The sequence below is a fragment of the Amphiura filiformis genome, chromosome 20 (genome assembly GCF_039555335.1).
Source record: "Amphiura filiformis chromosome 20, Afil_fr2py, whole genome shotgun sequence".
Classification (NCBI taxonomy): domain Eukaryota; kingdom Metazoa; phylum Echinodermata; class Ophiuroidea; order Amphilepidida; family Amphiuridae; genus Amphiura; species Amphiura filiformis.
The window spans coordinates 24,335,711-24,407,799 of record NC_092647.1 but is presented as its reverse complement, the minus strand read 5'-3'; the positions used below and the strand labels follow the sequence as shown (position 1 = coordinate 24,407,799).

The 72,089-nt window shown below is 37.1% G+C and overlaps 1 protein-coding gene across 1 annotated transcript; it reads left to right on the top strand.

Moving 5' to 3' along the window:
• Positions 1 to 43,070: 43,070 nt before the first annotated feature.
• LOC140142221 (uncharacterized) lies at positions 43,071 to 43,622 on the top strand. Its single transcript, XM_072164188.1, has one exon. It carries the CDS (start codon positions 43,071 to 43,073, stop codon positions 43,620 to 43,622), a length of 552 nt encoding a protein of 183 aa, XP_072020289.1.
• The last annotated feature ends 28,467 nt before the right edge of the window (positions 43,623 to 72,089 follow it).

The window sequence follows — 72,089 nt, the reverse complement described above, 5'->3', positions numbered from 1 at the left end:
TATAAACACACAAAGAAAATGTTAAGCTACATCCAATGCACCAACATTTTACTCGCTGCGATATCTGATTACTGAGAAAACTCTGTTTTAGAGAACAACTTTATACAATTTTATAATACGTCTTTTATACGTTTTTATACGTTTCTTAGTGTAACCTTAAACTAGTTCTTAATATATTGGTTTGCTTGCTTATATTGAGGGGTGTCCTCGAACTTTTTGTATGTTTTAAAATTGTAAATTCAAATATTGTTCTAATATTTTACAAATGTATGTGCTTTTCCAAATACCATGTTTTGTAAAGGGCCTTGAGTTCTTTTGATGTAATTGCGCTATAATAAATAAACATTATTATTATTTATTATTAAGCTATAATTTTCAAAACCAGGCTAAAAGGCTGAGCAATTATCGATTCATGTACAACTATAGTGATTTGCACATCAAATTTATTCACCTCGAGGCATGAAATTACAACGTCAGTACTAAAAACTACATTTCCGTTCAGTATAAACAGTTTAGATTGCTCTATTGCTCTATTAAATATCCGCCCAAAACCCATTCTATTTTCGACGATCTTAACTCTCTCCACGCGAGTGTCGACTGCAGACGACAAGTTTAAAAAAGAATTTCAAAATTCAAAAATGTCAGAACTGTAATTTTTCATGACATATTTGGAATCAGCATGAAAAATGCATTAAAATGAGTACAAACATGCCTAGTATTGGTTCAGTGGTTCTTAAGATAGCTCTTGATATTTTCAGAAAATATCTTAAACTTGCATTGTTTTATGTTGTAGCCTATGGCTGGCACGCAGAGCATTAATACCAATTGTGATTCCAGCGGTTTTAAAGTAACATAGAGGAGCATACCTATGTGGGTTATTGTTTTATGCTGTTTAATCTTAAGTTGGACGTTAATTAGTCTTTAGTCCTTGAGGGTGTTTATTATAATTTTGACTATATTTAAAAGAAAACAATATGTAGGTAGGAGGCATCATGATTTATCAGGTATTTTGCTCTAGTTCTGTGCTAGCTACTAATCAAATGTACTTGATATCAAGACGTTAGCGTCACCAATAGGTTTAGAACAATCCATTAGGCCTCCCCATCAAAAAATTTGTACAGATTTAATAATAGCTTTTAATAAATAATAAATAATAAAGGTTGCAATTATTTATATTTCATAGAACTGCTGACAAGGAATATATGAACGATTATTGTAAATAGCAGCAGCCATTAGTTTAAATCTTTTATATGAATAATGGAAGAGAGAAGCTATAACGCGTTTAATGTTATCCATTAGTGGTGAAGTTATCACTTATAGTACGCATAGCAACTAATTATCTCATGCATCAACATGCCATTAGAGCATATTCCGCCCGCACAAGTAAAAAAACGCATTACCTGCACTACAAGATTCCTATTGCACAGGTACACCGTCGCCAAGGTACCTGACTAGTACGAACAGAGTACCTACAAGGTACCAATTCAGCTACTGCACAGGACCCACCAGCAGTGGTACTGCATCGGTACTACATTTCTACTGGTACGTACTGCACAGTACCACCCAAGTAACTTTATTAACTACCATCAGATATTACCCATTACTTTGAAAAATCATTTGAGGTTTAAGGATGCCGAAAATCATTGGTTCCACTAATGTAGGAAGACAAAATTCTAAATCAAATATCACCACTAGTGACCTGTACATGGAACTCACAGTGTAGAGTTTGCTCACTGCACTGATCATAAAAGTCCCTGAGCCAGGTGACCATATATGCATACATTCACACATACACAACATTTATAAAGTGGCAGAAAAGTTATAACGTCAACTTATTCCCTTAGGAAATACACAGTACGTTTCTGGGTCTTCGAAGGTTCGGAAGATTCTATAAACCGATAGAATTATAGATTACAAACTACGTATATAGTTAACGCTGCTGAATTCTTAGCTACTTATTTCTATTTGTCGTTCTATTACCTGAATTGGCGAGACGGTAATTACCGTAATAAATTTCGTAGAATAACCACATATACCCAATGGTCTGTCAGACGGTAATGGAATTATGTGACTAGACGAACCTATTAAAATGTACATCATCGGCCAGCGCTAAGTAGCGATGAATAAACAGGTTTTGGCTGAATGAAGTGGAGCGAACATGACGATTCAGTGACATTGATATAAACGATTGAATGTGTAGCTCTAATGAAATCCAGCATTTATCACGACTACGCTTTTTCATACTTTTTCCAAGTATAATACCGTATGGCGATTAAGTTTTAAAACAATGATCTTTTCTTCAAAACAATTCTGTATTGAAGAGTTTGTTTCCAAAAGGCATTAATGCTCCGCGTGCTAGCCATGCGCTTCAATGGGAAAAGTTCGAGCTATCTTAAGATCTACTGGATCAATACTAGTAGGCATATCACCTCAAAAATAATCGCAGCAGAAACACGTTATTTAATGATCCTACATTATTGAGCTTTATTAAAGCATCAAAAATCAAAAAACAGAATTGAAATCGGTCAATGCATTGTGATGTAGTGTCAATTTAAAGATGCTCGTAGATGGAATGAAATCCTGCCACAAATGGCTGTAATGACAAAATTGGCACATTTCGAGATTTTGAAGGTATATTTGGACGCTTGCTTGAAAAAGCAGCGTTAATTTAAATATCACATGTTAAATGCCTATCTTTCCTGACTTCGTTACAGAAAACAAAATTAAAAAATCTATCATTGAATACTCATAATAAATTAACCAAATATACTATTTTTAGCAATTTCGGCCAATCTGCAGACAAATTAAATCTCAAAAATGACTAAGTTCAGCTAATTAATATGCAAAATTGATGCCAATAGAAAACCGTACATGATATAAAGGTGCGGTTTTTTGCACACATATGTATACAACGTTCTTTCAATTGATAACAAAAAATACACAAAAAGTAATTAATTATGCAAATTAGGTAATTACAGCTAATTATGTATTTATGCTATTATTATGCAAATTAGGCATGAGTAATTTTAGGTTTTTTCAATATTTAATGAACGTCTGTTCATTCATCATAAATTTTTAAGTATGATCCTGTTATGAGGTTGAATAAATGAACTGCAGTTAATTATTTAAAACAATACAAAAAAAAAAAAAAAAGTTTGACATTTTGACGGTGTCTAGAATATATTTTTCATTTTTACTGTAAACATGGTATGTGTCACCATTACTCAAAGCCAAGTCCGAAAAGTAAAAAGTAAAATTCAGTTGCAATGCGACTTTAAATTAACATTTTGTCATCTGGATTAACATGGGAGGACAATCGGTAAAGTGAACAGCAATTTTACTGTACCGCGTATACAAAAATATTATGGCCTTGGACACACACAATGGCTTAGAGCTATTGTGGTTTGGAAAATTACTCCCTAAAAAAAACATTGATTAATGTTTTGCTTCAACTGGTTTTAGGGAAGTGTTTCATTTGTTGTCGACGGAATTAATTTACATGCTAAGAAAGATTAGTATTTCAGCTAAATGGTGGTAGTTCCTTTACTTCAATAGGCCTAAATTTACTGATTTATGAGAGCGATCTTCAAAAATCCATAAAACAGGCAGTAGCTCTTAAACAAAACAATTTTTAATTTTTGAGGACCCGATGTTAGCCTCGGAAAGGCTTCACACATCATATATTAAAAATTTAAACAATTTGGATAAATGAAGCATATGAAGAAATTCATTTATCGACATGGATGTTTTCTAAAATTGGCCAAATTTGAAGCGCGCCCTTTTCAATTCACTGTTATGCTTGCATGCACAGTGTAGCAGAATTATTGTGCAGCCACTGTGACATACCTAATACTAGGCTTGTTTGTACTCATTTTAATGCATTTTTCATGCGGATTCCAAATATGGTTATGACAATTTACATTTCTGAAATTTTTGAATTTTGAATTTTTTTTAAAACTTGTCGTCTGCAGTCGTCACCCGCGTGGAGAGTGTTAAGTCCAATAGCTGCCGTCTGTCACATTTTTCTGGTATATTTTTACATTTTTACATTTTAAAAGTGACATCTAACGATTGGAATGGATATGTTTGTAACGCTAGCTTATTCTCTATTTTCAATATCAGTTTGTCCCTAAAATTCTCGAATGCCAGGTTAATGGCTACTATTGGACTTTTAAATGCATTTTGGAACCAAAAAAAATTATATTTTATTCTTTTCTTCTTCGCACGTGGGAGCTTAAAGAGATAGAGAAAGATTTGCAATTACATTTTTTAATGATAACCAAATATCTTCAAATAAAAAAGTCCACAAGGCAGCCTTTGGACTTAATACCTCTTCATTTATTAAACGTCAAAGTCGACTTAAGTGATGAAAATCAAATTCAAATTCAAATACGGTATAAACACAATATTCTGTCAAGAGCTCTCAAGCTCTGGACCAACACTATACAAGTGTTATGTAAACTAAAGCTGTATAAATAATCTGCAATCAACCGATCTTGAGCATCTTTAATATGTTATTTTGCTATTTACAAAGCATACAGTGTACTTGCCCATTGCAAAGGATACAGTTTCTTCAACAATTAATACATAATACAACGACTGCTAAATATCAATTAGTTGTGCATTGTTACGGATGAGTGGTTTCTAAGACAATGATTTGTCTTAAAGCCTTAATGTACGATCTTTTTAAATTTTTAGATTGTTCTTTTTTTAACTTCCAAAATGTTAATATGCAATCATTATGAAAGTTCCCAATACATTTGAACGCGAAAACATTGGGAATTTGCAAAGAAACAACATCATAAACTTCACCTCTATCACTCAAAATATCTCGCACTATTTGGATTAGGACGGCGAGTGCGGCCTCATCTCAGAGTTAGTCTCCTACGCAGCCAGTTTGGTTACGCTCCCTCCACATGTGGAGGGACCGTAATCAAACTGGCTGCGTAGAAGACTACGATTTGCGAGTCGTTCCGACATATTATCATAATCTAAAAATTACGATAATATGTCGGACCAACAGAAAATTATCCCGTTTTACTACAAATAGGGCGAATTTGACAGATTGCTCATAGATTTAAGTTGGGACATTTGTGAGTATTACAAATATGCCAAAAATCGGGTTTGAAAAAAAAAAGGTAGGCCTATATTCTGAAAAAGATCGTACATTAAGGGTCATCGTTGATGCAAATTAACATTGATGTGATGTCGCCGTTGTAACAGCAAGTGCAGCATGTCTTGATTTTTTCAGAATAAGCAACACAAATGCTTCAAATACCGTAAAACCTCGTCTACAACCATATATAGAGTGTTTTTGATGACGGCATAATTAATCCAGGCGCTCTTCCAGGCGCTGCTTCGTATTAATTTAGCTTTCATCAAAAACACTCTATATGCTTGTAGACGAGGTTTTACGGTATTAGCGTCAAATACGACATTACGATTATGGCATAACACAATAACATGATGCTCCTTTATGTTACTATAAAGCCTTTTTACTCAATTGCAATCGGTATTAAGATTGTCATTCATTTTGTGCACAAGAATCGTAAATCGGATATGTTCTGGTCTGGTAATTAGAGTAATGCCCGGAGCAATATGTAAACTGTTTTCAGTGTTTATTAAAAACTTCGGTCGAAGTTTTGCCACAAGTTTAAAAAAATAACGGTTAGTTCATGAAAAAGAAGAAGTGAAATTTAGCAAAACGCGACGAGGTTTATTTGCCCGTAAGAGAGCTCTATTGTTCCGCTATTGTATCCGCTATTGTATCCACTATTGTATTCTATTCATAAAAGCTACTGCAAGAATCGCGGCAATCCCTGATATTGCTGATGTCTACCGCCGGCGTTTCGCATTTATTAACAATCAAAATTATCCCATACTCTTACATTTATAGTCTTATTCTCACCTTTTATATAATATTAAGAAATTGCAATTATGAAAACTACAAACTTTGAAAGTGAAAATATATTTACCATCGAAAATATATCATACTTAAATTCTATAGAGTCTATAATATATCCAACCCAGAAGTGCCCATTTATTTAAATTGTTGTAATAGCGCACAAATATCCCCACAAATATCTTATACACGATTTTATTGATTCATTTTGGGCTAAATCAAAAGTCAGAAGTAGTTAAAAAGGGCAACATCCTCACCATTACTTGCTGCTTTACAAATTATCCTCGCTTGACCAAACACGCATAGTACGTTGATCGAAAAACCTAGCGTGGTTGTCTTAACAATGCAAAAAGAGATGTACAGCTTACCCACTAACACTAGCTCATTTACAAAAACCTATTGAACAGTTACGTAGTCCATCGATAGTGCGGACACTCTTCACTCGCAAACCACCAAAATTCGTGCTATTTTGGCGTTGGAAAAGAAATCTCGTGAATAGAGTGCCCTCTCTACTATCTGCCTACATGTTTACGTTCTAGAAATGCCAACTAAAATCATCCAACAACTTCATTTTAAGAATTATTTCAGTCTAGAAATCAATAGGAACAGAAAGAGTATGGTCTACACATTCCAGGAAAATGTTTTATTTGTTTCTTCCGCCATTCTATATTTCCCTAAAATTATCACATTTTTTCTCCAAAATCCTATGTAAATGATTCTCCACGCTACGCAGAAATTATGTGCGATAAATCATACAAATTTGCCACAATTTTACATCACTTTAGACAGTATTGCAATATCTTGATGATTTTAGGCATTTTCAACGGCAACTTGAGTATATTCAGAAATCAAATATCGCGCCAAGGGGATGACACTCTTATTCACGCATTCATTTACAACGCAAACTTGTATCGAATCCCGGTGGTTTGCGACCAATGAAATGTCCGCACACCTGGATTTATTCATCCCTGGTATGAATTATTTATTAGGTTTGTCAAGGCAATAACCACGATCCGTTTTGTAATAATATAAAAGCACTTGCAATAGAATCCCGCTGAGTTCAATGAACTGCGCCCTGAAACCGATGGAGAGGTGCCCCATAAAGAAGCTATTCCATTGACCTCTATTAACAGGTCAGTGAGCTCTCCATACACAAATGAACAAGTACAATAGGACAAGGCCAGCACCTGTTACCTGCTTTGTAACATTTTATTTTGAAGTCGTGAAGATTAGTAATCGTCTGTGCATATGAACTGCGCATTTATGATGCAAAATATTAGTTCTATATAATATAAAATTACAAATACTGGTATTATGATACACGGTATAGGTGATATATAAAACGACTAATAAAATCATGTCATCATGGCGTCATGTCAAAGGTTCATTATATCCCGTATGTTTGTCTAAATTCATATATATATTTGAAAAATTCTACACCCATTTAATATGTACTCAGGTGGAACCTTGCCTTTTTAATTTTCATTTCTTTTTATGTAACAAATTCAGGTTTTTCCATTACACGGGGCCGCCGGGCAATACAAATTTAATGCTAACATTGAATGAACGCAGAATCAAGAATGGGCGTTTCTAGTACATACAGCGTCTGACTCTACCTGAGGACCTAGCCTAAGTCCCATGGGCTCCAAGAGTGGCTCTCCATACACACATGAACAAATACAATGACGGGTCGCCATTGCACTCCATACACAAATGATCAAATACAATGGAGAGTCCGACTGCCATGCAAATGAGCCAAGTGCCCTCTCAAGGGTCTGCTCTGTGATATCACACTGATCAGACTGATCTTTATGTTATTACAGCGAGGCTCACATACAATGTTCAACACAAAGTGAACGATGTTATAACTTGGAGGGCTAACAAACCAACACCGCCAAATTCGACTGACGTGTGAACAACGTGGGATGCTATGAGGAAATTGAATACTCGTTGTCTGATCATGCATGTGTGTTTATGGTTCGGATAGCGGTTACTTAGCAACTCTCGTTCCGCCTTGGGTTTATTGAATACACTCTATATAAAGTCATCAATGTGTCGTTTCCAGTCCTTGGCTGAACTATTGGGTTCAGCTATTAATTTTTTTAATAATTCTGTTAACCCCATAGCAATAAAAAACTAGTATTTTGATAAATAAAATAGCTGGATGCGGTATGCAGCTGATTGGGGTGGTTACGGGTCGTTAAAACCACTAACCGCGAAATATGGATATCCAACTAGTTTGCCCCGCAGGGCTACAGAGATCCGCTAACCGCGAAATATGGATATCTAACTAGTTTGCCCCTCGGAGCTTCAAAAAACCACTCACCCCGAAATATGGATATCCAACTAGTTTGCCCCGCAGGGCTACAAAGCACCATTAACCGCGAAATATGGATATCCAACTAGTTCACCTCGCATGGCTACAAAGAACCACTTAGCGCGCAATATTTTTTTACCTCAAAAAAGAATTAATATCTACCAAAAACGTTTCAAAACGTAAAAGCGGCCAAAGTTTAAAAAATCTTTCCTGTGTGGCTTTTCACCCTTTTTTAAACTTGGTCCCATTTATGAAAGTTTCTAAAGACCCATACGAAGTCATCTATAGGCTACTTGTTGGTTTTCTTAGTTGTCAGTGTTTATTTTGTAGAGCAAATGAATTAATGTTCGTGCGTAATTGAAGTTTTTTTCCGTATAGACGTTATAATGTATTTTGTAGCAAATACTCACTTTGTTTAATTCTTCATCGTCATGTGCGATTCTGCGCCTTATGTACAGATGTAGGGCCTATATGTAGCAGGTTGACACACAGTCAATTTGCTAAGTATATATAATATTCTACTACTCTTTATGATCACGCAATATAATAAAACATAAACCTTGAAATGTTTTTGATAATGGTTGCATGTAAAAATTAGGACTCATTCTTCATGTTATTACTACTTTACTAAATGGGACCAAGTTTAAAAAGGGTGAAAAGCCACACAGGAAAGATTTTTAAACTTTGGCCGCTTTTTACGTTTTGAAACGTTTTTTGGTAGATATTATACGCAGATACGGGTTCCGGCAAGACCTCTTTACCTGTGACGTTGCAGTCTCAAGCCTTAGGCTGCGTTCACATAGAAGTATACTATTCGGGTATACGGTGCACGTTTTTCAGGTTCACGCGTATATCTTAAATCGAGCAAGGCAATTTCATAGTACCGGGTCACATAAGGCTACGATCGCATAGAAGTATACTATTCGGGTATACGATGCACGTTTTGTAGGTGCACGCGTATAGCTTAATTCGAGCAAGGTATTTTCATAGTACCGGGTCACATAAGAGCTATTCGAAAAGGCCATATACCTGCGTTTAGTATAGTATAGTGGGAATCGCGCGTGTGCGATTTTAGTGCAGCGTATACCGTCCAAATTTTAAAAACCTAAACCATATGTGGGTAAATTCATTTTTTAATAGATGCACTATCTAATTCTGCACATTATGACACCTCATTGAATGCAATGTGACCTCAAGAAGTAAAGTTACAAGCATTTGATAAGACGAAGAAAATGGGTAAACTGACATACTCCTATATGAACTCAGCCTGATCGAATGAGCGTATTTCGTATAGCGAATACCGTATACCGTATACTTCTATGTGAACTCAGCCTAAAGGCGTAATAGATTCGACATGAAAGTCACAATGTTCACGTTGTATGAATCGATAATTGTTCAACATTCTAGACCGTTTTCGAAAGTTCTAGGTTATTTGATTTGTTATGTGTTATTTGTATAGTCATGTAAGATTTATTTACTTGTCGCGTTACCTGCAGTGTAGAGGGATAGAGTTGACATTAAACACATAGAGTAAAATGTCTTCGCAAATCGATACAGCAAAAAGGTGAAGGTTTTAACAGTCCGAGTAAAACTTAAGAGGACTTGTCCAGGAAATTCAACTTTTGGGTGGCAACGGCCAAAAATAGATTTTCCTTATAAGTTGAGTGGTAAGAGGTCTTTGTCTCATATAAACACTGGTGGTTTTATTTTGACAATTTATATCTTGTTGCCATAGTAACGGACATTTTTCCATTATTAGCCAATTTAACCAATTGCCACACTTTCGAGCAGTAAAATACCCTTTTATTAGAGTAACTGTACCTCACACATAAAATTTCTCAATATTTTCTTATAATTTTTCCGATATAGATGGAAGGCTTAGTAGCAAACACATTGCACAACAAATTAGAATGGGCTAAGAATTGGGCTATACCATTTATTTTAAATAGGGGTGTTTTTGATAATTTTGAATATTCCCATTTAGGCCTAACTTCTGGGCTTCATAACCCGTATGGTAACGCTTCATTTGATTTGTCATTTTAGGGTTGACTTGATGGAACATTGTTACATTGAAAATGGAACAAATTAGTTTGGGGAAAATCAAGTGGTAAAAGATGTGTTGCCAGAAAATGTTGCATACTTTCAATTTTGTAAATGGATTTAGGTGCATAATAAAGCTGGTTCTCGCATAGAATACTTGTATAAAATTATTGTACTATTATCGTGTACAATAGGTTAGTGTAGTTTGTATAATGTATTAATATAAAAAATAGCAGATTTGCCATTCCGCATGTAAGTGTTGCCATTTTTTTTGCAAAAAATGTACTACATCGGTAAAAGTTAAACGCATGCTTGCAACACTGATGGTGTTCATGATGAACTAAATAATAATAAACCATACTTTGATATTGACTTGTCATGAATAGCTGCATACAACTAAAATTGACATTATTACAACAATATTTGGATTGTATTTACAATATCTACAGTTGAAAGTTCTATATTCAGTTTCTCATAGGTTTAATCCCCCCTTGAAATATGTGTAAAAATTCCGGTATTCTTTGCTCGTTTTGAAGCCTTTTGGGCACCTTTTGAGATATTTTATAACAACCAGTCGATTGCAAATCGATGAAAGTTTAACATATGTTTCAATGTCTGGGTAGCCTGAAATTCCACCTCGTTTTTCCAGGTACGAGGCACTAAACAGCGCCCTCACTGTTTTTGATATGCTCTCAAGACTACAAACCTGTCTCTGCCTACTTTTTATTTATTTCGCAGACCTATTTTCTCGATAATTATAAAAATGCGACTTTTTTGGCGACTTAAATTCATGCATAGGCTTTACACTTTATTTGAGATATAATTCGCTACTCTCTCTGATTAATAGTCTAAAGGGCAGCCCAAATACCTCAAAAAGTTTTTGTATTTTACCGGAACTCATTAGGGTTACACAAATGGCGCATTGATTTAGTGGTGTGCTCCCTTCAAGGATAGGCTACCGAATGTTCATAAAATCAAATGTTGTTATAATTTTTCTGAAATATAAAATGTTTTGAGTAAAACACTCAAGGTTTGAGTGCTCGGTAACATTTACATCAAGAGAAATGCCCTATTAAATTTAAATGGTGAACTCTGAAAATGTGCACATTTTCAACATTTTGACCATTTATTTAGATTTGCATTAAATACCAATTTTCTACCTTTAGCTTTTGACCGTTTATCATGTTAATCTACTAAAAACGGCTTTAACCCTAGAACTACGAAAAACAACCCTCTCTAACATTTTTTATTCGTCATAAAAACGCACGTGCATGCGCCCAAACGACCTAAGCTAGTCGTAGATCCATCATTTGCGCACATTCTAGTGATAACCCAACATCTTACCCGGGTAGAACCGACCGTCAAAGATGACTATAGAGGAAGGTTGATGAGGCACCCATTGGTTTGTACAGTAAAATCAATGATTTTTATTTCTACTGACTTTTTACTTGTTAGTTACAGGTTAAAATAGTGTGTCTTTTCCTTTTATATTGAGGAGAAAATTCACTGAAAATTGCATTTTTGTAGAATTGTTAGCCCAAAATCAATTTTGCCTATACTTTTGTATCTGACAATCAGCCCCCTATAAAAATTAAGATTTGGGAGGTTTGAGGACTCGTGCCGATTTGTCACCTTCAGACCAAATTGCTTCAAATCTTATTTTTCACACAATTTTTGACAATTTCTTTTCTGCGGGAATAAACTTAGCAAAACTTGCATCTAAAACGCATTTTATTACATTCGCTAAGTTATCTATTTAAATCGAAATAGGTGCAATTTAATCAAAAGCTGATTTCAATGTTGGCTGAATCTCTCATGAGCACGATTTTACGCCTAGGCCCTTCGAAGGAAAAACACTACTAAATATAGGCCTATCTCAGCGGATGGCAGAAGAAAAGCTAGGCCCTCATTTATAACCTCATGTTTGTTTCTTCTACAGCAGTAACTGCAATATCACTGTTGCCTTTAGTCTAAAGGCAACAGTGAAATCAAAAATCAGTGGCTTCAAAAAGGTCTAAAGTTTAGACCTTCTTGAAGCCACTGATTTGCGCATCACTCATGTACTAGTATTCTTCTGCACAGAAAGGTCTTTATCCATACGCATATGTCCTTGCATACATCCATTGGATCAACTTTTCACCGTCATCAATCGGTTTCGAACCGCTTTTTCCCCTATTTCAAATTTTGTTTTGAGAAAATTTACTTGCAGCTTGCTTGCTTGTGAACTTCTTTCAGTTTGTGCATTCTTCAACGCCCAACCCATATCCCCATATTTTTGTTGGGGTAACTCCGTTTTTAAATGAGCTTCCACGCGTTTTAATGACGCACACATTTTCACGCAATTTGCTTCAGGACGGAAGAATATATTTTCTCTGCTCTCTAACTCCCGCCAACATTCTATCAACGTTAAATAAAGCCCATAGCCCAATTTGCAGAGTATAGAAAGCCAAATTCGTCATTTGGCAAAACGTGTATACTGGTAAAATTTGGTAAAATTAAATGATTCAATTAAAACAATAATAATAATAATAATAACAACAACAACAACAACAACAACAACAACAACAATAATAACAATAATAATAATTATAATAATAATAATAATAATAATAATATAAAACACTTAAAACGCAATTTTCCAGTTTTTAAAATAGAAACACTGCTTTTGGGGAGAAATTTCTATTCATTAATATTTTATAAATTGTCAAATGCTACCAAAATACTTTGTTTTGCAAAATTGTTCTCTACTAGTAAGATTATACCTGAACTAATTTTTCTTGAACTAAAAATGAATGATTAAAACCAAAATACTATAGAAACACTGTATTTTCAGCATTTTGATATTTCTGTAATCTCATATTTATATTTGCAATACATTAGGCTTACAATCTCCAATAATTTTAATTTTCCCAATGCTAATATTACAAATATAGGCGAAATAGACAAATAAGAGATTGTAAAAATGGTGAAATTTCTAGAAACACTGTGAGCATACAGATGGTTTCCCCAAACCATTTTTTCTATAAATTCTTAAAGCATTCTTTAATCTTCCAGGAAACAAAAGTTTGTTGAATTGGAAGCGTTGGCATGATACTTGCAACCGTTTCAACCATACAGGTTTTATGTACTTTTCAAAATAATAAAAAACACCCCTCTTAGAAAAAGTGGTATCTCCCAAATCAAAAGGCCCTCAGTTCCCATTTAGGTCCTGAAACACAGATAAGACCTAAATTCTACCCTCACCAACTTTAATGAACCTGCTCTAACTTTCTTCCAGAATGATATCGAATTGACAGAAAATTTTACACATAATTTTGCCAAAATCACTCAATTTAAGGGGAAAACAACAATTAGCCGTTTCCATGGCAACAAGAAGCTGGTGTCACTATAAATATTATTTTTGATACATCACCCTAAAGTATCATTGATTGACACAATATGAAGAAAATTGGTGATTTTGCGTTTTGCCACAAATTTGAAAAATAAGTCTATTTTCCTGGACAAGGCCTCTTAAGTAGTTTGCTTTCAATGGTTATTCATTAAATTTATGATTTAGTTTGTGCAGTGAGTTTAGATTGGGGTGGAGTGTGTTTTAGACTTCTCCGTAGTCCACTTGCCCCTTGTGCATACCCTGGATATTACAATCATTGACAATTATGCACAATTAATAGATTTGACTGTTCAGTCTAAGCAAAATGTACAAATATTTGCAAAGCGTTAACTCTATTTCTAAACGGATTACCACTGATACTTTGCATGGCATCCCTAAGCTTACTTTCCCTATCATCTAAGATCCCAAAAGTGCGGTTTACACAACCTAGACATCGTCAGTGAACATGGATGCATCCGGCAGGGTCGACATATCAGTTCGATAGCAGAGCTTACAATTCAGTGGAATTAGATTCAGATCACCGAATCGTCAGCATCTTGTTTGTGCGTAGCCTTAACTAATAACTACCAAGGACCGCCGGCAAAAGACCAACGTTTAACTGGAAATAGCTACAAGACGCGACACTTCTATACAATCTACACAACGATACATATGCATCAATAACTTAGAGGTACCAATAGTGTAAACATGCTGTCTCAGAGGTAGCCGAGAATGAAGTTGGTTAATAACGCAGACCATGTTGGCATGCCGAACTGGGTGATGGCAAAACTATCCAGCAAAGACAGAGAGGGATGATGCTAAAAGAGGATACCCGGTACTCCAAATCAAAACGCGAAAGATGTCGGAAAAAGTTTATTTTAATTAAGCAAATGGAGGAACTCGGACTAGCCAACTCCATGGGTGACTATACCATTTCGAAAATTGCACAGACAAGAAATCCAAAGTCAAGGTCAAGAAACGAGATGGTAATCCAATAACAAGTCACAAGCACCTACTTGTAGAATGGAAGGAATACTTCAGCTCCCTTCTCAACATGCAGCAATGGTCAACCACCTTCTGGACTACCTCCCCCGGGTTACCTCCATCGGTTGATCTCTCGTACCTTTAATAATGTGTTCATATGACTGACTACATGCAGTTGATGTAATGGTCATATACGGTACTCTAGTTGAGTAGTTTTTATGTTAAAATATTGTGAAAACAATTATCAGTTCTGAATCTATAGGCGTATTTATAACAGCTGAGTTACTTTTTGTGCAGACTTTAGATTGTTAACTGCTGTTGCAGTTACGTGGCCTTGAATTGATTCATTATGTTCTCTGTTTATTGGCGCCGCCACAACAGCAGTATATGAGGGCGAATCCCCACCCAAACTTGGATTCTCCCTGCTCCTTGTGCACATTCAGAACCAACACTATGATTGTTTCTCTTATATCGAAATGTTCGCGTTTTGCATTTTGATATTTTAAAGGCGTTTGCGAAGGGGTTTTATGTGTCAACAATTTCTGAAGTCAAAGTTATAGACCTTCGATAAAGCAGTCCAACCCCCAAATAAGGCGCTTTAACCCTAAATAAGGAACATAAACCTAAGATAAGGCATCTAAACCCCACATAAGGTGCCAAAACTCTAGATATGGTTAACCCCAGATAAGGGTCGTAAACCTCAGATAAGACATCTAAACCCAAGATAAGGCGCCTTAACCCCAGATAAGAGACGTTAACTCAGATATGACAGTTTAAACCCCCGATAAGGCGCCGTAACCCCAGATAAGGGACGTACACCTCAGATAAACCAGTCCCAACCCCAAATAAGGCGCCTTAACCATAAATAAGGAACATAAACCTAATATAAGAGAAATAACCCCCAGGGGTTTAGACTGCCATATCTGAGTTTACGTCTCTTATCTGGGGTTAAGGCGCCTTATCTTGGGTTTAGATGCCTTATCTGAGGTTTACGACCCTTATCTGGGGTTAACAACCCTTATCTAGAGTTAAGGCACATTATGTGGGGTTTAGATGCCTTTTCTGTGGTTTATGTTCCTTATTTAGGGTTAAGGCCCGTTATTTGGGGTTTAGACTGCTTTATCTGGGGTCTACGTCGCTTATCTGGGGTTACGGCGCATTATCTGGGGTTTATATGCCTTATCTGGGTTTAGACTGCGATATGCTAAGGTTAAGGCATCTTAGCAACAGGTAAGAACGTAAACCCAGGATAAGGCCGTCTAAACCACAGATAAGGCGCCTTATCCCTAGATAAGGGATGTAAACCCAAGATAAGGCAGTTGAAACCCCATATAAGAGACATGAACCCCAGATAAGGCGGAAATGACACACTTATGCTTCTGCTTTCATTCAAAAATCACATTTACGCTCTACCAAATGGAGGCCATCTTGGATTTCTGGGCAAAAATTATTTTGTAACGTCAAATTAATGTCAGATTCGGATTTCTTGGGGTCGACTTACCGGAAAAAGTGTCTTTGTACACGATTTTAGGTAATCTAGTTCAAAACTTATTTTTTCAAGATGGCGCCGGCGGCCACCATCTTGGATTTCTGGGTAAATATGAGTTCGTTATGTCAAAGTAATGTCAAATTTGAAATCCTTGTGGCCGACTTATCCATAAAAGTGTATTTGTACACGATTTAAGGTCCTCTTGTTCAAAACTAAATTTTTCAAGATGGTGCCGGCCACCATCTTGGATTTCTGGGTGAAAATGATGCCGTAATGTCAAACTAATGTCAGAATCGGAATCCTTGTACTCGACATATCCGAAAAAGTGTCTTTGTGCATGATTATAGGTGCTCTGGTTCAAAACTTAAATTTTCAAAATGGTGGAGGCGGCCATTTTGGATTTTGGCCTCTAGCGAAAAATGCCGGGATTTTCGCGAGGGACATGGTGGCTATTTTTTTTTCTAAATGGTCCATAGAAGTCGAATCAATCGTCAAACCTTACTAGCCAGAGAGTGGTCACCAAAGTGAACTTTTTCCCCTAACTATATGTATTATGGTGTACTCAAGTGTACACTATAACCAGCACCTAAATATTATTATTTTTATTTATATGCTACTACCCACATTAGGTTGGCCATCGTATAGCTTTTTGTAAATTGTGTTTCATTACTTAAAATACACTTGAGAAAAGCCAGAGCTCTTAATATGGCAATAATTAACTACTTCGCAGCTATATGTTGTTATCATGGTTATAGGCCTGTTCAATAAAATCAAAAGGGCTAATTGAAGTAGCGGAGGAGGGGTCGAGAGGTGAAAAGAGGAGAAGCGGATGGGTGATCGAGATTGTAGGGGTGGGGAGGAAGACAAAAAAAAAAAAGAAAGGAAGAGGGGGGGAAGGAGATAGAGGAAGAAGGAGAGCGATGGAGTCACAGAGAGCTACAGAGCTCTAAATTACATAGGCGTAGATCGGGGGATGGGTGGGAGGGAGTATAAATCCCCCTATATTTTGCCAGGGGGATGGTCGATATAATCACTTCACTTACTTTTTACACTTACAATATTGGCGCCAGTGTATTGGTTTCTGTCGAAATTAACCTCATATTTGGCCATTTTAGCCACAAAATGCCATTTTTAGCGCTTCGCGCGAATTTATTCCACTTTTGTCCCATATTTCACCAGTTTAGTTTCAATAGGCCTATGCTAAAATTTTCGCGCGCATTTATACCATAAGGTTCACTGTACCGGGTACTTTAAAAAAATCCATCCCTCTCCCCCCTCCATGTCAAAAAGAAATCTACGCTACTGCTTAAGGGATCTGGAATGAGCGTTTTGAGCGTTTCGACAGTATTTTTTGTGGGACATGAGAGCACATCAAACATATCGAATTGCATTCTGAATACGAAGAATGTCTTTCTGATATCAAATAATTTTCATTTTTGAAATTCACGATATAATACAAATTTTATGACAAATTATTAAAATTTGATATTTTTCACATTTTGATATATAACAGTCCTCGAAGTAAATTTATAAATCTAATGATATATTCTTAAAGTGTATGTAGCTGGGAGGAAAAGCCGACGATCAATTGAAAATTTTGACCTTTCATATTGAAGATATGGATTTTGTTTTGGGAAAAAATCCATATCTTCAATACGAAAGGTCAAAATTTTCAATTGATCGTCGGCTTTTCATCCCACCTACATACACTTTAAGTATAAATCATCAGATTTATAAAGTTTACTTTGAGTACTGTTAAATATCAAAAATATCAAATTTTAATCATTTGCCATAAAATGTGTATTACATTGCGAATTTCAAAAAATCAAAATTATTTGATATCAGAAGGACATTTTTCGTATTTAGAATGCAATTCGATATGTCTGATGTGCTCTAATGTCCCACAATAAATACTGTCCAAACGTTCATACCCCACCCCTTAAGTGTATGCATAAAAAAGAATAAGTGCAGAGAAAGGAAAAGAAAGGAATGAATAAAGAAAATAATAATTATTATTATAGAATCTAAGCATATAACAGCACTAGGCAGCCATTCAATGATGCCAAAACATTAATGCATTACGTAATTAAAACACCCAGTCAGATATATTTCACACCTGCCAAACAGAGGTCACCCAATTTCGATAACTGGATATTGAATTGGCAACATTTTCCAATATGTCAGCGCTCAAATCGGACACAATAGAACAATATACCCTTAGTGCGTTGATTGCTATCAATTTGGATAAAAGGCTGACAAACTCTAAAGACATGTTTGTGTTCCTTTTCTGTGATCCATTGAATTTTCTATAAACTAGAGCAATCTGCTGTACGATCAAACCGTACTGCAGTATGTAGTTACTTGATATATCAAATAAGTGGGGTTGCTAATGATTGAAAAAAGAACGCACATTGTGACTTTAGACTTTACCTTGATTGATAACATTGATTTTTAATTTTTGTATTTTGCCCTTGGTATTTTGTATCACGATTTGTTTGTTAGCGCAGCGTATCATATCAACCAGTTAACATCTTACAATTACTGTATAATTACTTCGCACTTATATTCGGACTGGTAATTATAAGGAAACAAATTGGCTAATTTGGATTGACCTTGACCTACTTACATTGGCTATTTACAATATGATTATAGTTGATTGAAAGTGTAGGCATTGGCTCAGTTCAAATCTTTGATTTGGTTTTCATGTGACGTGTCATATCAAGAGGAGACACTTTTGGGCAGGATCGTAAATGGAGAAATAGCCAAAAATATGCCCGGGTGATTTTTTCACAATTTGGGTTTGTTGCAAATTTGTGATGTTATTAATGTTTAAAATATTGTCTGATAGTTTCAGTATAGTTTTCAATGTAACTGGCATCTTGTATTTTTTGAGACATTTTAAACGTAAATTCCTACTCTCAACATTGTCAATAATATTTTAAAGGCCGGTATCTCAATTTCCAATTTGATAATACCATAACTTACGAACTCAATATCTTTGCTTAGGAATGTCCGATTTCATTGGGGGAAAACAGCGTTGTGGAGCAAAATATCTCTAAATTTAAGATATGTAAAAACCTCAAAATTGATAACCTGTCTAAAAGTGTCTCCTTTTGACATGACACGTCACAATTACAGGAAATACAGTAAGCCAAAGAATTAAGGTACCAGTTATGTTCACCCCAGTATATCCTAAACAAAGAAAAATGTGTCAAAATTAAAACAAGCCGCCATTACCTGTACTCTGTAGCTATACCGTATATGTTTAAAGACCTTATTTGTTGAAATTGGTTGAGAATTAAAGAAACGGTGATCTAAAATCTGAGGAAACAACGAAATCAAAAGTTGCACTTTTGTGTTCTAAATCAATGAAAACGCGACGTTAGTTTTAACGTGCTAATCAATGAGAGCACGGCATTAGTTCTCTTGTTTGAGAACGTTTTGTGTATCAATCAATAGGGCTTGCAATGGAGCAAACTGCAACTTTTAAATTGGCATCTTCCTTGGGTTTTTGGACGTCGTGTCTTTATTTCTTTAACGATTTCAACAAATGAGGTCTTAAATTCGAGCTAAAAGACGCAGCTATTGACTGCTTGTTCCAATTATGACATATCTGTCTTTGTTAAGGATATACAGGGGGTGAACATAACTGGTACCTTAACCTTTTGGCTTACTGTAGATACACCAGTAACAGTAGAAGAAAAGGCAACAGCAATTAGAGACCTAAAGTGGGCAAGAGGAACTGAGGATGACAAGAAGATGGAGAGACGAGATAGACCAATAGAGGCCGTCAGCCTTTTGCCATCTTGTGGGTACAAATGATACGCGTGTTCATGCGTCGGACACTACGCGCAGGGTGCAGCTTGTCACGCAGCTGTTATCACACATCGACACGGTGATTTTCCTGTTCACGCATGGAGATCGAACGACCATCGCAGCATGTACCCACAAGATGGCGGCATATGACGTCACGCTGACGGCCTCTATACTATGGGACAGTAAATTGGTTCAGCAAGGATAGAGACAGAGTTATCTGGTGGAGACATGTTGAGGCTTTCGTCCAGCAGTGGATTGATTTAATGATGATGATTTTGACGATATTTGAATTTTTCTTCTTCCCAAGTAAATGGGAGTATCTGTTGGTAATTAAACATATCAATTTGTAAGCGCTCTTTAGCAAAGTCATAGTTCATTGAATTTACAACCGTATTACAAAACTTTTTTGCACAAGATTTGCAATTTAAAGAGAATTGGCCATGGCTCATTCTAGTGACGCTAGTATATGGACGATATAAGTGTGCTTTTTCATTTAATGACATAAAATTTGAAAAATATTGTAAGGAACACTTGAGGTTTTGACTTTTAAGACTTACATTTTGGTCAAAATATGTGCTTGGATAGGTTGTTTTCACACAGATTTTCCACATTCGCCTTGCTATAACATTGAATTGTGTTATCTGTTGACATAGTGACGAAAAGTGTTTTTACGGGGAAATGTTAGCTTCCGTTTGATATATATAAAACGAATTCTGATTGGATGAAGGGAACACTTGAGGTTTCGACAAAAACCAATCAAAGAGGCCCATTTTCAGCTAGAAGCTCCACAGCTCTTACATTGCTTTGCAATCAACCGTGTAGTGTAATCAAAGACTGTGCGGATAAAATCACTGCTTGCTTGAGAGTTCTTGGACTAAAATGTGTGCTCAGGTGTATCGAGGTGGAAACTGTGCGCATGATGGTTTATAAGAGAATTGTTTTTGTATAGAAACCTTTCCATATGAAGGACATATAATGTATTTTTGCTAAGAGGACGTACTTTGCTCTGATGGGATGTTGATGCATGAGATAATTAGTTGCCATGCGTACTATAAGTGATAACTTCACCACTAATGGATATATCTTCTCTCTTCCATGATTTATTTTTAAATACTTATATTTGAAAAACGTAATGGCGGCTGGTAGCTACAATGATCATTCATTGAACTTTTTACTTGTCAGTATGAAAAATAAACAATCGTAAGCTTTATTTAGAGCCTATACAAATGTGAAGACGTTATGGGCTACACCGATTTTTCAATTTTTCAAGGCGGAGCAGATTTGGCATGAACATTACTATGTAGGCTGCACATTGTACACGAATAGATAATTTTTAAATATTGTAGTCTGGTTTCGAAAGTTATAAGGTTATTTGATTTGCTATGTATTATTGTATTTTGCCCTTTGCATTTGCAACATCTTGCTACAGAGTCATGTTAAACATCAAACGTGTGGATCGGATTCCAAATGAAACCATCTACAACCTGACCAACACCACTCCACTGGATGCCAGAGTCAACTCAAATTTCTGCGTCTTGAAGATGGCGAGCCTGTGAAAGAATATGCGCTTTATATTCCACCACATGGGAAGAGGAAACCGGGACGGCTGCGCACACTGTACTTACAGTATGTCCCGTACCTCCTGGGAGATACTGAAGGAATGCTGCAGCCAAACAAAATTGTTTCGCTTGCCCAAGATCGCATTAGTTGGAGAAAGCTTGTAGTCGCCTGCTCCGCAGCCGACTGATGATGATGTATTATTGTATAGCCATGTAAGACATTATTTACTTGTGGTGTTACCTGCAGTGTTGAGGGAACCACAGATGTAACTAGACTTAGCTGTGGTCTAAGACCACGAACACAGCCGTGTTCTGACCCCTTAATCACCTTTGACCCCAAAATATATGAAAACCCCATAGACATTGGCTAATGTCAATGCACGTGTCCACGTGCCATCACTTTGCTATGCTTTTTGTGGCAGAAGGGGCATTTTGAAGGTATATCGTTTTATACCGGAAGTGACCCCTTACTGACCTTTGACCTCAAATGTGTGTACACCATATAGACACTGTGTTATAACAATGCATGTGTGCAAGTGGCGTCACTGTCCTACGTAATTTGTGGAAGAAGAAGCATTTTAAAGGTATTTCGTTTTATACCGGAAGTGACCCCTTAATGACCTTTGACCCCAAATAAAATAATACCACATATAAACTGGGTAACCACAATTCATGTGTGAACATAAGGTTACTGTCCTATTTTTTCTTAGCAAATAAAACATTTTGAAGGTTTTTCGTTTTATACCGGAAGTGACCCCTTAATGACCTTTGACCCCGAATCTGTGTACACCCCATATACACTGGGTAATAACAATGCATGTGTGCAAGTGGCGTCACTGTCCTACAGAATCTGTGGAAGAAGATGCATTTTAATGGTATTTCGTTTTATACCGGAAGTGACCCCTTAATGAGATTTGACCCCAAATAAAAAAATACCACATATACATTGGGTGACTACAGATCATGTGTGAACATACCGTTACTGTCCCATGTTTTACTTAGCTAATAAATATTTTGAAGGTATTTCGTTTTATACCGGAAGTGAACCCTTAATGATCTTTGACCCCAAATATGTGTACACCCCATAGACACTGGGTAATAACAATGCATGTGTGTACGTCACGGCTGTGTAAAGAAAGAAAGAACTAGACTTAGCTGTGGTCTAAGACCACGAACACAGCCGTGTGGTGACCCCTTAATCACCTTTGACCCCAAAATATATGAAAACCCCATAGACATTGGCTAATGTCAATGCACGTGTCCACGTGGCATCACTTTGCTATGCTTTCTGTTCTAGAAGGGGCATTTTGAAGGTATATCGTTTTATACTGGAAGTGACCCCTTACTGACCATTGACTCCAAATGTGTGTACACCATATAGACACTGTGTTATAACAATGCATGTGTGCAAGTGGCGTCACTGTCCTACGTAATTTGTGGAAGAAGAAGCATTTTAAAGGTATTTCGTTTTATACCGGAAGTGACCCCTTAATGACCTTTGACCCCAAATAAAATAATACCACATATAAACTGGGTAATCACAATTCATGTGTGAACATACCGTTACTGTCCTATGTTTTTCTTAGCAAATAAAAATTTTGAAGGTTTTTCGTTTTATACCGGAAGTGACCCTTAATGACCTTTGACCCCAAATCTGTGTACACCCCATAGACACTGGGTAATAACAATGCATGTGTGCAAGTGGCGTCTCTGTCCTACAGAATCTGTGGAAGAAGATGCATTTTAAAGGTATTTCGTTTTATACCGGAAGTGACCCCTTAATGAGATTTGACCCCAAATAAAAAATACCACATATACATTGGGTGACTGCAGATTATGTGTGAACATACCGTTACTGTCCCATGTTTAACTTAGCTAATAAAAATTTTTGAAGGTATTTCGTATTATACCGGAAGTGACCCTTAATAACCTTTGACCCCAAATCTGTGTACACCCCATAGACACTGGGTAATAACAATGCATGTGTGCAAGTGGCGTCTCTGTCCCACATAATTTGTGGAAGAAGATGCATTTTAAAGGTATTTCTTTTTATACCGGAAGTGACCCCTTAATGAGCTTTGACCCCAAATAAAAAAAACCACATATACATTGGGTGACTGCAGATCATATGTGAACATACTGTTACTGTGCTATGTTTTATTTAGCTAAAAAAATTGTTTGAAGGTTTTTAGTTTTATACCGGAAGTGACCCCTTAATGACCTTTGACCCCAAATCATGGGTAATAGCAATACATGTGTGCAAGTGGGGTTGCTGTCCTACGTAAGTTGTGGGAGAAGATGCATTTTAGTTGAAATCACGTTTTTGACCCCTGTGACCCCTGCGTGACCTTTGACCCCGTGAGTTTCATGTGACATGTAGGGGCTTGGTCAATGATCATTGTGACCAAGTTAGGCCAAAATCGATGTAAGCATGTGAGTGCTAGAGCAAATGTAATGGTTGACAGAAAGAAGAAAGAAAGAAGAAAGAAGAACCTGTAAGAAAAAAGACACAGCCGTGACTAACGTCATAAATATATAAAAACGCCCATAGACATTTGCTAATGTCAATATATGGGTGCACGTAGCACCACTTTGCTATGTTATTTGTGACAGAAGGGGCATTTTTCGTCTCAGACCGGAAGTGACCCCTTAATGACCTTTGACCCCAAAAAAATACCACATATGAATTGGGTAACCACAATTCATGTGTGAACATACCGTTACTCTCCTATGTTTTTCTTAGCAAATAAAAATTTTTGAAGGTTTTTCGTTTTATACCGGAAGTGACCCCTTAATAACCTTTGATCCCAAATCTGTGAGGACCCCATAGATACTGGGTAATAACAATGCATGTGTGCAAGTGTTGTCACTCTCCTACGTAATTTGTGGGAGAAGAAGCATTTTAAAGGTATTTCGTTTTATACCGGAAGTGGCCCCTTAATGACCTTTGACCCTAAATAAAAAATACCACATATACACAGGGTAACTACAATGTATGTGTGAACATACCGTTACTGTCCTGTTTTTCTTAGCAAATACAAATTTTTGAAGGTTTTTCGTTTTATACCGGAAGTGACCCCTTAATGACCTTTGACCCCAAATCTGTGAGGACCCCATAGACACTGGATAATAGCAATGCATGTGTGCAAGTGGGGTCATCGTCATACGTAATCTGTAGGAGAAGAAGCATTTTGTGTTGAAATCACGTTTTTGACCCCTATGACCCCAACGTGACCTTTGACCCCACGAGTTTAATGTGACATGTAGGGGCATGGTCAGTGATGGTTTTGACCAAGTTAGGCCCAAATCGGTGTAAGCATGTGAGTGCTAGAGCAAATGTAATGGTCGGCAGAAGAAAGAAAGAAGATCCTGTAAGAAAAAAGACACAGCCGTGACTAACGTCACGGCTGTGTAAAGAAAGAACCTGTAAGAAAAAAGACACAGCCGTGACACGGCTGTGTAGCAAGGAGAACATTTGTGACTCCTCGCCACAACTGAGCCCGGATGTCGCCAATCATCATTTTTGAGATATTCAACCAAAATATTCTGCTTGAAATTAGCTTTAAAATGATGTATATCATGTCTATAGTACTTGACATTTAAGTAGTGAAAATCAATAAAACAGTCAATAAATCCTTTCTTTCCTATTGTTTATTGTTAAGTTCGATGGAGCATATCTCAATAGTGGCACTGGCGACATCCGGGCTCAGTTGTGGCGAGGAGTCACATTTGTGTTGAGGTTTGTACACTAAAGGAGGACTTCGAATATGATGCGTATTGGGAACCAGTGGAGCGCAATGGGTGATTAAGTCAAATTGTATACGTTTGACAATGATCCTGGCTGAAGTGCTTTGAACATTTTGAAATTTGGTGATGACAGACTAGTCTCGCCGAATATGGACAGTACAAACTTTTATATTGGCTGTGCAGTAGCATGGCATTTACATTTCTATAAGAATTGCAATGGCAAAAAACATTGGATCCGTATAACTTAATAATCATCTTAGATTTGGATAAATAGCTTTAGAATATTGAGCGTATCCATTTTGAAATTAAGCCAACTAGAAAGGTAGCTCCCACAGTAAAGGAAAGGGCGTGTGTACTGGGTCATGTACATACATCGTGGATTTTCTGGTACAGCTAAACTAAGTGGAGACAATGAAATTAAACTAAGTGCTAATTAAACGCCTGGACCAATATATGGTGTGATCAAGCGAAATCAGTCTGAAGTCTGTCATATTCAAACTTTCAGGAATTGGATTGTAACAAACATTTGCCGAAAATCCCATGGAAACAGGAAAATCAGTTTAAAAGTTAATTATGAGCAGCTAAAGGGTTTCCAAAACAATAGGAAACAAAAGGGGATGTTTCCTTTGTTTGGCTATTATTTTAAAATCACTATTTCCGTCTTCCGACTGATTTTGCTTGATCACATCACATAATACCCTTTTTCACCCTGATGTGGCAGTGACGTCAGTGCGCATTTTGTTGGGCGCTAGCTTCAAGTAGCCGCTGGCGTACGCACGTACGCGCTTAAAGACGCCGCATAGATGCGCGCGCGAAACAGCTGCTTCAACTCATTGACGTCACTGCCACGTTAGGATGGAAAATATTAAAGTGATAAATACTTCAAATCAAATGTTTTCATTCCTGGAGAATAGGATGCGTATCTTCCCCAAGGAACCGATTGTTCTTTTTGAATCAAGAAGTAACGTCACCTTTGTGAGAAAACACTTTTCGCAATAATTGCAGATTATTTATGATCTAGACAACCCTTTTTGCTGTTCACTCTTTAATTTAACCTTATAAGTTAATGTAATTGGCCATATGCTTCAGTGTTGACTAAATCTAAATCAAATTTGCAATTCAAACTCCTTGCACAGCAAAGTGTAATTGAAGGACAACAAGTATTTGAAAATAAATCTTGTTTATGTATTTATTGTGTACGCGCATCTGCTGAATATGACCCATAATCTAATACAAGAATTGTAATACACTACTATAAGTTGTGCTCAATATCTTTTGTTTTTTATTTTTAGTGAGCTCGCACGCTGTGTCACTCCTAATCCTTACCACATTAGTTTGAAAAAAGATTCATCCATGTCTCTCTTCAACTGAATAAATCAGCTATGGGACATTGGGCCCTTTGAGGCTACTGTCTGGGCCCCCGTACAGGAAAAAGTTGCTGTCATTGGTATTTTTGTGCACCCTAATGTGTAATAGTTCCAATGCAAAAAGATTCGTCCTTGTCTCTCTTCAGCTGAATAACACCATATGGGCGGGCCCCTTTGGGGCTACTGTCTGGGCCCCCGTACAGGCCAAAATTGCTGTCATTGCTATAGGCATGATATGTATCCTCCTGGGAGTGATATCCAACAAGTTTTGTCCATGTCTCTCTTGAGCTGAATAAATGCATTTTTGGCCCCCTATTTTGTGACCCCCAGGCTGCCCGTACAGGCTGTGACCCGGCAGCAATATGGAATATTGAATCTTGGGCATATACTAACATAACCAGGCCATCAAACCTTTTGTCTCTTCTCAGCTGAATAAATCGTCTGGGCTCCTAGTCTACTACCCCAAATTACTCACAAGCATAGCCCACTGAAGACTTCGTAGAGATATAGTGCTTCAACAGATGGCGCCAGAGGATGTTTAAAGACATTCCCACAACCCAATGGGGTTTCTGACCTTGTATGTCTGGCTTTTGTACACATGTATTACAGTTGATCATACCTTGCATTGGAATTGTGTGCAAATATCTGGTGTTTTCATCCTATTATTTAACATTCAAAACATCGAGACTTAGGAATAAAATTAATGCAGTGGGACAATATGAATGTTTCCTGTAAGAAAATCAAATATTATTCCTAAGTCTCAACTATTAGCTCGTTGGCTGCAGTTTTAAAATTACCATTTTGTGTGTGTGGCAATGGGGACTTAGCCTTTAAAATTAGTTTATATTGATCAAATTTCCCAATCATAGTGCATTGTAGGAATGCCTTTAAGCCTCCTCTGAGATGGCGCTATGTGGTTTACAGTGGAAGCCGGTTGGTTTACCGTGTAAGATGATAACCCATATGCCGAGATGTTCAATATAAATACTACAAGTATACATCTATGGATCATTGTGTAAAAGAAATACAACCATTAACATTATCAGACTCATAAAAACGCTCGTATGTAATACAAAATACTGTATGCCTTGTATAAGAATACCTCAAAAGGCATTCAACGGGGAATAGTTTAGAAAAAACAGTATTAAAATAGAACAGAATATGAGCAGAAATTACATAATGTTTCCAATATAAATATTCTGTAAATGTCGATTTTACTTCACGTTTCAGTTTCTCGAAAAGCATTTTTTAAATCAAATTTAACGTTGCTATTGAAGCATAAAAGGAAGTACTACAAATTGCTATCACTACCACTTTGTATTCCATGATGTAATATTGAAACCTAAGGCATTTGCAATAAAAATAGAGTTTAATTTCAACAATTTGAATTTTATGACAGAGTAATTGATGCTAGAATACTAAAATATTACATTTTACTTTAAAGGTGACATTTTACAGTTCAAGTTGTATGCAACGTTGGTTAAATCCTCCAAGTCTATTGCTTAATTGTTTAGGCGAAAGTACTCTAATTTAAATGCAAAAATCAAGAAAAGCCAAGTAGATTTCACTGCAATACAATTGTTTCTATATAAATGTTACTCTACTTTACTTTTAATACTGTAATGACGGTAATTTTTCTTGGTATTATAGCTATCTTGGTATTATACAATCTTTGATTGTATCGTCATGTACTATAAGCAGGTTACACTCATGACCTGCGTATGTCTGCAATCATAGACTGAATACAATACCACTCTTTTCAAAGATACTAATCTTACAAGCTCTTACAGGTGCGAGTGATCAGTATGATATGAACATTCTATAGAATTACGATCCAGGTCTATATCCCCGTTCCTTGATAATCTATGTGCAATGCAATGGAACGGCGTAACGGATAGTGCAGGGCGACACATTAGTATTTACCCATTGCTATTGTAATTAATCCGGTTACGTAAGTACCTCTATGGCGAATACCTTGAAGACTTGTTTTGACATTTTTTCAAGACATTCTTAAGACAGTTTCAAGGCTCTTCGTTAGGTTGTGTTTCCTCTCTGGTGACATAAGCACTTTAAGTAGCTAATTGACCATGACATTTCTGTTTTTATACTCGTTTTAAACTCGTATTTTGTCCCGCATTATCAGCACAATCAGTCAGCGTCCGGATATAACATTTTCCTCCACCCATGGATCAGCGTTGACAATACTTGAGATAAGCATTGTAAGCTGATAAACAAAATCGTGTTATTTGTTTTTGCTATTTCCAATTGCATGATTTGATGTAGATCGTATAACCACTTGAGAACCTTTTTAGGTATCAAAATCATTCAGAAACGTCTTATTTCGTCTGCTACAATATTTGAAGGCCATTAATGGTTTCGTGATCATCCAGCTGTTTGCTTCAAGACGAGACCGATTCGATTAAATACAAAACTTATAATAAAACGTTATTTACGGAGATACAACATTTGGAGCCGGAAGATATATCACAGTCAATATAATTTCATAGTTATTCTATATTTTCAAAAGGTTTTTTTTTTCAAGTGTAAAGACATACTAGATTCCTCACACAAAGGGTAAAATTGCGAAGATTAATGCCCGGATTAAGCATATTCTATTTCAGTCCACGAAATTCTCCTTTCGCCATCTTGTTGTTTCCATAATTCCCAGCCTCCCATGCCTGGTCGATTTAAGTTTCCGTTGTCTGCAAACATAATTATATCATGCAAACTACTGTACACTGGCTGTCAGAAACGAACGGCACTATGTTGCTTTGATCGACGCGATCGGCCTGTTAATAAAACCCCACTTCTGTGTTTACGCTGTGCATGCTCTTAAAATGTTTTTTGTGGTCAAAATTGATCAAAATCACCAAAAACAAGTATATCTCCGAACAAAATATTGCATCAAGATTATAAAGGTACAATTTGTTATATAATATACACGTTATTGTAAAATCATAACACAACTTACAGATAGAGTCCAGAAAGTATGGGCAAGCCTAGACAAGAATAAGGCAATTCCAAAAAGTTGACAGCCCTGATAGCCTCGTAAAGTCTGACCGCAGACTATATCTAAACACAATTGCAATAAGCTCATGGTGGCGCTATGCTGAGACAAATATATCTAAAGATATAGGAAGCCCCCATTTTTTGCTACCAACCGCAACGTAATCGCCTTACGGTAATTCCACGATTGACCAATTCACAATAGATTTTACCCTCTAGAGGGCATACTAACTGATTTTCGACTAATGTAGCTTGCCGTTGGCGTTCCCGTATCACGTTTCACGTAAATTTCGCAATCTCTCTAATATCTTTGCTACGACGTAATATGCAACGTGATAAAGAGGGATCTCTTCCAATATTAATATTTAACCCTACCACAGCTCCAGTAATATTAAAACCGTTCAGTTACTAAGAATTAAGAGCCTTGTTTTGAAAATTTTAGCTTGTTGAGGTAATAAAAGCTCATTTGTATTTTAAAATATATAGATTCCGGAATATTAATTTTTGTTCACACCCAAATTGAACAAAGGGACATGGTGGGAGTGCTTTTCCTCAGCTATACAAAATACAACAATAAAGCAGCACCTTGAAAACCATTAACAATTTTGATCAATTTTATAATAAAAACGATAAGAGATTCACAACTACCCATTTAAATGGATCGTTATATCAATGGTCAATATGTACGATCAATTTAATTGGTTAAGAAGCAGTCGCCTACCTCAGCGATTAAACTTTAAATTTCGACTACGCCTTTATCAGTCCCAGAACAACGCCAAATATGGATTAAAAGACCTTTGACCTTGGATGTACAACAGCATGTTATGATCTAATGGGAAACTGTGCACATCAACAAACACCATTTCTATCAAAAAGGCAACGTCTGATATAATTTGAAACCACATAAATTACTAGAGTTGGTTCTTCTCTTGGATTTGGACCAAGCTTTAGAATATCGAATGTTGCGTTTTGAAATAAAACAAACCAGAAATTTATCACCCATTGTAAAAGATATGGCACATGTACCGAATACATGTACATACATTGGCTTACCTTGAATTACCTTGGATTTCCTGACCCAGCCATGCTAACCACATAAGGAGATTATACGATTAACCTAGTGCAGCTATTGTCATAGCAGGGTATTATTATGTAATACTCCTGATCCATATTTGGCGTTCTCTTGGACTGTTTATGGATAGATGTGACGATGTGACAATTCCCTTTAATTATCATAAAAAAATCAGCATCTTTTGTTGCAGCTTCTATGCATCAGTTTTCTGGCCTATTTCGTCTTTCCGGTATGAATTATATTATATACATTTTTGATTAAAATAGTGGCTATACTGCGATTCATTTAGTTAACAGCAGTAAAAATGTAAAGTTTATTTATATCGTGTTTATCTGATGTATTATTTAGAATCTAATTCTTCCTTTTTCATTAATAAGTCAGTTCTATATTATATTATGTAATCGTTCTTACGTTATGAAGGACAATGAATGAAGACAGTGGCAGACTGGCATTCTCTCTGCATTTCCTTTCCAATTCTACCGGACGATTTCTATGTAGTGTTCACTTTTAACATTTTGATCAACAGATTAGAATAGGTGATGCGGTTCCCAACTTGCACGCCACTATTTTAACTCGCCCAGATATATTGTATGACTAATGCTTTAAGGTGGCACGCAGGATCACTCGAAGTGGGAAATTTTACACATTGTTTTGCATTGTATCTTTAAAAGTAATGATGATAAGTATATAAAAGATGAGCAAAAATGAGTAGTTTTTGAGAAAAGCGGCAAATTTGATTTTCCATGAATTTTTTGTTTTGGTCCACCCTAACAACTTACCCAAAATATCGAAATTGACAAAAATTGCATATTTGTGTTTAAAGACACAAAACTAGATTATGTTTCTCAAATTTTTGCATATTTTCTTCGTTCTAAAAATATGGGTCAAAAGGATCAAAATTTGTCCAACAATTTTGTCCAACATTTTTGATATTTTAAACGAAGAAAAAATTCAATATGTTGAGAAAACTGAATCTAGTTTTGTGTCTTTAGAACACAAATATGTAATTTTCGTCAATTTGGATATTTAGGGTAAGTTGTTATGGTGGGCCTAAAAAATTGGCATGGAAAATCAAATTTGGTGCTTTTCTCAAAAAATGCTCATTTCTGAAGAAGTGAGGCCATAATCGGATTAACTACCATAGCAATAGATGAATACAATTATTTTTGAATCGACCGCCCTGCACTACAAGCAGATTGAAAAGAATGCTATATCCAAATACCTGTACAGTTGATAAAAGAACACAGGATTAGAAATTATTATGTAACAATTGCTCAGTATAATCAAGGGGGTGACACTAAACTCACGGTTGTTCTATTAAACACGCAAAGCAATGACAAATCCCGCTGGTTTGCTTGGTAGAATGAGTCCAGTTATTGATCGGTTATGAATATTCATGTTCGACCCCTTGATCATGTTACTTACGGTTGACAAATAAAGCCGCCATTCAGTATGCGAACTATGCGTCTGTTCAATGCGAGTACCAAGCTTGATAGTGCGCCCGCTATGAGAGCTGAGACCACTGACCTCTGCACCCGTAATGGCGGACTGGTATTTCCATTAGGCACCAGAGATATGTTTTTTATTGAAAGTCTGCTAATTTGAGAAGAGAATGACTTTTTACAATAGCAATGTCGAAATTAGGACTTGCTGTCAATAATGCGATGTAAATTCGAGAAGGTATGAAATACAAGTAGTATTTCAAGTCAAAATCTTTACACCACATCTGACCGATCAGAAATGAAGACCACTTCATCCCTATTCATAGGTCTATCACCAAACGCCGTTGTGGAAATTACGTAACCAATGTCCTTGAACATTTTAAGATCTACGGCTGTTTTGACATAATATAATGACATTGTGATACTCGATTATATATCTTTGGGAATTAACATTTCTTTTCAAAAGCAGACCAATGGTGTTTGCTTGAAATGAATCTGATATAATTCAATATTATTGGAATTGAATTCTACATGCAGCTAGGGACAGCCACGCTGGCACCATCTATAAACACGCTCATTGTTCGTGTACATGTACATGGGTCACTCAGATCCCCCATTCCTTCTATGTGACTGTCACCTGTAGCAATGCAGCTGCCCTCGTCTTCAATAAATTATACCATGGAATAATTGGTAGGAAAAGGCACTATCTCATTAGCATGATCTGCACTGTTATTTAAATAGCGTATTGTTATTTAAATTTGGCCTCAGCTCGTATAGATGGCGCTAGTCATGGCATGCAGACGGCGCCTGTTCGAACCAGTGGAAGTGTACAGGCATGTTTAATTAATGCATAAATCACCGTTCTGTATGTAGGTATAAGCTGGTATATTTTGTACACGATTTCTTTATACAACAATGGGGGTGATGGGTGATATTAAATGTATTACCGGTAAGTTTATAAAATGTGACATTTACGTGCCTTTTTATTGTCTGTAGTACAAAGCTCCGCCGACTGAAGCAGCTTGAAGCTATAGATAGGGGGGGGGGGCTAGTATTTTACAAAATTACACTTTTTATTTTTTTACCCTCCTCATATATATAAATCATCTTTATTCAACATAAAGAAAAACACATATAAAGCCCAGATCTACTGCAACCCATTCCGGTTGCAGGCAAGTCAGGACAAAAATACAAACATTTAAATAAATAAACAAAGTTGGAAATACTCATGGCGGGAAGAAAAAGTTAAATAATTTCATTTACATTCCAAGATGTTTCATATCTGGCGATGAAAATGGAATAAGATGACATAAGCGCCGATTTAATCAACTGGGTCTTGAGATCAGAATACTTTGTGGGAAGATTGAGATCTTTTGACAGACGAGTCAGACTATTCTTGTTGTCGGCCTCAATGAAGCCTCTTGAGCCTACTTCAACAGCAACAAGTGAGCAACAGTACCCGGCGTTAGTGATGTCGGCAACCAGGGAAGAATAGCGATCAAGTTTGGTGTAATGAGCTTTACTGATGTTTGGTTCAAATGGTACCGACAACTCAAAGAGAATGACTCGCTTGTCAGAAGGCCAGTATAACACAATGTCCGGTTTTTGGGACGTGGAAATGATATTGGGTGGTATGGTCCCCCCTCCTCTGGTATAATTTTCCAGATCGGCATAGATTTTAATATGAGAATTACGAAATGCCTCCGACTGTTGAAATGTGGAAAGAAAAATACGGATGAGGTTGTTGTGTCTCCATAGATACCTGTCCAGCATATTTTGGCAATTATTTAAAATGTGCAGGAGAGTACCTTTCCCCTGACAAAGGGGACAGCTGTCCGTAAGCCGTTTTCCCCATCTTTTCAAATTGGTGAATGATGGCAAGGAATCTATGGAGGCATTGATTGCAAATTTAAGCACACCCTTTGGTAATGAAAACATAATGGATTTCCAAGACAGATCGGAATTACATGTTTCAAGCAGTTTCGGAAACTCCCCCTGGCTCAAGAGGGGCTCAACTACAGATTTCCAGTGGTTATCCGTCTCCTCAAAATATGTACCAACCCTAATAGATAATTAATCAAGAAAAAAGAAAAAAAATTCCAAACTGCTAACCCCCCTGTACATACCCTCTGAAAGTTTCAAATTAAGGTTGCCGAATTCGGCAGACTTGCACTGCTTTTAACACAGGGAATTTCTGACTGACAGACATGCATTGCTATAACATAGGTTATCACTGATGAAATGATAATTTTAGTGTCCACATTATAGTTAGTTTACATTTTGAACAGTTTAGGTAATAAAATATATATTTTTATAAGGGGTGGGTGTCAATATTTCTGTGGAGGGGGGACATAATAGGCCTACGTGTATCTAAGTTCCTCTGGAAACACGTAAAATTAATAAAATATTGTTTTTCATGCAATCCAACCTTTTTGTCAGGTAAGATATCGACATTGAAATCATCAATGATTACATGATGTAATGTTGTTTCAAATAAAGTTTCATGTTGTTGGGGTGATTGTTGACAGTTTTTTTTTTTATAATCCTTCAGCAGTCTAAAATATTTTTCGGCATAGGCCTAATGCAGTATTAATGCAGAAGTATACCTTGAGTGTCATCAATTTCAATATGCTTTCGATAGGCCTACTTGTCATAATCTGCACTTGTATACAGGGTCCACCTATAATTTTGAGTACCGATTATACTCCTTAATCCTCCTAATATCAACTGCAATGTTTGGGATCTCTTTGGCTTCCATGCTCTCCTTTTAAGGATCTCGATCCTGTTTCATGTTCGAACTTCCAATTCCAATTATTTTTGGAATATCACATGCATTGTGCAATTATGCTGTACTATTTGAAGGAGCCATGATCTGCACGGTTTTATATCAAGTCTGCTGATCTACATTTTAAATGTGAGGATGTCGAGCTAGGATGAAACAGATTTGAGTTGATTAGCCCCAGTAGACCCAAGTTCATAGTTTATGAACCCAGCTTCTTTCTGCTGCTATATTATGGACTGGTGCCTGTTCAAGTTTTGCACTATTCATACTTGAAACGCATGATGATCATTGTCTTCTGCTCCATGAATCCAACTATACCTCCTTTTTACCAGAGGGAACCCTTGGCAAGCAGTAGTACATTAGGATCTCCGATTTGTAGGCCCGCTGCCCACATATGACCACCTAAACAATAACTAAATAATACTCATCAAATCAAGTAAGTGCAAAACTGCTGAATAAGCAGGCTTTAAGTCATGTAGGCCTAAGTTAATACAAAACAGACCATCATCAGGCTCATTCAAAGAGAACAGTGAATTGCACAACATAATAGGCCTATAGGTTTGGAACATGAAACAGCTAGGAAGACAAGGCATATAATTGGAGCTAAAGAGATCACTCAAAACTATGAATAGACTCTTTACATGTGCTGGTGGTGTAGACAAGAAACAAGATAATAGAGAACAGTTAAATAATATTGAAGATGCCAAAAGCAACTGATATTTTCCCCTAGACTGATTAAGCAGATAAAAAAACCCGTCAGCAATCACTTATTCACCTTGAAACTTTATTTGAAATGTCACATCAAAGGCTGATGATGTAAAACATGATGATATCACAAAACTGCAGTAGATACTACTCGCCATATAGGTTGCTTTAGGCCAACATGTGGAAAATATTACACAGCAGCCCCCCTGCCCCCCCCGATTGAAACCACTATATGCCACTATATAAAATAAAGTACACATTTTATTACCCATAAACTGCTCAAATATGTGAACTAACACTTGTGGACACTAAAATTAACATTTCATCAGCGATAACCTATGTTATAGCAATACAAGTGTGTGGGTCATTAAGTTCCCTGTGTTAAAAGGAGTGCAAGTCTGCCGAATTCGGCAACCTTAATTTCAAACTTTCAGAGGGTATGTACAGGGGGGTTAGAACTTTAAAAAAAAATCTCATTGTTGTTTTCTTGTTTAGATAGGTCATCTACATATTTTAAGATGGGTAAAAAAAAGTTGGTCCTAATGACCCCCCCTATTTATAGTGGGAGCAGATATGCGGTACATTGCGGTACAATTTCTACCCGGTTAGAGATTATCCGGATACTTGCCCACTATAAACACTAGCAGGATATGTATGTACGGTACATCGATATCCTCTAAACCGAAGGATATTGTGGCGAGATATTCCCACTATAAACACACCAGTATAAATTGTGTGCGGTATTACCGGAAGTGGGAGCTTCTTCATGATGTGTAGGATGCGCGCAGGACATTCAGAACGATTCTCACCCCCAAGAGTTATCAAAACAGAAGCTACATGTTCACCGCCATGATCATATTGTTGAATGGGCTGTTTATAGCTCGCGCCACAATATTTACACATTCCCCGTGTGACCTCGGGGTCATTGCAAATGTACGATAATGTTAGTTGGTATATAATTTGTGCGGTAACTGTGTCTCACTATAAACAGCAAGGGTATCAGTATATATACAAGGATTATCGTATACGGTATACTCAATATGCGGTATATTCACTATAAACACGCTCAATGTTAAAGATCAAACTGTACAATGGACTAATGTGTTGATTTTAAGCAATGTCGGATTCAGCTGTTGCACACTCGGAAATGTGCTTATGATTTGATGAAAATCATCAATGAATTTTAAATCTTGAGTGTAAAATTTCAAACGTATAATTACGATGCATGTGCAATAACTTCGTTGACATGATTTTAATTTTACAACAGAGTGTGCGACATTTGTCTGTCTTTTGAGTGAATGTTTTGAGTGACAAAGAGGACAGTATTTAGGCCTAACAAGAAAAAAAATCATTGACATGGTACATGTATTTAATTTTACAGCACAATGTGAAATATGTATTTATCTTTTAATCTGTTTTAAGTGGGAAAAGAGAACCATTATACCTGTATCTTAATAAAACAGCAAAAACAGTAAAAACCATTTTGTATTTTTGTGTAATCGATGCATTCTTTTGACACGAAGGAACTCTTGATAAACTTGATGCTATCATTGATTTGCATGTACAGCCCTCTTCCCTAATAAAAGTGGCACAATTGTGATTTTACTTTCGCTGTTAACTAAACATAATTATCTCGAGATTAAAACAAGCAAATTGAACAGAACAAACGGCATTCGAGAGCTAAGACTGCTCCCTTGACGTTGATATAAGCATCAAGTCACAACAGTATTTTCTAATTGCTACAGAGGACGGTTTTTACTTGCACAATTTTTTTGAGACAGGCTGTAGATTGAATACAATATCGCTCTTTTCAACAGGTGCGAGTGATCAGCCTGTCTTTGACATCTATGGCTCAATGCATCGGTACCGCGTGAACGTTGTAGTGCAGGGCGGTATAGTCAAAATTGTATTCATCTATTGCTATGGTAGTTAATCCGATTAACTACGTCACTTCTACGGCGTATAGAAGCTGGATGGAAATTTTTAGAATTAGCTCTCAATTTGTGTCTCTTTTTGCTAACATTGGACGTGCTTAACGCCAATCGATAAAATCAAGGGATGGCGTTTGCAAGAAAGCTGCTATAATGACGTAAAAACTGCCCTTCTATCATCGTGGCCAAAATACCCCATGGGATCGAACTCGCTTCTTGTGGTTATAATGCCATATTTAAGTACCGAGATAAAAAAAAATGTTGTTATTCTAACTGAAGGAGTGAACCTGTAAAGAACAGAAAAAAACCTTACGGATCTAAAGATTCAGGCTTAAGGTGATACTACACCTCTTGATAAATTTGTGAATATTTTTGCATTTTCTCAAATAATAATAACACACTAGTAACAAAAGTTATATATAATATAGGAGCAAGTTACTACACCGGAATTTCAGTGACTCAAGACAAGTGGTACGTTATTTATGATAAGAACAGGGGTACCGCTAGAATGTACCTCATTGTTTTAACATATATAATGAACCACTTGTCTTGACTCACTGTAATTTCACGCATTCCTACACCTCAATGACAGCCATTGAAGGGGACCATCCCACCTGAATTTTGAAATGATGCAGGCTTTGTGGAAATTTTTACCCGTGTGACAAAAGATTGCTGAAACATTATAATACAATACAATGATAAGATTGATTTTGAAGCAGGACTTTTCCATCCAATTGGGCAGTTACAATACCAGTTTGATGCGGATGCCCCCTATCCCAGTAATGGCGGGATGAATTCTGACCATCACTTGGCTCGTCGGATTAGTGTACATAACATTATAGAAGGGGAAAGCTGGATGGTAATTTTTAGAATTAGCTCTCAATTTTTGTCTCTTTTTTGCTAACATTGGACGTGCCTAACGCCAATCGATTAAGGTTACACGAAGAAACGTATAAAAAACGTATAAAAGACGTATAAAGTTGTTCTCTAAAACCGCGTTTTCTCAGCAATCACCTATCGCAGGGCGGCGAATGTTGGTGCATGGATGTATCTTAACATTATTTTTGTGTGTTCATACACATTTTTAGAATCCGTTTGAAAATCCTTCGTTTAAATCATTTTTACGCACCATGTTCACAAGATCAAAAACACGTTCCATGCAGTTTTTTTCAAATATTCGCTCCGTATAAAACTACGCCGAGTGATTGTTTTCTCCTTTTTGTATTGTACTACAAATCGACCAAAGAAATAATGTTGCCATGGGGAAGAACCAAAAACAGTACCGATTAAATTTTATTAGCCCGTTTTTGGGAACAATTTTCGAGAATCTTGTACCACAAAACACTGTTCTTCTTCTTCCTTATAAGTGCCTCCCTCATATGTATGAGTATTGTCGTACATGTTAAATTATCGATATCTGGATTGTGGAACATTAATTTTGATTTCTAACTGCCTACATTATTTCTCAAAAGTATGTCGATTCCTTTACCATTTGAATTTCACTCCAAATTTAAGCTACTTTGGCAAAAATCGAGGTTTTTCGCCATCGATACCTCCGACATTTACAGCGGTGATGAGATTGTTTATCATAAGAGCCTGGTATGCACTATTCCATAATAGTCAGTTGGAGACCAATCGATTTCACAGATCACTCAGTAGCTCAATCGGTTAGCGCGCTGGACTCACGTTCGACTATAAAATACTATAGTTTTGAGCTGGAAAACTTTGGTACGTGTTCGAGTCCCTATGTGGTCCATTCCATCTATTTTATTTTATGTTTCTCTCACTTTTTTCTTTTTTCTTGTTCGTTTCTTTCTTTCTGACTGCAGCGATTGATTGTTTTTGCCCGTTTTTTTTTTCATTAAATAATTCAGGAATTTTAAGGCTATATTAGCCTAATAGGCGCGGCCTATGAATATATTTTTACAAATTAGATTAACAAAATATTGGTTGTTGGTTTTATTACTGTTGTTGTAGTTATTGTTGTAGGCCTATATATTGCATAATCAGGGTATAAATAGGCATACTAGGCCTATTATAGCCTGTAGAAGCATTGATTTATTTCACGACAGATATCATCCAGGATAATTTTAAAAATTGAAAATTTAGAAAATCCAAAGGAAAATTGCCGACAACGGCTGCCCACAATCACCCCCCCCCCATTAGCCCATATGGCCCTATCATGGTCTCCCCTTCCCTATCCCTGCAACATATAGGATGACTCACGAGCCGCGGTTTGTCCGTGGCCCTAGTTCAGATTGATACACTATTGTACGCGTGAGTTCATTCTTTCTGCATGGCTGTTTCCATTATTAACTTACGCCCCTCTGGAATCAAGCTTTGAAAATCAATTGTATTTAACCTTAAAATCAAGGGATGGCGTTTGCAAGAAAGCTGCTATAATGACGTAAAAACTGCCCTTCTATGATCGTGGCCAAAATACCCCATGGGATCGAACTCGCTTCTTGTGGTTATAATGCCATATTTAAGTACCGAGATAACAATGTTGTTATTTTAACTGAAGGAGTGAACCTGTAAAGAGCAGAAAAAACGTACGGATCTAAAGAGTCAGGCTTAAGGTGATACTACACCCCTTGATAAATTTGTGACTATTTGTGCATTTCTCTCAAAAATAATTACAAACTAGTAACAAAGTAATCTATATGTGAGCGTACACTACGAATGAGCCGTAAAGTCGGCAAATTGTATTATGAGATACAGTGTAAAATGTGCGTGAAGGTCGTATTCATATTCATAACTAATCGCTATTTCTCATCATTTTCATATGAAAACCATTTTCATATGAAAAACGTTATTGTTAAACTAAAAACAGTCATCAAAGCTATATTACACATAGTACACATTACACCACATTTCGCCATACTGCATTTTAGAAACGCTTGCTGTTAGAATAAGAAACATTTTAATTGTAATTATTGCACAGGTCACGGCGACCCTGTGACCTTTTCGGAAAAAGCCGAGTGGCAGGTTTTTCAAATAAATATTTTCTGTATAAAAACTGTACATCAGATAGGTAATGGAATATATGAATATTAACTGTACATCTATCACAACAATTTTTGATAACAACTTGCGTCACAATTGATCTAGTATAGAAGGTAGAGAATTTATTTCAATCTTATATACGCCATTTTTTTTTTTTTTTAAGTGAAAATTAATTCTGTAAAAACTGTAATTTTTTTATGTAATTTTCACATTAGAGCCGACAAAAGATTACAGTTTTGTTGTTATGATAATCTAATCTTTTGATTTCGTAAATAAAATTAGGGGTCTAATGTGGATTTAGGATGCAAACTGGAACAATCCAATGCCTTGTCAAAAGCATTTGCTTCAAAATGGAGTTGGGATGCACTTCGTAATACTAGTACAACTTCCGCCACTGCGGGAAACCACATGTACAGCAGAGCACGTGGCCGATATCAAAATCGATTTTATGTATTGTGTACCCGGGATTGTGTATGTAGGCAATTGTCTCTATGCGCTTGAGAATTCAACAATATAAATAATGGTAGCTTTATTATAATACACATTAATGTTTTAAGCAGATAAAATTCCAAAATATGATGTATTAATGAAGTTGCGATTTATTAATATTACATATTTAAATTTACACGATAGCTCTATCAAGTCCTTCGTGGTCGAGCGGTCTAAGGCGCTGGTCATATGGTATACGTGATAGCGGCGCAGTGCAGCGTGGGTTCGAGCCCCGCCTCTGCCTAATTAAATTATGTATGGCGAAGAGTGGTGTGAGTACACATCAGGTAGATAATTATTTTGTATAGGCAGTAAACGAACCGGTCTATAAATGCCCCGCCAGCTGCTGAGAGTAGCTCCTAGTTAATAAAATTTTATACTCCGCACAAAGTGAGCGATTGGTATTGATATATCATTGGCTAAAAACTAATCGCTATTTCTCATCGATGTAATTAAATTCAGCTATGAGTTGTCTTTCAAAATACCAGGCCATATCCTATTGTTGAATGTCGGCCAATTAAGCTTGCATTTACACTGTCTCTGTAGAATTGAATTGAAAACTCAAGATGAATTGTGTGACCGCCACTTGACATACTTGAAATCATTTCTGGTATTTATTCCCAGCTATATGTAGGACTATGCTGGTGTAGGCCCTATTTACTATTGTATGATTGTATTAATCCTTGAATATATTTCGTTATTTTGGCGTTTTTTTAAAACTTGTGTAAGACTTGCAGTTGAATGTGTTGAAAGAATGCGATAATCTTCATTGTGCATATTGAAAACCCACCCTGTGTATTAAAAACAAAAACTGACATAAATTGTAACATTAAAGAGGGTAATGAGCATGCGCAGATCGTAAAAATGAAAGATTTCAGCTGATAAATGGCAACGCCGCATTCGTAATGGGGAAGAAACGTATCTTTTTATCGTAACAAGTGGTGTGCTTAGCCTATCTCGAACAAAATCATCATGCGTGGCTGTTGAAGAACTAGTGGATTCGTCCAACTGTCATGTCTGTCAATATTTGCCTACTTAAAATTGTATTATGGTAAATTAAAATGGGTTCTTATAATTCATATTGTGCTGACTCTATGTTATTCACTATACTACTTGATACTATACTACTGCTAAAATATGTGTTTGCTTAAAATTGTATTATGGTAAATTAAGATGGGTTCTTATAATTCATATTGTGCTGACTCTATGTTATTCACTATACTACTTGATACTATACTACTGCTAAAATATTTGTTTGCTTAAAATTGTATTATGGTAAATTAAGATGGGTTCTTTGTTTATTTATTTATGTTTATGTGTATATTCGTTGTTTTGATTAAATTATAATTATTTGTTAATTAAAAGGTGGTACATCGTTATCAGGCCTCGGCTTTGTGATGTACCTACCTTCATCAAATCTTGTTAATACACAATAATTGTATATAATAATGCTATAATGTTTGTAATGAGATTGATGAAAATAAAGATTGATTGATTGATTGATGTCAGTTACTGACACGAAGATATAGGGATGATGACGTTGTGTATTATCGACATTGCTTAATTTCTGAGAATGCGGATTTAATGTTTTGTGCTGGCATGGTTTGTCGCAATCAACATCTAAACAAAGTTGTTCTGGAATATATATATATATTATAATGAAGTGCCTAGACGCAACGTTCCCGGAACCACCGCTAGATGGCAGCACACGCCGAAAGCTTTGATGGAACACCTTTTACTTTCAGTAAAGAGATTCATTTGGTAGGATTGTTGAAATCATAAATTGGTATTTTTGTTAGCCAAATCCAAATAGAAATTACTCACGAATCTGAGCTTTCGCCATCTTGGCTGATGGCTTGATCACAGATGAACTGGTCCACTGCTTTTCCCGCGAGACTTGGTTGCTAAGGACGCATCCTCGTTACCCGGAAGTGATGTTGATTTTAGCAGTGGGTCATATACATGATCTAGAAAGTGTGCACCTTCGTCACGATTGAGTGAGTTTTTTGCCCCTCCTTCTGATTTGGATGGCCTATGAATATGAGTATGCCTATGATGGCCGAGTATGAAAATAAAGTGCATGCTATGTTAAGTGATGAGCACACATATGAAAAGCGTAAGAAAGACCCGACCCAAGTGTACAAACGGAAATTGCTTGAGATTTTAAAGAGGTTGAAAGAAGAGAAAAAGATAGATGAGGGTCAATATAGATTGTTGTATCCTACTGCAGAAAGTGTTCCGAGATTATACTGTACTACTAAAATCCACAAGGAAGGAAATCCCATCAGGCCCATCGTGGATTATACGGGGTCGTTGGGCTACCAAACATCTAAAGCTCTCGCTGAAATTCTGGGGCCCTTAGTTGGTAACACAGAGCATCATGTTGTTAATTCTAAGCAGCTGGCTGAAGAGATGACAGGTGTACTGATTGAAGATAATGACATCTTCAATTCCCATGATGTGGTGTCATTATTTACGAACACGCCCATTGAAAAGTCGCTCAACGTTATCAAAGACAGGCTAGAAAAAGACACTACGCTCAATTCAAGAACAAATCTCACCCCGACGACATCATACAACTTCTCCAATTTGTTTTAACTACGACATACTTCAGTTTCCGTGGATCTATATATCGCCAGGTTTTCGGGGCAGCGATGGGCAGTCCCGTCAGTCCAATTGTAGCAAACCTCTTCATGGAATGGTTGGAGCAGGAGGCTATAACAACAGCGCCCCTAGACTGCAAGCCTAAGTTATGGAGAAGATATGTCGATGACATATTGAAATTATCAATAAAGACTCTACACAAAAGCTCACTGACCACCTCAACACTACCGATCAATCAGGAAACATAAAGTTTACCTACGAAGAGGAGAAAGAGGGCCAAATACCATTCCTGGACACTTTGCTCATTCGTAAACAAGATGGTACGGTCAAACTGCTGGTGTATCGCAAAAAAACCCACACCGACCAATATTTAAGTTTCAAATCTCAGCACCAACTTCACCAGAAACTGGGTGTAATCAGGACGTTGATGGATAGAAAAGACAAGATTGTGACAGAGGAAGAAGACAAAAAAGAGGAGGAGCAAAGAATCATTAAGGCGCTGGCGGTCTGTGAATACCCCCGATGGGCAGTGGACAGAGTGAAACAACAGATGAAGGACAAAGCAACAGCATCAAAAACCACAGAAAAAGACAAACGAGAACCCAATTAAAGGCATGGTTGTAATACCCTATGTGGAGGGTACATCTGAGAAACTCCAAAGAGTCTTTCGTAAACATGGGTTTACAACGGCCATGAAGCCAACCAACACGCTCAAAAGTATTCTTGTCCACCCCAAGGACAAAAAGGACATTGACCAAACCAGCGAAGTCGTGTATGACATTCCATGCAAAGGTTGCAACAAATCCTATATAGGAGAGACTGGAAGGCCGTTTGGGGTAAGAAAGAAAGAACACCAGAAAGACGCCGACAAGATTGCGACTAAGAACTTTACAAGAGCCAACAGAAAGCTATCCACCACAGAGCAGCACAAATCGGCAATAACCGACCACATAGCGCAAGATAACCATGTCATCGACTGGGAGGGGGCCAAATTACTCGACAGAGACTCTATGCGTTCACGAGGAGAGTCAGGGAGGCCATCCAAATCAGAAGGAGGGGCAAAAACTCACTCAATCGTGACGAATGTGCACACTTTCTAGATCATGTATATGACCAACTGCTAAAGTCAACATCACTTCCGGGTAACGAGGATGCGTCCTTAGCAACCAAGTCTCGCGGGAAAAGCAGTGGACCAGTTCATCTGTGATCAAGCCATCAGCCAAGATGGCGAAAGCTCAGATTCGTGAGTAATTTCTATTTGGATTTGGCTAACAAAAATACCAGTTTATACCTTTTACTTTCATATGGAAAAACCAGGTAATGCTCTGAGATGCTCGAGATATCTATGATGTAGCCACAATTTTGACATTGTAGCGCATGGAATGCCTTAGAATGGTTTCAAAAGGGTTGGAAACGCTGATAAATATACGAAACAGCATAGATCTGGGCCAAAAAGTGCATTTAATCGACAGATCTAATAGACCCGTGACGTCTGCGTAACGTCACAGGTCTATACATGTACAAGTAGCCGGGTATAGCCCCCAGGCGGTGATGGAAGCGATATCGCCAATTTTGAGGTCGCCATTGGATTAACACATAATCATGAAATCTTCACAAACAATTCTAAATTTGTTATGTGGTGTCAAAGCAAAATTATCTTACTCTAAAACCGTCGGGGTACGACGATGTACCACACTGCAAGTATGTTAATTTTCCATTTGTAATTGCTAACCGTGTATTTTGAATGGGGCTGTCAGCCCTGTAGCTTCGCCAGCCTCGTACGCCACGTGTTGCGCTTCCTACGCTGCCTGATAGCCCCCTTCATCTGGCCAGACGCCACCAACGGCATCTATCTCTAGTTCCGAAAAACTCTGGATTTTTTTACGGAGGATGCACTGCTACTTGTACGTTATTGGTGTATTTCTGGTGTGCTTGCTTTATTCATCCGCTGGTGGCGGCGTTGATGAACATATCGTGAAAATTCCACCCAGCTCGCGTGTGTGTGTCAATGTGCAACATAATCATTTTTACTTTGGCTGCTTTTGTGTGTTCAACTGCAAAACCTGAGCGTAATAACAACATTTTTACTCATAGACTATCTTTTGAATATAGTGCTCAATCCCAAAAGGGAGAGCGTATTAAAATTTATATTCTTTCTCATTCTCAAAAGATGGTAATCCCTCCCAAGCATTTCATCGTGTCATCTGACGATTGCCTTTTTAGGCATGAAACTCAGAGTAACGACTACCCAGCAAACACAAAACGTTTTCGACATCATTCGCAAAATGTTATAAAAGGTTGTCAGAAAACGTTTAAATGTCGGGTTATATAATGGTGTTACGAGTCGTACTTGACTCAAGGCCAAAATCATCTTTTACCCAAATTCACACGAATGCACAACACAAATACACTGTTTGATTAAGCTAACAAATACACACTAATCAAATATAATCACTCTTTATCTATTTAGTACTTAGCCAGCATTCTTCTTCTTGGTGATCATAAAGTTCTTGCAATGTTCTGGACGACTGATGTAATATATCCTTATTCACTTGTCCTGCGAAAATCAGCGAAGTCCTTTGTACACTTGCATTGATAAATATCCTTTCGAATAAAATCCTCACACAAAACTCTTATCTCCTTGCGCCGTTCTCCAAACGCCTAAATCCTTGTGCTGCTTTCTTCAAACTTGGTGCTATTTCCACCTTTCACACAATATCTTCAGGAAGCAGGACTGCGATGAAGTTGTCCCCATTTATATTGACAGTTGCGTTGAATCAGCAAGTCGACAGAAGAAGATATATTCCTTTCTTGGAAGAATAACGTTCTTTGACGTATTCTTGATCTTCTCCGACAACACTGGTAAATAGTAGTACTTTGACTACATAAAATATTTCTGGTTTGCAATTTTCTTTCTTTGAAGGAATTGGACTGTAAGCCTATTAGCTAGCTAGCCCAGATCAACACTATAAACTCAGAGAAGATAAGAAAAGAGGAGATCGCTCGAACATATAATCCGATTACCCACAGACCTTCATTCACTTTTCTTTGTTTTGGGTACTTAAAATACCACTTGAAACTTCCTTTGTGGTAATCTGTTCTCTTAGTGGAGAAAATGTTCCACACACGGAAGTATTCGTTAAATTCCCAATTTCGCAGTTAAATCATGCTTTTTTTTCTTTAAAGAAAATAATACTAACCAGGGTGAACATGATTTTTAAACGAGTGAAAAAGCATCATATATATCGCAACTCCCATTAAAAAAATCAAAAGTTTTGTTAAGTTATGGAAAGTCAAGCATAATTAATTTTCCAGTAAAATTAATATAAGGTCAAAGGAAAAGAAATTTAAATGATAGGCATTTGAATATTTGCGGCAGTTTACGGAAACTTAAAACTAGTGTAATCAGTAATTAAAACTCGTGTCAGTTTCTCCATATACTCCCGTTTTGTGTCCAAACGTGTCCAAAAATGCTATTTGGATCCAAAATGAGGGTCTTTTTCACAGGGATCTCGGGTCAACCTTAGCAGTCGGTCATGCCAAACAATACAGAAATTATATTTCGCGGTCAACTAACGTAACAAATTGATATCCGGGCATGCGCTGTTTAGAGCTAGACAGTGTCGTGACTCGCAAAGTTACTTATCGTATTAGTTGATCAATCGGATTAGATCATTATTACCATCAATATGCGGATGCACACATTATTTATTTGATGTGGGCAGCGAGCGACCTCCTATTTTATCATCTTCTCTGATAAACTGTGACAATAATTGTGTTTACATTTTCTTATAATTATATCAAGCATGGGAAAAACCCCATTCTATTATGGGCCATTTACTACCTTCACACTATGCTCAATCTGGGAAATTCCCAAGTCTCACTTATAACATTAACCTTTCTCATTACATCACTTCCTTAGGGGCATTCCATGACATCATTTTCAATTTACAATCTCTTAAAAGTGATTTGTTTGAATATTTTGCTGTTGAAGTTTGCAATGTTTCATTTTTATATAAGGCTTTTGATGTGTATTTTTAAATCAAGTACGTCGTATGTATTTTTAGTATGTAATTATTGTAAAGCGCATTGGTCTTTGTGGTAATGCGCTCAATAAATTCTTGAAATATTAATCAACGAGACTCTGTGCGGCAGTATTTTTACTAGAAATGTCACTTAAAATTTTACCTAGAAAGCATTTGATAATTTTATTCTACAGGATCGACGAGGAGAGATATCATAAAGGCAAGCTTCAACGATAAGTACTTCAAAAATTGTCTTGAGCATCATCGCTACGAAGAAGAGCCTACATCGCGAAGGATACGTAACATTTCCAAAACCTTCAATTTCAAGTTTGTTTTAATTGGCTTTCCATGCCGAGTGCACCGTTCTTCAAACATGTACGTTTGGGAAGTCTTAACCATGACAGCTATTTTAATTTCGTCGAGGTGTGAAATTTATACTTCTTTTTCGAGAATACTGTTTCCAGGTTTTGACTCTTTCATCACGTCTGTTATTACGCTCTATGCGTTAATTTAAAGGTAAATTCTGTAAATATTATGAAGCCGAAAAATCTCTAAATTTGCTGATATTTTCTGCATTAATTTGTAAAATGTGGATGTCAAGGTGCGAAGCCAAGCGATCAGAACTGTTTTTGAGTGACGAGAACAAGTGGATTACTTCACTAAAATACTATTTTTGCAAATGACGTTAATCTATTTGTCCTGTGATTCTGCTGACTACGGCATGTATACTATATAGCAAACAATTTTTGCTCTGCACGTGGATGAATTCAGACAGAGACAGAAACGTGTGAATTGCTTGCCACTCATCAGCTCATTATTACGTTAAACTTTTGATCGCCCCTCCAAAGACAATGGAGTCTTATGCCAAACCTGCACGTGTCCTTGGAGAGACAGCGTTGATCTTATCCGAAGGAAGTGCTCTGATGAAAACAATATGGCTAGGGAGGTTAAAACTTGCGAAACTTCTGATAGAAGGTGGAACTGATGCCAATAAGACAACGCGTGAAGGTAGGACAGCTTTAATGGCGTCGTGTATGACAACATACAGAGATTCGCAAACGACGCCAAAACTAAAAATGGTGAAATTTTTATTACAACATAAGGCAGATCCAAATATACAAGATAGATACGGTAAAACCGCCCTAATGTACGCGTGTATTGACAATGCCGGTGCTGAGGTAGTATCAATTTTACTAGAAAATGATGCTGATCCCTGGACTACGGATAAAAAAGGATCATCGGCTTTAGTATACGCAATTAATGCTGGTGATTCTGTCATCTTGACTTTGTTAACTGAAGCTTGTAGAGCAAAGAGTCGAGATGTTATTATTCTTACTACAAAAGATGTGGGCTTGAGGATACGAGAAACCAAACAATATGTAGGAGTACCTCCAGTGTTGCCAGGAAGTCATCCTTTCTACCAATGCATTACACCGTCAGACATTGAGTTCAAACCGTCTCTCAAATCGGATGATGTGATAAAGGAACTTAAACAAGGAGAAGACAACATCGTTAGTTCGTTTTCAATAGCTGTGCCTCGCATGTCGGCACGACGACAGAGTTCACCTACGCCGGCAATGTCAGCACCCAGTGACACGAGTGTTGAGTTAGAGCTCAAAACGTCTCTCAAATCGGACGATGTGAAACAGGCACTTAAACAAGGAAAAGATAACATCGTTAGTTCGTTTTCAATAGCTATGCCTCGCATGTTGGCGCGACGACAGAGTTCACCCGCACCGGCATTGTCAGCACCCAGGGACATGAGTGTTGAGCTAGAGCTCAAAACGTCTCTCAAATCGGATAATGTGAAACAGGCACTTAAACAAGGAAAAGATAACATCGTTAGACCATTTTCAATAGCAGTGCATCACATGTCGGCGCGACGACAGACTTTACCCGCACCGGCAATGTCAACACCCAGTGACACGAGTGTTGAGATAGAGCTCAAAACGTCTATCAAATCGGATGATGTAAAACAGGCACTTAAACAAGGAAAAGATAACATCGTTAGACCATTTTCAATAGCAGTGCATCACATGTCGACGCGACGACAGAGTTTACCCGCACCGGCAATGTCAGCACCCAGGGACATGAGTGTTGAGTTAGAGCTCAAAACGTCTCTCAAATCGGATGATGTGAAACAGGCACTTAAACAAACAATAGCTGTGCATCGCATGTCGGCGCGACGACAGAGTTTACCCGCACCGGCAATGCCAGGATTCAGTGACACGAGTGTTGAGTTAGACTGCTGGAACCGCCTTGGTTCATGCGAAAGCGCTCCTAACGAATCTCCAATTAGAAGAGGTTCCCCAAATAAGGAGCGGGCATTATCATCTCAATTGGGTAAGATACCTAAAGAACTCACCCCTTATCAATATTCATTGATCAATATGCATATGGTGCCTAGTTTAGAACTCTTACGAGTAAGTCCACCCAATTCTCCTGAAGAAAATAATGATGAAGAACAGACTGAGCATTTGTATATTAAAGCTCCCCCGCAAAGAAGTTCACCAATATTAAACATATCTAGTCCCGATAAAAGCTCAAGCCCTCCGCGTGTCAGAAAGCATTTGATGCGAAGGCAGAGCGCAGGTGTCATTTGTTTTAGATCAATGCTTCACGATATCCAAGAAAACTCACATGGATTTACAAGCTCACGTCGTCTTCACAAACGCTTTTCCTTACAGGAAGAGTCACAATCGGGCACACCAGTGGATACTCCTATATTAGACAAAGAAAAAATAAAGCTTCCGGAAATTGAATCAACTAAAAAACCAACGAAATCAAAACGGAAGAAATCTCTACCACGAATGCCTCCACCACTACGTAAGAGTCAGACAGTACACAGTATTCAGCTTCCTTTAGGGCTATTAGAGGCTAATGAAGAGGAATCGGACATCTCAGCTCGAAGTTGCCCAGATGATCTTAACTCACAAAGTCAGCGTATTGTTTCTGCACTTGAAACTGGGCATCTTCCTCTAAGTGCCGTACATAAACCTCAAAGTCCTGTTAGCAGTCGGAAAGATCCGCGGAAGAGACGTCAAAGACGTGGCTCAATGCCACATCTACTCAACGATAAACTCTCGCGTCAAAGACCAGGAACTCTTCCTCAATTGAAAGAAAACCCCAACCCACCTATACCTAAAATTGGAAGCCGGTTTGATCGACCACCTGTTTTAAAACGACATACATCAGACGTGAGTAATATGTCCATTGCAAAAGCTACGGCTGAGGGTGCCTCAAGTGTTTCGGCTACTTTAGATAGAAGAAGAATGTCAATGTACTGAAGTTGACGATATGCGAAAAGTGAGGAATTCTATGAAAGCAATGACTTTGAATAATAACTGTGTAGATCATGTTGTTAACAGTAATGCTCTGGCTGTTATAAGAAAGAATTAAGTTTGACTAAAAACAGTACGCACATACCATTTTGTTGATAGTGCTGAGTGAATGGTCTATTATTTGCATAATTTTCAATATTGTGATATATCTTAATATGCGTGTTGTTACTATTTAACAAGCGGGTATGTATAATATAAGAGATGATATTACGAGTAAAATATATTCAATCTCATTGGATTCCGTTCAGTAGCAATTGGCGGCAGGTCACGTTTTGAGCACTGCAATTTCATTTTTTCTTTGCTCTAAATTCTGTGGTTTCATGCAAGTTTCGAAAACTTCATAATTTTCCGAATGTGAGAGCTAACTTTAGACTACCCTTTTATAAATCCAGCATACGTTTTATGCCAAATAGACAGGCCGTGACTAGGAAGATTATACGTAATACCTATTTGTATTGTAAGAAAAGTATAATTTGCACTAATATTGGTGATAGGCTCTAAAATGTTCAATGTTTTAGATAGCTTAGGGGAGGGTCTTATTTGAAGCAGCACATCTTCCTGGGCATTTTGACACCTTATAAAAGTCGGTTGGAAAATGAGTTGGTGCCGGCCAAAAATGACATACAAGGGGTGGGTAATTTTCTACTTTTAAGGGAATCTTGTGACATTAAAGGTTAATTATATATTGTATATTTTGGTATTTTCATGTATGGTTTTAGGCCATTTATGCACATTGTGTTGAAAGAGAAATTTTGGTGTCTTTAAAATTAGCATTTTAGAGTAAAATCAGTCTGTTAGGGCGCTGTGCCATTTAATTACACTTTTCGCGCACGTCTTTGTTTTTTGAATTAACCATATTCTAGATATAATCATTAAGTACACACATTCTGAAATGTATAGCCTTTTATCACATTTAGTGTGTCTGTAGCGCTCATTTTTAATATAGGAGAAAACCTGTCCATAGGCTAAATGATGGTAATGGGCCATTCCCTTATAGAGGAGTTCGGATTTCCGGACTTTTTGACCAGTTATGATGGCTGGACATCCAGACTTTCAAAGTGTCTAAATGCATGAAATGCAAAAAAGAAAAAAGAAAAAGAAATCTAGCTAAAATCGTTCACAATCGAAAACCGAGGGGCACATTTTGGAAAATGCCGTGATTTATACATTTTATTGCATTTTCAAGGTTAGCATGGGCAACTGGAATTCCAGTCGTTTCCTGGAAGTAAACCTGAAAATCAAGGTATTTCATTTTATTTAAATTTTACTCCTCTATAGGGGGTGTGAATTCTCAGAAGAGCAACGTAAGAAACTGTTATAGTGTGTTTGATTTTTCTGAATATCATCAATCATCCAGGTAGATAAATAAAGTTGGACCGAATTATAATTTTGATCAACTGGAATTACATAAGAAATATATTATGTCAATTTTTTTGTGTCAAATTTTCAATTAATTTTTTTGTCACCAACAATATTAAAACACAGGCAATCATTACAGAATGTAACTCAACTATTACTGAATAGAATAGAATACGATGATTTTGAAGAACCATTAAAAAACCATACTGTTAGCAGTCGGAAAGATCCGCGGAAGAGACGTCAAAGACGTGGCTCAATGCCACATCTACTCAACGATAAACTCTCGCGTCAAAGACCAGGAACTCTTCCTCAATTGAAAGAAAACCCCAACCCACCTATACCTAAAATTGGAAGCCGGTTTGATCGACCACCTGTTTTAAAACGACATACATCAGACGTGAGTAATATGTCCATTGCAAAAGCTACGGCTGAGGGTGCCTCAAGTGTTTCGGCTACTTTAGATAGAAGAAGAATGTCAATGTACTGAAGTTGACGATATGCGAAAAGTGAGGAATTCTATGAAAGCAATGACTTTGAATAATAACTGTGTAGATCATGTTGTTAACAGTAATGCTCTGGCTGTTATAAGAAAGAATTAAGTTTGACTAAAAACAGTACGCACATACCATTTTGTTGATAGTGCTGAGTGAATGGTCTATTATTTGCATAATTTTCAATATTGTGATATATCTTAATATGCGTGTTGTTACTATTTAACAAGCGGGTATGTATAATATAAGAGATGATATTACGAGTAAAATATATTCAATCTCATTGGATTCCGTTCAGTAGCAATTGGCGGCAGGTCACGTTTTGAGCACTGCAATTTCATTTTTCTTTGCTCTAAATTCTGTGGTTTCATGCAAGTTTCGAAAACTTCATAATTTTCCGAATGTGAGAGCTAACTTTAGACTACCCTTTTATAAATCCAGCATACGTTTTATGCCAAATAGACAGGCCGTGACTAGGAAGATTATACGTAATACCTATTTGTATTGTAAGAAAAGTATAATTTGCACTAATATTGGTGATAGGCTCTAAAATGTTCAATGTTTTAGATAGCTTAGGGGAGGGTCTTATTTGAAGCAGCACATCTTCCTGGGCATTTTGACACCTTATAAAAGTCGGTTGGAAAATGAGTTGGTGCCGGCCAAAAATGACATACAAGGGGTGGGTAATTTTCTACTTTTAAGGGAATCTTGTGACATTAAAGGTTAATTATATATTGTATATTTTGGTATTTTCATGTATGGTTTTAGGCCATTTATGCACATTGTGTTGAAAGAGAAATTTTGGTGTCTTTAAAATTAGCATTTTAGAGTAAAATCAGTCTGTTAGGGCGCTGTGCCATTTAATTACACTTTTCGCGCACGTCTTTGTTTTTTGAATTAACCATATTCTAGATATAATCATTAAGTACACACATTCTGAAATGTATAGCCTTTTATCACATTTAGTGTGTCTGTAGCGCTCATTTTAATATAGGAGAAAACCTGTCCATAGGCTAAATGATGGTAATGGGCCATTCCCTTATAGAGGAGTTCGGATTTCCGGACTTTTTGACCAGTTATGATGGCTGGACATCCAGACTTTCAAAGTGTCTAAATGCATGAAAGGCAAAAAAGAAAAAAGAAAAAGAAATCTAGCTAAAATCGTTCACAATCGAAAACCGAGGGGCACATTTTGGAAAATGCCGTGATTTATACATTTTATTGCATTTTCAAGGTTAGCATGGGCAACTGGAATTCCAGTCGTTTCCTGGAAGTAAACCTGAAAATCAAGGTATTTCATTTTATTTAAATTTTACTCCTCTAAAGGGGTGTGAATTCTCAGAAGAGCAACGTAAGAAACTGTTATAGTGTGTTTGATTTTTCTGAATATCATCAATCATCCAGGTAGATAAATAAAGTTGGACCGAATTATAATTTTGATCAACTGGATTTACATAAGAAATATATTATGTCAATTTTTTTTGTGTCAAATTTTCAATTAATTTTTTTGTCACCAACAATATTAAAACACAGGCAATCATTACAGAATGTAACTCAACTATTACTGAATAGAATAGAATACGATGATTTTGAAGAACCATTAAAAAACCATACTCCGAGATTATTGTTTTTATATCACTCATACATAAATTCTAGACAGTTCATTGGTTGATTACCATTTATCATTTTTACTATCACCCTCTCCATGTGATGGTCTTTACCAAAGAGCTTTTAAATAGAAATAGAGTCGCAATAGATTATATAATCTTTTGTTCGTTTGATGCCGATTAGAAGTTGCGACAGGCTATTCATAAAAGTGGTACCATTGTTTCGAATAAAGGGTTCCGCCATTAAATTGGTCACTGATCCGGCATCATATTAACGCTCTACACAACAGGCGAGTATCAATAAGTGACCACACTACAGTCATGTGTAAGGGCAGTCATGTGTAAAGTGGTACCATTGTACTCATGTATCCCAAATGTGTGCTTGTGTGGGTCTGAAGACTATAAGGAGGCTTTAGCTGTCGATGCAATCATCTTTACCACCCACCTGACGATAGGTGTTTCATTTAAATAAATTGAATGCTCTTGGTGATCGATTACACATTAGAATGTATGAAGGCTGCCATTTCCAGTCCATAATGGTAATCGCTATACGTATACATGTAAGTATAAGTATAGGCCTATAAAGGTTGTTTTTAAGAAATTTCCATTTAATTTTATTTTAAGAAGGAGATTGGTATAGAAATAGTGGCGTACCCAAAGAGGGGAGGGGGTTGGGGAGGGACAGATGCACCTCTGTGAGAAGTCTTGGGAGGGGGGAGGGAGGAAGAGGGGCGGGGGGGCTATGGAGAATGAGAGAGGGCTGGAGGAAGGGATAATAAAGACAAGTAGATAAATAGAAATATAAGGAAAATGATGGGAATGAGAGAGGGAGGGTGAGAGGGGACAATGAGAGCGAGGGAGTGATAAAATGTAGGCCTAGGAAAGAATAAGTACAGAGAAGGGAAAAGAAAGGAATGATGAATACATTTAATAATAATTATTAGGCCTATATAATAACTAAACACATAACAGCACTGGGCAGCCATTCGACGATGTCAATGCCTTTATTCGTTACGTAATTAAAACGCCCAGTCAGATGTATTTCACACCTACCAAACACAACTCACCCAATTTCGCAAACTGGACGTTGAATGTACACTCTCATGAATATTGATTGGCAACATTTTCCAATATGTCAGCGCTCTAATCGGAAACAATAGAACAATAGACCCTGCAGAGCGTTGGTCTTTACCATCATATACTCTGCCGTAGTGCGCCTGCGCCAAGCCGTGCGCTGACTCTTGGACTCGCCGATTTAGTTATGGGGTGGACCCCAAAATGTGTGAAGTATATCACGGTAAAACATGGTGTTATGTTGATGAAAAAATGTATTTCCTACCTTAAATAATATTTTAGTAATAGAATTTATGCATGAGTGATATAAAACAAATATTAACTGTCTTAAATTCGTGTAATGGTCGAAATATAATCACTCGGTGAAAGTTGTATTGTTTCATTCCACTCGCCGTTCCGGCTCCTGGAATGGAACAATCCATCTTTCACCTCGTGATTATATTTCGGCCATCACACTCATAGACAGTTAATATTTGTATACTATATACTGTCTATAATAATGAAAGACAAAGATAAAGAGAATTTATCGCGTCTGACGTCATCTGTCAATCAAACTCGAGCACGGTTTGTTTACAAGTGTCGTGATGATGACTTGCTGAACGCGGATTTATAACCGGGCACCTTATTGTTAATTTTGCACCTTTTGACATGCAAACCATCTCAAAAGTTAGGTCTTTATAGTAGGAAACTTTCTTAACCGAAGGCACCATGTCCACAATGCCTAGAAAAGCTGCTTTTTGCCTTGTAAAAGTACGTAATTTTTCGCCATTTGTTGCTATTCCTTTTCTCCGATCAGCACCCGCCCTATATTATTCTGACTATTGACCTACTTTTTCACATGCCGCAGTGTTGAGAAAATATTCGTGCCGGTTATATACCCAAACACCCACAGAGGTGAGTTTACGGCGAGTTTTGTAATTATTACTTGATTTTGATATGTAAGTAATATATACGATAAAGTCGTCATAGGCAGTAATGTGTTTGTATTAAAAGAAATAACAAAAATTATTATTTAAGTAATAGAAATACTATTTGGAAATTGCACATTTTGAACAGTACCAGTTCACCAGTTTTGCTAGTTTTCTTACTCTTTGGGCTAAATTAATAGCATCGTGAAGGTCATATATATCATTGTATACTGACAGCTTCTCTGGTATGTACTTTACAGCTTGTATGTGCATTGTGTTCAGTGTGTACATAGGCTATTTACTTTTCAAATCTTGTGAAAAATTGTGCTTGCTGATGCTTGTATAAGGTATTATAGACAAATTATTAGAATGCATGTGCACCGGTAGAAATGGCCCAGGTTGAATAAAATAAATAAACACATGAATGAATATTTTATTCCCTGGATTATTTTTGTTGGGACAAAATAATGATATAGTTTGACGCTTTGAAATACAGTTATGTTAATCATAATAAAGTTACAAAGTTAAAAAATAATATCGAAATATTGTAAAATCAAACTTTTCCCCTCATAAGTTGTATCAAAACAACATATTGAGGAAATTGATATGACAGATTTTAAGTTTAAACTTTGAAGTTTGATATGGAAAGATACCCCAGCCCTGTTGTCTCACCAGAGAAGATTAGCAGAAGTCTTTCTATCTGATGATAAAAAAAAAACCCTCTAGGTATGATTACGAAAATGTTTTAAATAACTATTATCTACAAAAGTTTTATAACAATGTTTTATATAAAATGTTAACTTAGAACGTCTTCTGTTATGATGTGAAGGATTAATATAAAAACAGGGAAAATCTGCTCCAACTGACCAGCAGAGAACCAAAGGATAAGCAATAGATAAGATTAAAATCAGGGAAAATATGACACAACCTCCAATGGGGGAATAACACACGTATAAACGTATAAAGTTAAAAACTCTTTTAACTTTGTTTATACGTTCTGTGTTATTCCCCATTGGAAATCGATGTTGTGTCATATTTTCCCTGTTTTTAATTGTGAAGAGTTACTCATTCTTTCATTTCTCTTGACAATTTTTCATTTGCCCGCCCTATTCCTTTTAAAGGAATTTTTATTATCTCTGTCTTTAATTATAACATGATCGACTGAAGACTGATAGCTAGGTATCAAAACAGTTTTTTCCTCTTTTTTCCGAACTTAGACGTAATGACATGGGGTGGCACTAAATTCACGGTTGTTCTATTAAGCACGCAAACCGAATGACAATCCCGCTGGTTTGCTAGCTAGAAACTGAGGCCAGTTATTGATCCCTGATGAATAATTCATATTCGACCCCTCGATCATGTTAATCAAGGTTGGCAAATAACGACGCCGTTAGTTTTGCGAACTTTTCCTCTTCAATGAGAGTATAGCGCGCCCTCAATACATCAGGGCGCATTATGAAAATGGCGAACGGGTATTTGCCATCAGGTACCAGTGATATGTTTTTCAAAGAAAGTCTACTAATTTAGAAAATAAATACTGTGACACGTTTCATAAGTGTTACAAAAGGTGTTTAGAATCTAAACACTTGAATTCTACAGTGTTGTCCTGTGTTAATCATTCATTGTTTTGTAATTCCTTCTCCCATGATGCTCAGAACAGAGAGTATACCAACAGGTGCGCAGTTTCTAGATAGGAACTGACTTCAAGGTCTTTGTAATCTATATCATATAGTTCAGAGACAGAGAACTTAAAACAATAGAGACAAAGACACGAAATTGCACAAAGTGCTTGTATGTAATAAAATATGCACTCCCGCAAAGAAGAAGATAATTTTTCATCATATTAATGGCATATTCGCAGAAGCTATGTCAATTTATACAGAAATCCAGAAATATATTTTGGACTCCATGGATGACATCATCTGAAGGAGGAGGAACTATGCCCTACGCAGTGTTTAGATATTGACGTTTACTTTGGGAAGATAACGATTTATCACGTAATTTTTCTACGAATATCGAACAACAACAGACTTTGCATAGGCTTTAGGAACCGGGGAGGTGGGGATGGGCTTAGCCCCCTCAATAATTTTGGTGCGGGAGATGGAATACCTTTTAGCCCCCCCCCCCCCATAATCCTAGGTGAAGTCGAACAATTGTGATAAAATTGAGGGAAAATGGTCGTTTGTGACATATATTTTGCACAAATTTTCTGACACCGAGGGGCCCATCAAATATTTTTCCATTTTCAGCCCCCATGTTGAAAATCTTCCTAAGCCAATGTTTTGAGGTTGCTGTACTCCTACACATGTTGGTAGCTCGTGGGTAGTAATCAGTTTCCCAGTCTGTAACACAGACTATTGAATCCTATGCAATCCTACATATATTTTGACTCCTTGCTGTGTAACATGCTAACTAGACATCGCAGATAGTGCAAACTATTCTTTTTCTGAATCCTCTAAGCTAGGTGAACAATTTGCGGCAACTTTTACGAAAATTGGAGCAACTTTGACTTTTGACCCATACAGCAAATCGACCTATGACTTTTTGTGCCCCATAACTTCTCAACTAGAGGTCGTTTACCCACAAGCATTACATTTCTGGGATCCTCGGGGCCAGATGCACAATTTGACATGTTTGAAAGCGTTATTGGAATAAAATTAAATTTCCCCCCCTATACGATCCTATGGGGTAATTTGGGGGTATTTTTGCGGGTCACGGTCTCAAAATTCTGCTTGACAGACAGCAGATTCGAGCTAGTTCAGCATTCCCAGTAACAAAAATAAGCTGGTTGCCAATTTTTACGCAAACTTGCCGCTAGGAACACGATTTTTCCAAAATAGAACCAGTCTATCATGGGTCCTAATGCGTACAGGCATAATTTGCTCAAGATAGGCTTAGAATAGGCTCCAGTGAAGGTAATTACCTTATAGCAAAATTTATGTTATATGTTTTATCAAGATAATCAATTAATGATACTTTGGTTTAATGCAATGAGCTGCCTCGATGCAGAACATTAGTGTTGCCGACTTTAAATATCTGGATTTTCTCAAGTTTATATACATGACGCACAATTTACGAAATCTCAACATTTTGGCTACCTCAGCAAATGGGCCGGGTAATAATTATTATGTGTGGCAAATACAGTACTAAGTAATCAGAGATCTAAAGAAGTTTGACTGAGCCAGCATTTTTTTTGTTTCACAGCCTGTAAAATATTATGTGATTTTATTTCAGAACGAGGTTAATGGGACTGAAAGGTTACCAAGTCCTGGTTCCATGGCCGGATGTAGGCCTACCTTATGATGGCCCCTGTGCATGGTAACATGATTGGCCCCCCGGGGATTGGCCCCTGGCTCTTTTTTATGAAAGTGTTACACCCCACAACACCTCTGTAAGCCAATAATTATTTTCTTGCTTAAGGGATCGGATATCAACGTTCGCCCCGTATTTTATGTCGGACATGAGTGCACATCAGACATATCGAATTGTCCTTCTGGGTTTTAGTAATTTTGATTTTTTGAAATTGGCGATATAAACATATTATGGCAAATTATCAAAAATTGATATATTTTTTTAATTTGTCATATTTAACAGTCCTCGAAGTAAAATTTATCCTTTACACGCGGTACGCAAATAATGTGTCCGAGGCAGTAGGCCTAAAAACGTAAATAATGGGTGAGGCGCAGCCGAACCCATTATTTAAACGTTTCTACTTAAAGTGTTGGCCTATGTAGCTGGGACGAAAAGCCGACGATCATTTGAAAATTTTGACTTAAAAAAAATCAAAATTGTTTGATATCATAAGGACATTCTTCGTATTCAGAAAGCAAATCGATATGTCTGATGTGCTCTCAGGCACCACAAAAACAATGTGCAAAGGTAGGTGACCGACCCCTTAAAGTTGCCTGAGTATCCTCATCCCTATATCTTCGTGTCAGAAATTGCCATGATAGTAGAGCGAATCCACTAATTCTTCAACAGCCACGCATGGCAATTCAAGATCTATAGGCCGAGCAACTCAGGCTAAGCACACCACCTGTTACGATAAAAAGATACGTTTCTTTCCCTTTACGAATGCGGCGTTGCCATTGGTAAGCGGAAATGACTAATTTTTACGATCTGGGCATGCTCATTATCCTCTTTTATGTTTTCAATACGCAAGATGGGTTTTCAATACGCAGTCTAAAGCTGATCATATTCTTTCAACACATTAAACTGCAAGTCTTACAAAAGCTTTTTACAAATACCAAAAATAACGAAATATTTTCCAAGGATTTAATCATACAATAGTAAATACACCAGCATAGGCCTACTAGCTAGGATTAAATACCAGAAATGATTTCAAACATGTCAAGTGGCGGTCACTTGAGTTTTAAATTCTATAGAGACAGTGTAAATACATGCTTAATTGTCAGGCAATGATAGGCCTATAGGATAGGGCCTGGGTATTTTGAAATACAACTCATAGCTGAATTTAATTACATCGCTGAGCTATATAGTGATTAGTTTTTAGCCATTGTACTAATACCAATCTCTCACTGCGCGCGGAGTATAAATTTCAACTATCAGCTACTCTCAGCAGCTGGCGGGGCATTTATAGACCGGTTTGTTTACTGCCTATACAAAATTATTATTTACCTGATGTGGACTATGTGCCTCAAATTACTTAACCGGGAAGAAAAAATGCGCGCGAAAATTTGCAATTTCCCTAAAACTGAAAAACACACATTAAAACCTATTCCAACTGTTACGAATTGTACTTGACTCAAGGCCAAAATCACCTTTTACCCGAACTCACACGAATGCACAACACAAATACACTGTTTGATTAAGCTAACAAAATCCGAGTCTTTAATTAAAAGTTAAATATTATTGGTACATAACAACGATTATATTACCTCCACGACCCATTATTCGAAATCGCGCACTGTGATTTGTTGAAACGCATCACGTGAAAGACCATTAATTAACAATAAAGTGGCCAGGCAACGAACTTTATGTTCTTCTCGCATCACAGCGCACAGCAAAGCGTGACGCAGTATATTAGCGCCATTACGCATTCTACACAAAGCATTACGCTTGGTTACGCGTTCAATAATTCGGCAATACTCGCTGTCACTTACGCTTTAGCTACGCGTAGGCGCTCCACCTTGAGGTAAACAACTTCAAATTTTTGGACAAAAAAGTGATATTTTCTATTTAAATCGCACTATTTTGTAATAATAGAATAGAAACTAGAGATAATTTGCGCTCACAGAGCGCAGACAATCGCAAGGCATGTAACCCTAAGTTAATGACCTTTTGACCTGACCTTTGACCTTAATGTTTCCCGAGGTTTGTTGTCACCGCAATTGAGCCCCATACCCCTTACAGAAATTGAAATTATGGTATAAGATTTGACCCCAGATAACCTTTGACCTGACCTCTGCAAAGTGTTCCAACATTGTTTGTTGTCACCGAGTTTGAGCCTCGTACCCATTAGAGATGTCCAAAAAATGCATCTCTATAATTTGACCTCTGCATGACCTTTGACCTGACCCCTGCAAAATGTTCCCCTGGTTATGAGATTTGTTGTCACTGAGTTTGAGCCCCATACCCCTTACAGATGTCCAGAAAAGGAAATTATAAGATTTGACCCAAGATAACCTTTGACCTGACCCCTGCAAAGTGTTCCAAAATATTCCCCTGGTCATTAAGTTTGTTGTCACAGAGTTTGAGTCCCGTACCCCTTACAGATGTACAGAAAATGCATTTCTAAAATTTGTCCTCTGCATGACCTTTGACCTGACCCCTGTAAAATGTTCCCCTGGTCATGAGATTTGTTGTCACCGAGTTTGAGCCCGACACCCCTTATATGGATGTTGAGATAATGCAATTGTAAGATTTTACCCCCTTAATGACCTTTGACCCCAATTCTTTGTACAACTTTTAGACACTGGCTAAAGGCAATACAGGTATGCAAGTGACGACATTGTGTTATGTAATTTGTGGAAGAAGAAGCATTTTTAGTGAAAATCTCATTTTGGCCATAATGACCTTTGTATGACCTTTGAGTTGGTCATGTAACATTTGTGCCCCCACCCAATGGTCCTTGTGCCCAAATATGGTCACATTGGCCTAAAGCATATGGCTACGATGGCTCGTTAAAAGTTTGACAGAAGAAAGAAAGAAAGAAGAACTGACCAAAAATAGAACACTCGCAAATTGGAAATTTGCGATTGTAATAAAGGGTGCAGCATTATCCTTTACATGCAATTCTATTACTCTTACGACCCATTATTCAAAATCGCGCACTGTGATTTGTTAAAACGCGTCACGTGAGAGCCCATTATTCTGCAATAATGGGTCGAGCGCCGTAACACATTCTACGCACAGCATTACGCTTGGTTGCGCGTGCATTATTTCCGCGATACGCGCTGTCACTTAAGCGTACGCGCTCCACCTTGAAGTAAACAACTTTAAATATTTGTGCCAAAAAATGATATTTTCTCTTTAAATCGCACTATTTTCTGGTAATAGAATAGAAATAAAGGTTGCAGCATTATCCTTTACACGCAAATAATGTGTCCTCGACAGTAAAACGTTTAAATAATGGGTTCGGCTGCGCCTCACCCATTATTTACGTTTTACTGCCTCGGACACATTATTTGCGTGTAAAGGATAATGCATTACCCTTTATTTCTTAAATAATGTGTCTTCGGCAGTAGAAACGTTTAAATAATGGGTTCGGCTGCGCCTCACCCATTATTTACGTTTTTACTGCCTCGGACACATTATTTGCGTGTAAAGGATAATGCATTACCCTTTATTTCTTAATTAGGCCTACATATACAATATGATCACACAATCACAGTTTTATTCTATCAGTACTTAAAGGTCCGTGACCCGATCGACAGCATCATCCCCCGATTTTTCTCATTGTAAATGTCGCTTTATTCGGCGCATCCTTGTTAAATTATGAAAAACGGGAGAAAACAAGAAATGTCTTTAAAAAAGATAATGCCTCCGAGATACCACCCTCTGTATATTATACGTTAGCCCGACACATCATGGCCTACGTGGAAATCGTAGTGACGGAGGTGTGAGTACCTCGGGCTAATTACACGTATGCCATTACCCCTTGGAATAAAAACACAAACGTTTAGGGGGGGCGCTGGCAAGATGAAGGGGTCCCAAATTTACAAAATATTTCGGCACTAGGCTAATTGTATGCTCCACCACCGATAGGCCTCAGTACACCTTATAGGCCTATACCCCTATTAAAATAGGTTAAAATTTTATTGAAATCAGTCTTTTAAAATATCACACTATCTGTGGTCATCTTGTGACTCCCTACATTTTGGTCATCAACAAATTTTATGACCCCGACCCTTTTTTTCTTACCAAAAATGTATGACCCCAGTATATTTGGGCACTTCCGAAGAAAATGCCAGCTCCACTAGTCTTGGCACTTCGTGAATAAATATTCCATACTTAAGGGCTCTGGTATGAACGTTTCGACAATATTTTTTGTGGGACATGAGAGCACATCAGACATATCGAATTGAATTCTGAATACCAGGAATGTTCTTCTGATATCAAATAATTTAGATTTTTTGAAATTCGTGACATAATACAAATTTCATGACAAATTATTAAAATTTTATATCCTCGAAGAAAACGTTTTAAATCTAATAATATGTACTTACAGTGTATGTAGCTGGGATGAAAAGCCGACGATCAGTTGAAAATGTTGACCTTTCTTTTTGAAGATACACATTTTTTCCTAAAAAGACCTAATTTGTTGGGGTTTTTTTGTGGAAAAAATCCATATCTTCAATACGAAAGGTCAAAATTTACAATTGATCGTCGGCTTTTCATCCAAACTACACACACTTAAAGTGCATGTCATCAGATTATCAGATTTAGAAAGTTTACTTCGAGGACTGTTAAATATCAAAAATATCAATTGTTAATCATTTGCCATAAAATGTGTATTATATCGCGAATTTAAAAAAGAAATCCAAATTATTTTATATCTGAATGACCTTCTTCGTATTCAGAATGCAATTCGATATGTCTGATGTGTTCTCATGTCCCACAAAAATTACTGTCCAAACGTTCATACCTCACCCTTTAATGTTAAGCCTGTAGTACATGTAGTATTTGGCATCTTTGTCCTCATTTCGCTTGATCTAGTGGAGTGGGGAGGTTCTTACTGGAAATAAGGGTGCGGATGATTCAGGGAGCATTTTCAACCATTTAGTTCAGACTCGGGATACATTTTTTACTTTTTACCCCATAATTGCCCTCATTCTTCAGGCCCTGACCTCTACCGGGTGCTAATTTATAGTTCAAGCTTGTTTGCTATTGCTTTTGGAACTACATTGTTTCTTTGTAAGCCTGCGGCGCAACCTTGAACAATATTGTCTTTGAGCAATATTGTCTTTGAGATAACGACCAGTATCCACTCCCAGCCAGCCCCATACCTCATTTCGATTTTTTAATTACCAATATCCTGCTTTTTATATTCTATAGTGTCGCATATTACCTCAAATATTTATTCACTACAATGTTGACAGGGTAGATAAGGTACGTATCCATACGGTGTGTTCCGTGTAGATGTGGGTGAAGGGGCGATTTTCAGTTATTTTAGTTTATTGATGGCCATCAATTTCATACACATTTGGTTTAAGAAAGAGTGTTTTTCTTTTCAAAATGTTCTCTAAAAAATTGGTATAAATTCTGTTTTGGAGTCCTAGCGGCACATCCCCACCCAAACCAAAGTTGAGATCCCCATGCATCTGGTCACAGTTACTGTTTAAACTGTTTTCAAAATTCACGCCTTAAAAATCGAATGATTGATGATGCTATAGACGAATCCAACGAGCCAAGTGATGGTCAGAATTCAGTCGGCCATTACTGGGTCCCGTCTGCACCAAAACTGGTGTTATTACTGCCCAATTGGGTGGATTAGATTCGCTTATAAATCGATGTTGAATATTATTGTATTGTGTTGTAAACTTACAGCATTTTTGTGTCTATTTTCAGGGATAGACCTAGGACTTTTTGCGACACAGCTATAGCTGCCATTGAGGTGTAGGAATGCGTGAAATTGGATTCGTCTATATAACTAGATTCAATCCTAGAAAACGCAATTCAATCATATCATGATATATGCGTATATGGGCCTATCTGTTAAAGAAATGTAAAATACGTCAGTTTCTCGGCATCTAGATAAAGGTTCCTATGCTCACGATGATTAAATGTTTGATATCAAATTTGGTGTCAACCTTCGAAGGAAAGTGCATAGAAAATTATTATATAAATTGTTTTGCCATAAACTCATCAGACTCTGATTAAATGGGGATGGAACAAGTGGAGACTTTTTAATTTGGCTGTGTATATATATAGATATATTGGCGTCAGTTTCTCGGCATTTTTACAACCGTACACTCACATGTAGAAATATTTCGTCGCTGTTTTGACAAACTGTCGTATAACAAAAATGCAGTTTAAGAAAATCGCATTTTAAGTTTTTCCAATTTTTGAAGACCCACTGGCGAGCACCAAAGTAAAATTTGTTTAGTATTTTCAAAGAATATAATCAATAATAGTGGCCGTACACTACTTTGGCTAAATCCTGTTCAAGTGGTGGGTTATAAAGCATTGTGTTTTGTCATATGTATAATCATGGAGGTATATAAATAAATGGAGAATGATCTAGCCAAGCATCTTTTGTACTACGTTGGTTATGACCAATTATTGTTGAATAGGCAATTTCAGGGGATATTGATTATGCTAAGCTGATTACATTGTTAAGTCTGTTTCACTGGTCATTTATTTCAATGGGGTGCTAAATGCAGTTACTTAAGGCTGGTTCAAAGTGAATATTCGAAGGCGAATATTCGGCTTCGAATACGTTTTGGGCGTCAAAATATATGCGGCTTCGAATATAAAACTATGAACCGGAGAAAGATATATTTCTACAATTCATAGCGTTGCCCGACTGTTAACAAGTATTGCCCGTTGACCAAGGTAAGCAAAATTTAGAGAATTTCTTTAACGAAGTTAATAAAATCATAATAGGTAAACTCCATTGAACTATTGTCATGATTTAATGTCTGTATAATGCACTTATCAAATGCAACCCCGGCCCTGGGGACCCGGGGATGGCCGGGTCGTGAGCCGTGGATTTTGGGTTTAAAAGTTCAAGTCCCGGGTAAACACCTGGCCAGTCCCGGACCCACCCGGGCAAAACTCTCAGCCACTCCCCGGCCCTCCCGGGGCAAATATCCGATGCAAACCGATACAAACCCCGGGTATTCCTCGGCCCAAGTTCCCGGCCCTGAGCATCGGATATAGGCCTGGATCTTAATATGGTTTTAATATCGCGGCAATCTTGTCATGCGGGCTCAAAATTCGGCAGGTATGTCTTCAATGGACTGCCAAGCTCTGGACATGCTGGGTGGATTCAAACGCTTCACATATAGGCCTACATGTGTGTTCCATTGTAAATACGTCAGAGGGGGATCCCTGTGTGCCATCACTATATTTAATATGCATGCTTGTTTTAAATATTAGGAGGCATGATAGGCGGGTCGGAAAATGCCGGGAATAAACCAGGAATGTTGTATTGGTGTAGGGCCTACATGTAGGTCTATGATTAAAACATCAAAGATATGAAAGAAACAGATCACAACATTTACATCTGTCCAGGATTTTTTGATGTCAATACAAAAACTTCAATTATAATGCGGCTATTCGATCTGTAAAGGCCCATAACCCCATTCAAATAGGCCTGTCTTGTATCTTGTTTAAAATCAAATGACCATCTATCAAACTTTTGGAGCACAAGTTATTAATATTTTGTTTCACCAGGTTGTCATTTTGGATATTATTTAAAAATCCTTTCAACATCCTTCCAACATGAGAAAATAATATAGTTTTGAAAATCTGTATATTAACACAAGACATTGGATTCAATTTTATATCATACACCTATAATTATTTTTTTAAAGAAGAAAAATACAGCTCTTTACTCTGGGCGGGTGGTTTAAAACTTGTCCATGATACGGGAGTGGCGAATGTTCGATCTTCGATCTTTGCATAAACATTTTAAGCACATAATATTATAATAAATAAAATACATTTGGCATAAATAAGCATACATATAGCAGGCTCTCGTTTGAACGTGGCATGTCATGAAGCCAGTGTGGTCTGGTTAAACATGTTAACTTTAGAGGCCCGCTAAATAAAAAATTTGGAAACAACAGCCAAGATTTTGTTTTTGAAATGGATTTATAATATGAACAGTAACGGCTCAAGTACGGCAAAAGTGATAGGATTACCCGGCCCATAAATGCGGGCATCCTTACTAGCAAACCACGGCCATGTTCACGGCCCATTTTACTGGTTGGAAAACCCCGGGTAAGGTACGACATAATCCCGGCCCTCGCCCTGGTAAAGTCCCGGCCCAATTTCCAGGGGTTTTGGCCGACGTCAATTCTTCTACCAGTCCCGGCCAACACCCGGCTCCCCCCGGGACACATTTTGAGTCAATCCCGGGTCACATGATGTCAAGTCCCGGCCCATCCCCGGGTCCCCAGGGGCCGGGGTTGCATTTGATATGTGCATAAATGGGTCTAAATAGGAGCAGTGGCGTAACCAGTGGGGGCCGTGGTGCAAGCTGCCCCCCGGACACAAAAAGAAAGAAGAGTCCCCGGAAGAGTCAAAAATTGGGAAGGGGAAAGAGAGAAAAAGAGGGAAGAAAAAAGAGGGAAGAGAAAGGGAAAGAAGAGAAAAAATGGGAAGGAGAAGAGAAAAAGGGAAAAAGAGGGAAGAGAAAGGGGAAAGAAGAAAAGAAAAAGAGGGAAGAAAAGGGGAAGGAGAAGAGAAAAGGGAAGGGACTCAAGGGAGAAGAGAAAAGGAAAGAAAGAGAGAAGAAGATCTATAGGCCTACTACTTTCATTGTGAAATTTGTACTCTGAAACACTGATATTTTCTAATATGCCAAAAACCAGGAGCTTCATGACGCTCAGCCCCCCTGACCCCCGCCTGGGCTTTGCCCTGGACCCCTGGACCCCACCGACTCCACCCGTTTAACGCTTCGTGGCAAGCGAGCGTTCTCTCGAATATAAATACTAAAACTTTTGATCAGAAATTGGGAAATTTTTCAATCTTGCCCCCCCCCCCGAAAGGTCAGGTCTGGTTACGCCCCTGACCTGAATAGGAGTCAAAAAGATTTGCTTTTCAGGGGCATTTACGACCTGCCTGTAACAGGCGCGGAGGTTGACCCATACCTTCTTGTAGGTTTCAACTGCAAAGCAAATCAAGAAATGAATGAGTAATAGATAAATAAATAAATAAAATAAATAAATAAATAAATAAATAAGTCAATAAATAAGTCAATAAATAAATAAATAAATAATTAAATAAATAAATAAATAAATAAATAAATAAATAAATAAATAAATAAATATATAAATATATATAAATAAATAAATAAATAAATAAATAAATAAATAAATAAATAAATAAATAAATAAATAAATAAATAAATAAATATAAATAAATAAATAAATAAATAAATATATAAATAAATATATAAATATCATAAGATATGATTGAAGCGACGACAAATATGACAGCCCTCACAAGTGTTATATATGAGACCACCCACGGTGACCCACCAAATATATATCTGTCGAGTTCAACAAAATTCAACTCCCACAAATATATTTCCGGTGAATACTTTTTTCATTGGCTGATATCCACTTGAGATCGGTATCATCAAAGTAGCATTGCTCTCATTTCATGATTCATTGAGCAATCAATTTTGGCATTTGACCGAAATACGCGTCAAAAGATAAAAAGTCTCGTTCCGAACTTGTGTAGGCCTACATTGCTAGGGCCTAAGTGTGTTTTAATGCCTGATTCACAAATTATAGAAATAAACAAGAATTTATTTTAAAAGAACACGCAATGATAGGGTACCAACGCTCGTGGTTTTGGTTGTTCTGCATAGTTTATGAAGAGATTCATTGCAAAGCGCTATATATCCATTCCTACATATTACTTATTTTGCCCTCTTAATTATTAATTATAATTATGAATTTGACTGATAACAACGCATTACATCTTTATTCGGCCCAAAATAACAAAAATGGGTGAACTTCCATGGCAAACGCATTTTTATATCAATAACCAATGATTTCCCACCCCGGACCCTCACACGTCCTCTGCCAGGGGCAGATGCATATGGGGACCTAGAACTGGGGCCAAACATTATTTATGTAAAACCGGGGTGGAGGCATAAATCTGAATTTGGAGTTAGACTTTTTCTGCATCAGTCGATTTAAATAGAGCTACGTTAATATGGAAATATTCACTTGCACATTTAGGTTATGTTTGTAAGCCTAAATATCATATTATTTGCATAAAACATTACTAATCATATAAAAATGGGTACTCTTGTACCGCACTAATAAGGGGCACACCACTAAATCAATGCGCCATTTGTGTAACCCTAATGAGTTCCGGTAAAATACAGAAACTATTTGAGGTATTTTGGGCTGGTCTTTAGACTTATTAATCAAAAAGAGTGGCGAATTATAGCTTAAATAAAAGTGGAAAGCCTGTACATAAATTTGAGTTACCAAAAAAGTAGCATTTTTATAATTATTGAGAAAATAGGTCCGCGAATCAAAACATGGCAGAATCGGGTTTGCAGTCTTGAGAGCATGTCAAAAACAGTGAGGGCGCTGTTCGCGGCCTCGTAGCGGGAAAACGAGGTGGAAGGACCCCTATACATTGAAACATATGTTAAACTTTCATCGATTTACAATCGACTGGTCATCATAAAAAATTTTAAACGAGCCCAAAAGGCCTCAAAATGAGCAAAGAAAACCGGTGTTTTTACACGTATTTCAATGGGAAGATTATTTAGTGGTGTGCGCCCAAAGCATTTTCTTTCAGTTCGTTATCAGCCATGTTGGAACTATCCAGGCGTATTTGACAACTGGGCAGGTTAAGGGATGGGGTATGAACGTTTGGACAGTAGGTCTATTTATTGTGGGACATTGGAGCACATATCGAATAGATTCTGAATACGAAGAATGTCCTTCTGATATCAAATAATTTTGATTTTTGAAATTCGCAATGAAATACACATTTTATGGCAAATGATTAAAAATTGATATTTTTGATATATAACAGTACTCGAAGTAAACTTTATAAATCTGATGATTTATACTTATAGTGTATGTAGGTGGGATGAAAAGCCGACGATCAATTGACAATTTTGACCTTTCGTATTGAAGATATGGATTTTTTCTCCAAAACACCAAAAAAAATTAGGTCTTTTTGGGGAAAAAATCCATATCTTCAATATGAAAGGGCAAAATTTTCAATTGATCGCCGGTTTTTCCTCCCAGCTACATACACTTTAAGAAAATATCATTAGATTTATAATATTTACTTCGAGGACTGTTATATATCAATATGTGAAAAATATCACATTCTAATAATTTGTCATAAAATTTGTATTATATCGTGAATTTCAAAAAATGAAAATTATTTGATATCAGAAAAACATTCTTCGTATTCATAATGTAATTCGATATGTCTGATGTGCTCTCATGTCCCACAAAAATACTGTCGAAACGCTCAAAACGCTCATTCCAGATCCTTTAATTTTCATTGGGGATTTTTGAAATCATCGTTCGTCGAACGATATTCAGGTGACCTCGAGCCTTTCATATAAATCAATAGTATCTCGCTATCAGTTGCGCGATATTTAATCCGATTCAACTCATATTTTATTCGTTGCCGTATATATTTTGACGTCACAAAAAGTATTCGAAGCCGAATATTCGTCTTCGAATATGCACTATGAACCGACCCTTATAATGTTTATTGGAAAGTGCTCATGTTTCAGAAAATTTAATATCAAAATGTCATTTTCGCCCAAAAATTGCATTGAAATCAGTCTTTTTGAATAAAATAAACACCCTATCTGTAGGCCTATATCTGTGGTCATATTGTGACCCCCTACATTTTGGTCATGATTCTTGAAAAATTAAATTAGGCTATGACCCCCTATTTTTCTTTCCAAAAAGTTATGACCCCCCCGGTATAGGCCTATTTGGAACCCCCTCCAAAGAAAATGATGGCCCCTAATAATATTAATAATCATTTAGGCCTAAATACTGATAATTATTTATTATAAAATGAGAAATTTAATGATGATGAAAAGATTTTAGCTGAATTCCGAAGTACTTCCGGTAAATTTTACTCGCTCTTAACTCAATTGGCCCAACATAATTTTTTCACAATCGGAAGGTAAAAACGTTTTGCTTTCATTTGCACTATATTTGAACTCCCTCAGACCCCCTTAAAAGCTTAATATATGAACATGAAAACTAAGTATATTTGTCAAGATACGGCACAACTAGTGTTGAAAACAGTTTCATAACTTGAGAACAGAACATCCAAATTTCATCGGGTTTTCGCACAATCATACATTGAAACTATAAGCTATCAAAACTGGCGACTTTGAACAGCTAATTGACTAGCTGACGTCATTATACAGTCTCTTTTACAAGCCTTCCGGTACGGGTCAATGTAGGGTCAATTCCTATGATGAAATTTTGGGAGTGACGATCAATGAACCATGG

What these genes read in the sequence shown, in the direction of transcription:
- LOC140142221 (XM_072164188.1), top strand. Translation starts at nt 43,071, where the DNA reads ATGCCTATGATGGCCGAGTATGAAAATAAAGTGCATGCTATGTTAAGT.